The sequence below is a fragment of the Gastrolobium bilobum genome, unplaced genomic scaffold, assembly GCF_033153095.1.
Source record: "Gastrolobium bilobum isolate Gb01-03AN ecotype WA unplaced genomic scaffold, APGP_CSIRO_Gbil_v1 utg1221, whole genome shotgun sequence".
Taxonomy (NCBI): Eukaryota; Viridiplantae; Streptophyta; class Magnoliopsida; order Fabales; family Fabaceae; genus Gastrolobium; species Gastrolobium bilobum.
This window is the reverse complement of record NW_026897257.1, coordinates 2,220,571-2,291,624: the sequence shown is the minus strand read 5'-3', so window position 1 is coordinate 2,291,624 and position 71,054 is coordinate 2,220,571. Positions and strand designations below refer to the sequence as shown.

General features: G+C 31.9%; 9 protein-coding genes across 14 annotated transcripts in view; 6 read left to right on the top strand and 3 right to left on the bottom strand.

The window, feature by feature from the left end:
* LOC133305522 (serine/threonine-protein kinase RIPK-like) overlaps window positions 1-1,953 on the bottom strand; it is a 2,208-nt gene extending 255 nt beyond the window's left edge. Inside the window, exons 1-5 of the mRNA XM_061505767.1 lie at window positions 1,494-1,953; window positions 1,185-1,320; window positions 951-1,087; window positions 745-868; window positions 1-618 (exon numbers count right to left, since the gene is read on the bottom strand). The exon at window positions 1-618 is cut by the window's left edge and continues 255 nt beyond it. Coding sequence (XP_061361751.1) covers window positions 1-618; window positions 745-868; window positions 951-1,087; window positions 1,185-1,320; window positions 1,494-1,871 — 1,393 coding nt within the window. The 5' untranslated portion in view covers window positions 1,872-1,953. The remainder of the gene's footprint in view (window positions 619-744; window positions 869-950; window positions 1,088-1,184; window positions 1,321-1,493) is intronic.
* A 21,139-nt stretch (window positions 1,954-23,092) lies between these two features.
* LOC133305360 (pro-cathepsin H-like) lies at window positions 23,093-26,137 on the top strand. 2 transcript variants are annotated; one of them, XM_061505559.1, is made up of 7 exons: window positions 23,093-23,473; window positions 23,561-23,676; window positions 24,415-24,488; window positions 24,580-24,844; window positions 24,997-25,128; window positions 25,377-25,509; window positions 25,778-26,137. In XM_061505559.1, exons 1-7 carry the CDS (start codon window positions 23,173-23,175, stop codon window positions 25,813-25,815), a joined length of 1,059 nt encoding a protein of 352 aa, XP_061361543.1. In that variant the 5' UTR covers window positions 23,093-23,172; the 3' UTR covers window positions 25,816-26,137. The 2 variants fall into 2 exon arrangements, with proteins under 2 accessions (XP_061361543.1, XP_061361542.1); XM_061505558.1 differs by having other exon boundaries at window positions 23,097-23,473; window positions 25,377-25,512.
* Window positions 26,138-28,942: 2,805 nt separating this feature from the next.
* On the bottom strand, window positions 28,943-31,032 carry LOC133305536 (pentatricopeptide repeat-containing protein At2g06000). Of its 2 annotated transcripts, XM_061505787.1 has the most exons (2): window positions 30,666-30,757; window positions 28,943-30,474 (listed from the first exon to the last, which is right to left on the bottom strand). In XM_061505787.1, exon 2 carries the CDS (start codon window positions 30,441-30,443, stop codon window positions 29,118-29,120), a length of 1,326 nt encoding a protein of 441 aa, XP_061361771.1. In that variant the 5' UTR covers window positions 30,444-30,474; window positions 30,666-30,757; the 3' UTR covers window positions 28,943-29,117. The 2 variants fall into 2 exon arrangements, with proteins under 2 accessions (XP_061361771.1, XP_061361770.1); XM_061505786.1 differs by having other exon boundaries at window positions 28,943-31,032.
* An 8,540-nt stretch (window positions 31,033-39,572) lies between these two features.
* LOC133305399 (protein OXIDATIVE STRESS 3 LIKE 1-like) lies at window positions 39,573-42,181 on the top strand. Its single transcript, XM_061505614.1, has 2 exons — window positions 39,573-40,032; window positions 41,572-42,181. The coding sequence occupies exons 1-2, from the start codon at window positions 39,782-39,784 to the stop codon at window positions 42,038-42,040; spliced, it is 720 nt and encodes a 239-aa protein (XP_061361598.1). The 5' UTR covers window positions 39,573-39,781; the 3' UTR covers window positions 42,041-42,181.
* A 3,088-nt stretch (window positions 42,182-45,269) lies between these two features.
* LOC133305481 (uncharacterized) lies at window positions 45,270-46,199 on the top strand. The gene has a single exon (XM_061505717.1). It carries the CDS (start codon window positions 45,270-45,272, stop codon window positions 46,197-46,199), a length of 930 nt encoding a protein of 309 aa, XP_061361701.1.
* Window positions 46,200-48,453: 2,254 nt separating this feature from the next.
* On the top strand, window positions 48,454-52,734 carry LOC133305410 (uncharacterized). Of its 3 annotated transcripts, none has more exons than XM_061505627.1 (6): window positions 48,454-48,560; window positions 48,671-48,807; window positions 49,688-49,840; window positions 50,062-50,237; window positions 50,472-50,612; window positions 52,229-52,731. In XM_061505627.1, exons 2-5 carry the CDS (start codon window positions 48,676-48,678, stop codon window positions 50,572-50,574), a joined length of 564 nt encoding a protein of 187 aa, XP_061361611.1. In that variant the 5' UTR covers window positions 48,454-48,560; window positions 48,671-48,675; the 3' UTR covers window positions 50,575-50,612; window positions 52,229-52,731. The 3 variants fall into 3 exon arrangements, 2 of the variants coding, with proteins under 2 accessions (XP_061361611.1, XP_061361612.1); XM_061505628.1 differs by lacking the exon at window positions 48,454-48,560 and adding an exon at window positions 48,573-48,601; XR_009750763.1 differs by lacking the exon at window positions 48,454-48,560 and having other exon boundaries at window positions 48,627-48,807; window positions 50,472-50,679; window positions 52,229-52,734.
* LOC133305408 (uncharacterized) lies at window positions 52,728-53,619 on the top strand. The gene has a single exon (XM_061505626.1). The coding sequence runs from the start codon at window positions 52,837-52,839 to the stop codon at window positions 53,461-53,463; it is 627 nt and encodes a 208-aa protein (XP_061361610.1). The 5' UTR covers window positions 52,728-52,836; the 3' UTR covers window positions 53,464-53,619.
* Window positions 53,620-56,087: 2,468 nt separating this feature from the next.
* Window positions 56,088-58,574, top strand: LOC133305350 (GCN5-related N-acetyltransferase 6, chloroplastic-like). Of its 2 annotated transcripts, none has more exons than XM_061505547.1 (9): window positions 56,088-56,333; window positions 56,416-56,644; window positions 57,042-57,094; window positions 57,361-57,397; window positions 57,472-57,537; window positions 57,684-57,788; window positions 57,864-58,017; window positions 58,124-58,200; window positions 58,287-58,574. In XM_061505547.1, exons 1-9 carry the CDS (start codon window positions 56,251-56,253, stop codon window positions 58,350-58,352), a joined length of 870 nt encoding a protein of 289 aa, XP_061361531.1. In that variant the 5' UTR covers window positions 56,088-56,250; the 3' UTR covers window positions 58,353-58,574. The 2 variants fall into 2 exon arrangements, with proteins under 2 accessions (XP_061361531.1, XP_061361530.1); XM_061505546.1 differs by having other exon boundaries at window positions 58,121-58,200.
* Window positions 58,353-64,409, bottom strand: LOC133305349 (uncharacterized). The gene is made up of 7 exons (XM_061505545.1): window positions 62,870-64,409; window positions 61,927-62,354; window positions 61,417-61,578; window positions 60,723-60,798; window positions 59,824-59,979; window positions 59,136-59,664; window positions 58,353-58,436 (listed from the first exon to the last, which is right to left on the bottom strand). The coding sequence occupies exons 1-6, from the start codon at window positions 64,268-64,270 to the stop codon at window positions 59,524-59,526; spliced, it is 2,364 nt and encodes a 787-aa protein (XP_061361529.1). The 5' UTR covers window positions 64,271-64,409; the 3' UTR covers window positions 58,353-58,436; window positions 59,136-59,523.
* Window positions 64,410-71,054: the final 6,645 nt, after the last annotated feature.

Here is a 71,054-nt window from a genome sequence, read left to right as displayed (position 1 = left end):
GTTCATCATTATGTGACTGTGAGTTTGGTGACTTGGGCGATCTAAGTGGATGCTTATGGCCATTGTGGCGATGGTGACTCCTGTGATGGTGTCCATTATTTTCCCTCTTCCTCTCCTTGGGTGCTTCATATTCTTTAGCATCTGTATGCACTTCATTATTATCAGGATTCTTATGGCCAGGGTGACTCCGGTGATGATGATGACCATTCTCCCTCTTCCTCTCCTTAGGTGTTTCACTTTCTTTTGCATCTTTATGCACTTCATTATTATCAGTTGGAACCGTGTAAACAAAGGGTCCAATTGGAATCTCATCAAAATCCTCTAGAGGCTCAAGAGTCTTGACCACTGTTGTCATTGAAGGTCTATTCCTTGGCCTGTGGCTGAGGCATTGATAAGCCAATGCAGCTGCTTTTCTTGCCCCCATCTCAGAATACTGACCATCAAGTCTTGGATCCATTATACGGCAAAGTTTCCTTGAATCATTCAGTACTGGCCTGGCCCATTCCACTAGGTTCTGCTCTCTTTGTGGGCGCCCCTTGTCCACTGACCTTCTCCCAGTTATCAGCTCTAAAAGGACAACTCCAAAGCTATACACATCACTCATAGCTGTCAAGTGTCCTATATGAAGAAAAAAAAAGATTTGAGTTAGCTATGAATTATGCAGTTCAAATTAATCATGTGTCATTGTCTATTAGTATTAATATAAAATTGAATTAGCTAGTTAGAATTAGTAAGTAAATTTACCTGTCATGATGTATTCTGGGGCCGCATAGCCTTGGGTGCCCATAACTCTAGTTGAAACATGTGTGTCATCTCCTTCGGGACCATCTTTTGCCAAGCCAAAATCAGAGAGCTTTGCATTATAGTCCTGGAAGAATAAATAATGGGAGTGAGTTAAAATAATTGTTGAACTTGAAGCGGGTTCAAAAGAGGATGAAAGGGATGCTTACAGCGTCTAACAAGATGTTTGAAGCTTTGAAATCTCTATAGATGACTGGTTTCTTTGCTTCATGCAGAAAGGCTACACCCTTTGCAGCTCCAACAGCAATTTTCATTCTTGTTGACCATGGCAATGAAGCCGAGTATCCTGTAATTCCCACACAAAAAAAATTGTTTAATACTTTAACGCTATGCAAAGTGAAAGAATAAGACGGTCATTGATATATTTTAAACAGAAATCTTACTTCTAAATAGCTGATTCTCTAAGCTGCCTCGTGGTAAATACTCATATACAAGTAGCCTGTGTTCTTCTTCACAGCAATATCCAATCAGCTTCACAAGGTGTGGGTGCCTTAGTTGACCCAGAAACACAACTTCAGTCTGTCGTCGTCAGCATAATTGAAAAGCAAAAGGAGAGGTCAGAACTCGAAGAACTCAAAAGCACTTATTACGAAAAAGATTCTAGCTAGATAATTAAAGAACTCAGAAGCAATAATTTTTATAATTAAAACATGGGGAAGGCATTAATCATGTTTGGTTGAAAAAGTACTCACCAACCACTCTTTATGACCCTGAGAGCCATCCAAGTCCAAGAGCTTAACAGCTACCGGCTGAGCCTTGAGACCAGGCCTGAGCTTGTCATCAATGAACCCCTTATGCACGGGTCCGAACCCTCCTTCTCCGAGAAAGTTACTCGAGGAGAAGCTCTGGGTGATAATCTTGAGCTCAGCGAGTGAGAAAACATACAGGTTAGAACCTGCTAGAGAAATGGAAAGATCCTCTGAAAGCGTGCCGGCGCTTGGAAAACTCAGATCCGTGACAGAGATCCGGTTAAAAGAACTACTCTTTGTGGCCGCCACTTTCTTGGGCTTGGGTGAGGGGTACTCGCCCTTATAACAACTGGGGAAGAGCGATCTCCATGTGATTTTCATTACGCGCTCTGCTACGAAAGAAAATGTTTTCTGTAGTGACTTTTAGTTGAGACTTGAGGAGGGAGGCTCGGGAAGGCGAAGAGAATATATATTAGATGGGAAGAGAGCTGACGTGGTACAATGGTAAATGGGAGAGGCAGAGTTCAAAGTAAAACAGCTCCTTTTCTTCTCTGAAGGCTGGCCCTGGGGTTGAATTTTTCCTCTATTTTTTTTTTTTTTTTATTAGTTGTCTAGGTTTTATGATGCATAGAATTATTCTACTTTTTATATATATATATATATATATATATATAGGGGTTTGTTCTTTGGAGAGAGAGAGAGAGAGAGAGACGTAGTTGTTCTTTGGCGAGGTTTGAATAGACCAAAGATTTGAAGGAATTTGGATATTTGATAAATGTGGAACCGAGTAAAATTTGAAGTCTAAAAAACAGCGTTAATAGAAACAAGGCTACCCATCCTTGACTTTTAGCATTATGGCGATAAATAATTAACTATATGGAAAAGGAACTTTGGAACTTTTATATTGGATAAAAGCACCTTCGACAATGCTTCCTTTCATTTTATTTTATTTTTCTGAGATATTTTAATTAATTTATCACTTAGCTGACTTTTTTTTTTAACACGAGTTTTTGTTTGTTTATGCGCAATCTTGACCTTCAAAAATCGAACGAAACACACGAGAGAAAAAAATAAAAATAAAAAAAGGGACAGTCCAGACCCTAGCTAATTTCACTATACAGCAGAGGGTAATTTGATCAAACAAAGTTTTTTTTTTTTGTTTTTTTTAATACACAAAAAAAAAAAAACAATGTTTGTTTCAACTGAGTGTCTTGGAACTTCAGATTCAGAATAATGAAAATAGAAAATTCGGTTGATGTTCTTGCATCATTAGTTTAGTTGGGTTAGTTTCTACGTCAAATATCAAATGGTAAAAGAACATTTAAACAAATATAAGTCAGAACATGCTTCTGAAACAAAATCAAATATTAAGTTTGGATCAATTTTTTTACTAAAAATAATAGGGGAATGATATTGTAACAACCAAGTTGTGTCACTACCAATCAATCTTACCGTTAGATAAATTATGTCGATCCAACGGTTATATTTATTTCCATCTTTGTATGGTCATGATTTCTCAAATTTAATATTTTATATTTATTTTCAGCTTTGTATGGTTATGATTTTTCATATTTAATGTTTTCACTTTAAATATGGGAAATCATAACTATACAAAGATAGAAATAAATATAACGGTTGGATCAACATAATCAATCTAACGGTGAGATTGATTAGTAGTAACACAACTTGGTTGTTACAATATCTTTTCCAAAAAAATATGCTTTGCCCGCCGAAAAAAAATTACTTTTTTTAGGTAAACAGTAAACACATTAGATCGTTTGTGTTTATTTTAAGAAAGAAAATCGCAAAATATGTATAATTTTTTTTAATAATCAAAAATAAATTTTTAAAAGTAAATTCCTACAAAAGAAATCAAAATTCTTACAAAAGAAATCATTTTGATATTTTTATTATAAGATTGAAAAAAGTAACTTACGAAAAAGAAAAAACACTACAAGTGTAAAATCACCTATAAATATGAATAAAACAAATATTATGTTTCCGGGCAATTATAAACCCAAAAAAAGTATAGTTAGAATTAACTGTTCATCTTTTTTCACGAGTCTTATGTTAAGTGGGACCAATCACCAATGACCGGCGGTGGTTCAGAGTTCAATCATTGCACGGGCGTTAGGTAGTTCGATGTTCACCCCAGAACATTTTTTCTGTACCAAACACCCTAAAGAGACAACAACTAAATGTAATTTTTCTTTGCAAAAATATTACTCAGATGCTAAGTTCCAAAAAATTTTTGTCAAAAATATTATTCAAATGCTAAGTTTGTGGCGGTGGACAGAGTCCAGAGACCTGTTGTTTCTAAACAGCAAGTCTTACCACACTGTGTTACATGGCATAATTTTGTCGGGTTTACCATTGCATCTCACAGTAGTGGAAAATACAAAAAGATTGGAAGGCACCTCATATTAATTATGTATTAATTAATTATATAAATAAATGGGATAAATAAGAGTTATGTTGTAGGAAAAATAATTTGGTTATGTTAAGATAAGACAAAACAAAATCATTGAACAAAGTGTCTTGTCATATTTTTTTATTATTATTATTTTTTGTCTTTTAGTGTTGCATGACATCATGTAACATGATAAAATAAAGACCTAAATAAATTCATATTACTTGTTACATGGTGTTAAGAACCTTGAGGTCACCACCCTAAAAGCTAGCTCAAAGGGTGGGAGTGCCCAAGGCCTTATAAAGGCCACATTAGTTGCACATCTAACCAATGTGAGACTATATATCTCAACACGCCCCCTCACGTAAGAGCCATTTGGGCTAGAAGCGTGGATTATGCACAGGCCCAATTTTTGGTTTACCTTTTGTGCTTTTTGTTTTTAATTCCACTTTAAAGTGGGGGACGGTGAGGCTCTGATACCATGTTAAGAACCTTGAGGTCACCACCCTAAAAGCTAGCTCAAAGGGTGGGAGTGCCCAAGGCCTTATAAAGGCCACATTAGTTGCACATCTAACCAATGTGAGACTATATATCTCAACACATGGGATATCTAAAAACCATAAATTATTACTTTCTTAAGATAATATAAAAATATTAATAGCTGAAGGTTGGATTGTGAAGCTGCCATACAGTATTTTTTATTTTCTTTCCCATTAATTCACATTAACATGCATCTTCTATAAGTCATGTTAACATATATTCTCCCACCTTTTCAACTTCGACAAGAGTCATCTCTTTTCTAAGAGTCGTAATAATTTCTCCCACCTTTTCCTACCAATTTTATTTAACTATTATTTGTACCACCAATTAATTAACAAACCTTCTTTTGTCAATTGATCAATTCCCAGTAGAAAAACTCTTTTTTCTCGAATTTTTTTTTGTTAATAGACCTTTTATTTGCCAATAATTTAAATTTAAAATTGAATAAAAACTAAAAAAACTCAATCAACTTTAAACTAATTTATCAGATAAAATAAGATTTGATTGAATTTATATTTTAAATGAATTTTATTAATAATATTATAAAATAAGTAATTGGATTTGATTAATTAATTTTTTTCTCTTAAAATTTTTATACTATAAATCTGTTTGGATCCTCTCTTTTTTAAATTAAAAGCAATTTATAAGTTAAAGTAATAAAAAAAACTTAAAAAAAGCTAAAAGCTATTTGGTGGTTATATAAAAAAAATTAGCTTAAAAAATACTTAAAAACACATATTTTAAAAAAATTCTCTCTATCTTTATAGTTATTCATTTAAAAAAAGTACACAATTTACTCAAAGTTGATAAGAGCTTAAAAAAAGAGTTTTTGACTTTCATTTTTTTTTATTAGAAAAAAAAAGAGTTTTTCAATATAAGAATTTTTTCAAAACTTATTTGGCCTACTTTTTGTTTATAAATATCTAACTTGAAAAAAAGAAAATCCAAAGGGGCACTGTATCAAGAAAGTGGTCATTGGTAGTTCTTAAGATTTCTCATGCAATAAATAAACTCACTCAACCCATACAATTAATTAATGGAGTTTGTTTTTTTCATGATATATGAGAAAACAAACTTTTCTTACACACATCATAAAAAAGTGTCACTCTTTTTTTTATTTTTTAAATAAGTGAGTCTCACACTTAATATATCTATGATACGAGATTAAAATTTTCCTACAACATAAAATTTATTTTTTCCTTAATTAATACATAATTAATGTGAAGTATCCTCCAAATTTTATGTGTTTCCCATTATTGTCGGACCCAATAGTAAAACCAATAAAATCATGCCAGTCGTTCATGACAACAGATCTCTATCCAATGTGACAAGTGGCAAGCTGAGACTAATAATAGGTTATAAAATGTGACATTTCAGAAGAAAGAAAAAATTCTAAATCATGATACGTGGATAATATTTTTGCCAAAAAAAAATGACATTTTGATTGTTGTGCTAAATATTTAAGCCTAAAAAGGTTTTTATAAAGAGATAAATAAAGAGAAATTGAAAAGTTATGTTACAGCAACATAATTTTTTTCTACATATATATATAGAAAACAACATCAATTTTTTTCTTTTAAAAAAAAAAACGCTACGGACCCCACAGACATTGTATTTGTAGGAATTTGAAAGTTTTTTCTGTAACATTACGGACATAAACCTCATAAATAAAAGAAGTTGATGTATTCTCAATTGTTTGGACTCGGTTTTTGTGTGCGGGTTAGAATCCTGATATGAAAACCGCATGCTGGGGAACTGAGGACAATTTCGTCAATCAGGGAGTAGGTACTAGGATTTTCAATTTTGGGGCAAGGGAGGTGCATTCAACTTGTCATTTCATCTCTCTCAGAGTCAATGCGCGTTATTTCAAAGAAAACAGTAAATTAAAGGTTTAATATAGTATATGAGAAAGTGTTTATTAATTTTTCCTTAAAGTCTATATTAACAATTTTTAAGTACATAATCACACATGCATATACATTTTATACTCGAGTTTAACTACTTTGTTTCAAAGTTCCATCATGCATTTCCCATGTTTTTTAATGATCAGGCTTTTTAATTATTTTTTCAATGATTTCAATTTTAAAAGTTGAAGAGAAGGGAAAGTTTTATCGTTTTCAAAGCCGCCCCCCGAGGCGGTAAAAACTGACGACAATATTTATATATTTTTTATTTTTTGAATCAATTTAAATATACCTAAATACTAACTCTTGAAAGTTGAAACCGCTGTACACTAATGTTTAGTCCTCAAAAATAGTATTTTGTTTCTCTTAAATTTTACCGTTCGCAAATTTTAGAACAAATTAAGATTCATTCATAAACTAAAAATGCAAAGAAGTATATGATGGATCCAAAATTTCAGTTAAAGGCATTGATTGATAGTTTTTTTTTTTCGATAAACATGTGAATATATGATAGAAAAAAATCTCTATTTAAGATAAACAATGATAATAATAATAATTAATAAGATCCTCCGAATTGGGATATACTTATTTAAGGTTTGAATTTTAATTTTTCATTTGTTCATTGTAACACTCAATCGTGATTATTTTTTTCTTATTGTGTAAAGGATGACATAATTTTTTCTTAACACGTTTATTTTTTGCTTGATACAGAAGTTTATCGTTTTTTTTGTTTTTTTTTTTGTTGCAAAATGACAAAACAAACTTTCAATTTCAGGATTGTAAAGAACCAATTCAACCCAAAAGCTTAAGCTGTTGGGTGATGCTACATTAATGATTTTATATATCTCAACACGAGGCTCTGATACCATGTTAAAAACCAATTCAACTCAAAAGCTTAAGCTGTTGGGTGAGGCTACATTAATGATTTTATATATCTCAACAAGCATCATGAAAAGTCAAGTTAGTTCAATTTTACAAATGATAATTTATGCTTAAAATTGTTAATTTCACCGTATCTCATACAGAGGAATTGATATCAATTGATGAAATTAATTATATAATGAAAATTTTGCGTCACACCCTTTTTTTAGTCACTGTTCGGAAAATAGAGAGGATGACTCTCTTGAAAATCATTCTCTAAGATGCCTGCGGAAATTCATTACATCTCCAGGTTCCTCGTAGAGATTGTAGCAGCCTTGTTCATGACGAACTTGCTGATGTCTTTTTTTTGGTGAACAACTTGCTGATGTCTTTTTTACGTCTGTTTATCGTAATTTCTTAGTGACCGATTATTATTAAAAAATATATTTTTATATATATTTTGACTCATGCCACTCTCATTTCTTTCCGCTTTCTAATTTTATAGAAAATGATTAACATCAATAAAACGAAAAGATACAAATTTGTAGCATTTTTTAGTTTTCACTATGCAAAATGAGTTTAAATAAGTTACACAAATTGTTTTAAAAACATTCTTTAAGCACTTAATAATGACTAATTTCGCGAATACTGTAATTACTATCAATCATATGTATTCATAATATACCACTCTGTGATAGGATTAAGTCAAAATAAAAATGTTGTAAATTAACTTTAAAAAAAGAATCTATTTACATTAACTCAAAATTTATGAATCAGTTATACTAGAACCAGGATTTAACAGTTTTTTAGTATTTCTTCCCTCAACTTGAGAAATATCCCATCCCAGGATTAAGAATCAAAGTTACAGTATATATGTAATTGAAATATGTAATTGAAAACAATAATGTGATGAGAATAATATCAGAAAACTTTTAATTTATAGAATGCAAACTGAAAATTGCTTGGAACAACTAACATTATAGGATGTTGCATGGCTGCTTATTTATCAAAATAAAAGGCCTGTATATTGTCCACCCAAAAAAATACCTGCATCGTTAGTTGTGTATTTCGCACTTATCTTTTTGTTGCATTGATAATTATAACTTTTATAATTTGGTTATTTTTTTAATACTTTTTTATTTTTTTTTGGGGATAAACCAGTACTTTTTAATTTCAAAGACACAGATGTAAATGAAAGCAACGGATTGATGAGGCAGGAATTGTATGTTGTTGGCATGTTTGTTCTTGTTAATACAACTTATTGTTCATCAGTTAAAAAAATTAAGATAGACAAATATTAAAATGATCAAACCACAATCATCAAACGTGTTGCGTTAGAAATTTCGTTAAACTGCATCGCTCTCATGATTCAGTATTTAAGAAACAAAATAAAACATAAAATATTCACCGTAGGTATCTAAGTTTAAATTATCATAAATACTTTAATAATTATTTAACATAAAAACATATTTTTTTTTAAATGAATATATTTTTAATACGATTCACAGAAATTTACAGATAATTATTTGAGTATTTATAACGATGGTACTTAGCCAAGCGTATGATTCTTCCTTGTTTAACATAAATCAGAGACGTCCGCAGAGTACCATGTTACATGCATGATAGATTAGAAGTACACGCGCACATTACACTCTTTTTTATGACATTCTTTTGACTAGTAAAACCTAAAACCGATTAGATGTAGGTAGGGTCAAAATTAAGGTCACGATATGAAACCGGGGGAATCATCCATCTGTTATCTGGATTATTCAAGTTCTTCTAGATAGTGATTTGTTGAGACACCAGTAATCAATATGTACACTTCCCCTTTACTTAAGCTTTAACGTTTTTTGTGTTTGTATTTCAATTTGGTAACATATATGGTTATTATAAATCACTGGTTGTTAAGAATATATATATATATATATATATATATATATATATATATATATATATATATATATATATATATATGGAAAAATATTTCTCAAGCAGCTTGAAATAAGTTTATCTCCGATCACCCAAAAACTACGTCGTTTTGTTTATTTATTTTCTTATATTAATTGATTCACTTTGAATGGTTATGATTCTTTTTTTGTCTCTCTTCCTTTATCACCATTGATCAATCTTTATACAGTTATGATTTAATAGTCGAAGATAAAGTTATCTCCGACAGTTTGAGAAATGATAAGCCCATATATATATATTAGACTTTAATGTTCTATAATTAAAGTAGATAAGTTATCTACACTCACTCCGAAAATAACGTTATTTTGAGTAAAAAAATTAAAAAATTACAACGAGAAAGATTATTATAACCCTGAAATAAATTATAATTACAAAATACATTGATTTCCATCCTGAAACGATGTCATTTTAGGCTCAATGCAGATAACTTATCTATATTGACTGCAGAAAAAAATAAACTCATACCCCTATATATATATATATATATATATATATATATATATATATATATATATATATATATATAGGGTCAGGATCATTTTACACACCAGTGTAAGTTACACTTTTAATCTTATCCGTTGATCCCACTTATATCTAAGGGCTCTAATTTTTAATAACGTGAGTCATTGGATACAAGTATATCAATGGTCAAGATTGGGTGTAAGACTTCTAACTCTTACACCGGTGTAAGAATATCCTGCCTCATATATACATATGTGAGAAAAATATTTCTCAAGTTACTTGAGATATATTTATTTCCGATCAACCCAAAATTACGTCATTTTATTTATTTATTTTCTTATATTAATTGATTTATCTTTGAATGGTTATGACTCTCATTTTCTCTCTCTTCCTTTATCAACATTGATTCATCTTTGTACGGTTATGATTTAGTATTCGAAAATAAAGTTATCTCAAGTAACGTAAGAAATGATAAGCCCTATATGTATATATATATATATATATATATGTATATATATATATATATATATATGTATATATATATATATATGGGATATGTTATTCTACCTACAATTTTTTTGCCTACCTTTGCCTACCACTCTAAAACACCGTTAGATCAGAATCTCAAGAAGAGAAAGAAAGATAAATGTTGGTTAAGATTATGATCTAATGGTGTTTTAAAGTGATAGGCAAAGGTAGGCAGAAAAAATAGTAGGTATAATAACCTATCCCTATATATATATACAAGTTATAATTACTACCTCTTTTTCTTACTATCTCTTACTACTAAATTTTAATCGTTGATTTCTGCCAATCTAACGATTGTAATTTATTGAGTCATACTTATTAATTAATTATTAATTTTCAATAAATTATAACTGTTCAATTGAAAAAAATTAACGGTTAAGATTTGGTAGTAAGAGGTGGTAAGAAAAAGAGGTAATAACTATAACCTCTCCCATATATATATATATATATATATATATATATATATATATATATATATATATGGAAAAATTTGTGCTTTTAAAATATGTAAGTTGTGTCCTTTTAATTTTTTTTTACTCTATGTATTCATGGTAATACATAGTTATAATATGAAAAGTTACTTTTTTCTCTCTTTTCAATCATATCAGCTAACATGGAAAGTAAAAAAATAAAAATAAAATCATGTTATAACTATGTAGTACCGAGAGTACATAAAGTAAGAAACTAAAAGGACACACTTACATTTTTTAAAATGACACACACTAAACCCTATATATATATACGAGAAAAATATTTCTCAAACATATTGAGATATATTTGTTTTCATCCACCCAAAAATTATGCTATTTTGTTTGTTTATTTTCTTATATCAATCAATTCACCTTTGAATGGTTATGATTTTCTTTTTTTCTCTCTGCCTTTATCACCATTCATCCATTTTTGTATGATTATAATTTAGTAGCCGGAGATAAAGTTATCTCAAAGAGTTTGAGAAATGATATATTCTATATATATATAGAGAGAGAGAGTCTTAATACATTTTTCTTCCTTTGATAGGTTAGTAATTATTCATGTCCTATTATCTTAACCATGATAGGTCACACAACTATTCATATATTTATAATTGGACATAAATAGTTACGTAACAATCTTAAAATTAATTAATACTTTATTGCATTAGTTCATTTTAATTTATAAATATTTTTTAAAATATAAAAAAACCTTTATTAATAGTTGCGTAACTACTATGTCCAATTATTTATAATATGATATGCATGACCATTGAGATAAATATTACATGATTCAAACGATGGTAAAAATCCCATTTTATAATTGGTTATTCGTTTATTTTAGAAATCTTATACGCTTATACCATTAAATAACTCTTCGTTAAGATTATATTTTCTTAATAGGATATTTAAAAAAATTATTTTGAGAAAATAGAGATAGAATCGGAAAATTCATCTCATATTTATGTTTAAAAAAAGTTAAACGGATATGACTTGATTATGACTTCTTCTTTTTTTTTTTTACAAAAGATGGGTTTTTTTAACATTAGAGACGGAATACTATATCGTGCATGTTTAATTTATTTTTTATTAAAAAAAATATGAGACAGACTTTTGTCATTTTTAAGAGAGAAATGTTTCGTCTTTATTAGATAAAAAAATATTCCTAACTATTTAGTGACACAATATTCCGTTATAGAAATAATTTGATCTCTAATTCTTTCACTGATGAAAGCTCGGCTTTTTAGAGATAATTTTTTTTTAAATATCTGTATCTAATTTTTTTTTTGTAGTGTTATATTTGAAAAATTATATTATACTTAGAAAAAACCTGACGAAGCATTAATTACTTTTTTAGTTGAATGAAATTTTATAAATTTAATTTAATTTATAAAAACTTTCAATACAATAGTAAGAGATTAATGAAATTTAATGTTCTTGTTCAGCCTGTGCGTGATGGACGAAGTGGGAAGAGAATAGTCTTAGTCAAAATTCAACTGATACTTTCTAAGCATTAGGGTAGTTTTTTGTGTGTGTATGTGTGACAAGCATTGAGGATAATTTACTTAAGAGTTAAGAATTGTGTTAAATTGAGCTCAAATTTATAGTGAAATTTATACCCAGAATGTGTCATTTATAGTAAATAATTTTCCAAAGATATTAAATTATAAATATAAGCGACAGTCAGTAACTAAGTCCCACATTTGTTAGGAATGTGATAAGCAAAGATAATAGAGATAAAATGATCTATAAATTTATTTTCTTAAAATTTTGTGTTAAGATGAAGCTTAACTCATAAAGGGCGATCTTCCCACAATGAACTCCCCCTAAACACCTAACATATATGTATATTTATAAAATTAATTAAGGCTAAACTTTAATAAATTCCTTCTAAGGATTTTATGCATATTTCTTTTAATGATTGAAATTTACTAATTCAACTCCTTAAACTCATTATATTATGCATATTTCTTCACGTTAGGATTATATCTTCTTCTTCTTTTTTGCATAAGTAATCTGAAATTAGTAATCACCACAATTCACGTTTTGGTTAATTTAAGAAGTCATGTTAAAATATTAAAAGTTTGTTATTCATGATTCAAATTCAAAGAAAGTTTCTTGAATTTTAACCTTAAATTAATGGGAATAACATCTGTCATTTTAAATGATATAAGCTTATATCATTTTAGATCTTAACCGTTGATTTCTGTCTATCAACGGTTATAATTTATTGGATCAAAATTATTAATTAATTAATAATAAATTTGGCCCATTAAGTTTGACTCAATAAATTATAACCGTTGATGGACGGAAATCAACAGTTAGGATCTAAAATGATACAAGATTACGTCCTTTAAAAGGATTAATGTTTTTCCCTTAATTAATATAGATATATCATATAGTACTACATATAGAAATCATAATCAACCACAGTCCAGATATAACTAAACTCGACTTAATTGACTGAGAAAAGTTAGATTCATATAAAAATAAATACAGCATTACCGACCAATATTTTATGCCTTACGTGCTTCAACAGAAAAGCGAAGAGAAAAGAGAGATACTCCCAAAAATACCAAAAAAATAGAAAAGAAAAGTCCGCGAGATCAACATAAAAACTCAGTGTGTGGAAATGACAGTGCCGTATTCGAATTGCAGGGTGAAATTAAGACAGGACAAACGTCATTAAGATAGAAGGACAGACAACGCGTTTTGTTGATGGTCAGAAGAACATGTGCGCGTTTCACTTTATAATTTTGGGTAATAAAAATTTAAAATTTATAAAATTACTTATTCGTAAAATTATAAATTTAAATTACTTATTCGGTAATTTTATTATTATAATTTAAAATTTTGAGAAATAAAACAATGTTTTGTTTTTTGAGGGAGTAGAAGTTATTTCATCAATGCGTCAGCAATTTCTGGTCATGAAAGATAAATGTCATTATCTGTTTCGATGTTTAAAAACAAAATAACTACGTAATAACTAATTTTTTTTTCATGTTGCATACACAAAATTGGACGAGATCAATTAAGAAAAAAAAAATAGATCTCATTTATTTGTATATATGTTGTATATCATGCAACATGATAAATACATTTTCTTATAATAAAAGGTAGGCGCTTCGAACTTCAGATGCTTCCTGGTTCTTCCGCGTATCGATGTAGATTAGTGGTTTGATTTGATCAAAATGAAAGGTAACGAACTGGGTCGTGTCAACGTGTTTCGCAATGGGAACGCCAAATCGCCAATGCCACACTGGAGCTACCTTTCTTGGACCATATCCGGATCCATATCCTAAGCACAATAAAAAAGCAATTGAATCTGCTGACTCGAAAATTATGGAATAATTTAATTCCTAATCCCTATGACCAAATGATCATTCAACGAAATTAACGATTTAAAAATGGTGCATTTACTGGGCCTCCGGGCCGGTGCCATAAGAAGAAGAGGGCCCTCCAGGCACAATGGGATCCACTAACACACTAAGTCTTCATGACCAATCAAACCTGGTGAACTATAAATTAATTGGAAATTCTTTTGGAAGCTGAGAAGTTAACCAAATATAGGACAGTGTGATGCAGAAAATAAGTGGACATGGCAAGCGACATACTCATAAGTCATCTGGGTAACATATCAAGCATGAAAATGCGTGTGTCGTTGTTATGGCAGCCTTAAGGAGGGTCTTCAATTCAGATTGCAAGCAACAATTGTTAATAAGTTGACCATGGAGCACCAACTAATTGTCTTAATAATAAAAGGAATTTAAATCCCATAAACACGTATTTCTTAATTTGATTTTCAAATTTATCTGTGTAAGAAAGAGTTTCCACCTTCAGTGTTTGACTGTATTTTAAAAAATTAATGTCTTACTTATTAAGTAACAATACTTTACAAAGAAAAATTGACAATGGAGCAAATTCTGACGTTATAATTACACTTGATTCTTGCTCTATTATTTCTCCATCATAAGAAACAAACATTACATTTGTGTTTTCATAGATTTAAATGTTTCAGTTAATTCTTTTACTAGTTGATATATACAACATAACATAAACAATTTTTTTTGATAGATGACATTTTTATCATTAAAAGCTGTTATTTTTATTAAATATTAATAAATTCTAATTGTTTTCGAATATTTTTGTCTATATAATTAAGTAAAATTATATTTATTTAATCAAACTCAAAGTGAAGTGATCACGCACTTCATTTATATATATGCGTGGGGTATAAATAATTGTTCCCGCAATCAGTGGCGGAGCCATATATAGTTTGGGTATGACCTCCGTTCGGGTTAAATTTTAACAATTGTATTTATTATATATAATTAATTATAATTTGACTCAGATTAAAATTGTAATTTGGCCCGGGTTACAATTTGTAATTTGACCCTATGTAAAACTTAAAATATTTTTGGTGAAAGATTTGGGTAAATTGTATTAGGTTATGTGTCTAATTTTTACTTGTATAATTTTTTTTATTTTTAGTAAAATTAAAAAATATTTAATAAAATTACAACTCTTCTTCGTGTTGTTTGCTCAGATATTCTGTATTTAATAATATTTAAATATATTATCATATGAATTAACTAAAATAAAAAAAAAATACAGATATAATTTTTTGACCTTGGCTCAAATTGGAGCCAGGCTCCGCCACTACCGCAATTAAAGCTTAGAGTAGTAGGTAGGTAAAACATTCTCATCAAAATAGTATACGTATAAGATATTTTAGCAAATCAATGAAAAAAAATCCACTCATTTAACAATGTCTAAGTGTTAGATGTACTTCAGAAACCTAAAAGAGAAAAAATAAAAATAATTTTTTTTACCTAATACTTCAATCGTTATCACATACATTCTTTTAAATGAAGTTAAATTTTAGGGAAAAGTTCACCAATGCCCATGTGATTTGCTCTAGAATCACTTATGTTCCAGTGATTTTTTTCTATCACATATATCTTTGTGGTTTGCAAAAAGGTATGTTTTTTTATCTTATATGCCCCTGTGGTTTGTTATTTTTTACAAAGCACATGGGCATATGTGATTAAAAAAACCCACAGGGGCATAGATAATTCTGAAGCAAACTACATGGACATTGATAAACTTTTCCCTAAATTTTAACAAACACCAAGTGAACATATGCATTTAATCCACTTAAACAATAAAATTAAAAGTCATCTAAATAATTCTTAAAATGGAAGGTTTGTGTAAAATATGAATAAATACGAAAAAAATTATTGTATTATTGAAAACAGAAAGAAAGATTCATAACACATTTGGTGATACCTTAGAAGACAAGCTTACGATTTCCCCTTAAAAAAATATAATATACCTCTACATTGAAGATCATATGTTTGGTCAGATTCTTGCATGTTTACTTGGTATGTTTATGTTTATATTATCTTTCGTTGATATGTATAACAAGGTTAAGCCAAAAATTTAGATTTGTAAATAATTTTTATACGGTTATATTAATGTGTCACATTCCATCATACGCCATCAACAGTGAGAACAGAAAGCATAGATGAGATAACATATTGCACTTCCCAGACCTTGCTAGCTACGCCTCCAATGAGTTAAACTAAAAATTAAGGGATTTATGAATTTTATGTCACCTAAATGAAACTTGTATCATGCTACAGACACAATATAAGTGGATCTCACAATTTTTTATATATATAAAAAAAGTGATGCACAGATATCGATTTGTCTATAGGAAAGAACAGTTGATTTCCTGTAATTAATATAACCAAATAATTTCCCATAAACTAATTATGTGAAAAAATATATATTAAACAACGGTATTATATGGTTTGTTTAAAAATAAATAAAATTGCTTACAATAAATCAACTAAATAGGAGTCTAGGGCTCTGTTTGATTTCTGTTTTCAAAAATAATTTTTTAGTTTTCAGAATAAAAAAATTAAAAAACTCGTTTGGTAAGACTTGTTTTGTAAAAAATGTTTTGAAAACTGTAATTTTTTTTTTGTTTTTAAAAATTAAATTTAGAGAACATGTCTGAGTTTTTTCTGTTTTTTGTTTTGATTTTTAACTTTTAAAAAGAAAAAAATATAGAAAATAACTGTTTCCATAACTATTTTATAAAACAGTTTTAAGAACAAAAAAAACAAAACACAATCAAACATGCCCTAGATCTCGGGATTCTGGAAAAACAAAAAAAGAAAGAACGGTGTGAGTAATAAAAGACAAAAATTGCAATCAACTTGTGGTTTGACAAAAGGGAAGGGATGTCATGCGCTTCTAGAGGAAGAAGCCCTTTTCTTAAGTTGTGTAAGCTTTGTCTTCTTCTATTTTTCCTCTTTTTATTTTGTCCTAGTTTTGCAAAGTCGTATTGAGTTGGAAAGTGTCAAATTCACAGAATTATAATAGTTAAATATAAAAAGAATATATTTGAGTAAAATTTAGTATTTTGTATACCACTAAACTTTGATTATTGGTGTACATATTAAATTTGAGTTTTCTTAAGCTAATTCTTATCCATGACAAAAATAAATAAATTATATATTGTTATAAAATTAATAGTAAAAATAAGAGAATGGAGAGAATTCCACAGAAAAGAAAATGTATTCAGTTTTCATTATTGAGAACTATGGAGGAAACACTTATTTGTAGGAAATAAAATTTTCACTATTTATACAGTAAAACTCATACGAATAGTAATTATAAACAGTAAAATGCATATGAATAGTACCCATATACTGTAAAATGCGTATTAAAAGTATTGGGAAGTAACCTGCGTATAAAATGCATACGAACAGTAACTACGTATATAATGTTACATTACTCATAATAGAGAAGGTGTAGGGATAGGGAGATGAAACATCCAGATACATTTTATAACACTCTCCCTTGATGCTCACATTTTATTATACGCTAATTTAGACTATTTCATTAAAAATATTTTCAAGAAAAATCTAATGAGATAAAAATCCAACCCGACCACTCTGCCTCCAACCCACCTTAAAATAACTCGTTCTACCCCGTCTCACTTTTGAAAATGAGTTAAAAATTTCAACCCACCCCGATCTACCTTCAATCCGCCCCACCCTTCCAACATAATAAAAAAGTAAAATAATTTAAAAATTATTCTCTCCATAAATATAAAAGATATCAAATAAAGATAAAAAATATTATTTATTAATGCTTTTTTTAAAAATAAAAACTTAACCTGGCGGGTCAACCATCCCCGCTACGGGTTGAACCCGTTTTGACCCGCCCTTAAACGTAAGGGTGTTAACGGGCCGAGCCGAGCCGAGCCGAGCTTTGGTCTTAAAAGGCTAAGCCTGTGATTAAATGTGTCGGCCTTACCAAGCCTGTTACCTGTTACGAATATAATTATCGGCCTATGGCCTGCCTTATTTACAAAAAATAAAAGCCTGATTTGGTCTGTTAGCCTGTTAGAAAAAAAATAAGACAATAAAAATTTATCCAAACAGAATATACAATCAACAACACTAGTAATTTCATAGGTATTCATAAATTCAATGTATATCGAAACAACATAATATAGAACAAAATCATTTAAAAAGTCTGTTTAATTAATAAAATAGGGGGTGAAATGGATTGAGAGGAGAGAGATGGTTATTACAAATAATATAAAAAATACAAATAAAAATAAAAATTAATATACTAGGCCAGCCTGAGAGGCTCCAAAGTCGAGCTTTGGAATTGGAGCCTGAGGCCTTTTTACTAAACGAGCTTTTATATAAGTCCAAGTCTGGTTCCAACAACCAATATTAGGCATGTAAGCCTTAGCCTTCACGAGCCGAGCCAAAAGCCCCTGAAAGGCCCATGACTCGTTTATGACCCCTACTTAAACAGATTAGCGAATTGCAAATCCTAACTTAAGTCGTTATTTATGGCGGTTTAAACGGGGTTGGACCCATTTTATCATCTTATTTGATTTATTTTTAATCAATGCAAGACTTCACTATTATTCACACTTGAATATTTCTATCATTAACAACTCTGTTTAATTAGTGGCGAATCCCGTAGTATGAGAATGCTCTAGGGGATGGGAGTCAAATTCTAAATACTTTGCCCAACACTTGAAAAATAAAAGGTAAAGGACAATTTTAATTTATTAAGATCATAGAGTCTTTGCAAATATAATTTATGAGATGAGCCTTCTTATGTCATAGAGATAAAAATCACATATAATTCATATGTTAGAAAAAATCATGTGTAGAATTCATGTTAACACGAAAATCGAAAGATATGAAAAAAATAATTTCTCTTCCCATATTACATGATAAATATAGAACCCATGATTTATATGGATATTGTAGCATTTTCCGGTTCATGTCATTTCTCTATTTCGTTTGTCTCTTCTCTCATCTCCCATTATCAGATAACTTTTTTCTAAATAAAACTGAATATATTAGTTCTCTTAATTTGACTAAAAGCATGGATATAATTAACGTCGTCAAATATATATATATATATATATATATATATATATATATATATATATATAATGACTTTAGCATATATATATATATATATATATATATATATATATATATATATATATATATATATATATATATATATATATATATATCATGCATCTAGATAATTGAGTATTACAAATATTATATACTTTAAATACTAATTTGTGATAATTTACTATTGAAAATCCATAATGCATGACATAAAACACTGTAGATAATTTAAATATATGAAGCATTTGGATTCCTATTGTCTTTTGATGCGCATCACTACCGATCGATATGGTAAATTTCTCTGTTACGATAACTTAGGGGCAACTCAAATATCTCATAATGCAAGCATAGCCACTACTGCAACCTCCCAGCTCACAAGAGCCATCGAATTCGCGTTGATCCATCCATTGATTTACCTAGTAGGGGCCACTCATTAACATTTGGTGTCTTTTGGAGAAGCAAGAGATCCTACACTTAGCCAATATTATCACCAAAGACTAGCCCTCTTTCAGTTTAACCAAATAAGCTAGCTACATCCCAAAGTAAAAGGATAAGGACTAAACATTATCTTATCTACATCACGGCCAACATGATTGCAAATATTAAAGTGAACCCATTCATATATATTTAGTAACAAAACAAATGGAAATATTCTGAGAACATAGATTGACAAATATCTCTGCCACGCCACTAAATGACACCTTTTCTTTTCAAATGAAGAGCCCCACACACGACACAACCACAATATATCTTCACCAATTTATTTACGTCCCTTTAGGTACTAGTGTGGTCCAGATTGTATTCATTGGAAGAGCCTCAACACTACTCAGTCAGTCTAATCCAACACGCAAACGCCGCCCTCCAGGAGCTTAAGCTGTTTGGCTTTATCAATTAGTAAATAATCAGTGCCCGCAAAAGACTCACAACTCATGATTATATCAAGAAAATGGTCATTTAGACCCATTAGACCCACCTCCTGCAAAGTTTAAGGGGCGTTTGGTACGGGAGAAATTTTTATTTATCCGTGAATCTCAATTTTTAAAAATATAATTTTTACATTCAGTTTATGATAATATCTGAAAATTTCAGTTTTCCAAAAATCCGGAAAAAATCTGTGTACCAAACGGCCCCTTAGGAAACCTCAATTTACCGTATCATAAGTCCTCTCAAGTTCAATTTTAATGGCAAAATAATTTTTCTTTCCCTTGTTCTACATCATATGAATGACATCTTAAGTTATAATAATGTTATCCAAACTATGATGTCTAGAGATAAAGATACATTGATTACTGATTAGGTGACCCAAGGAAATCCATATACGTTTTTTCAGGCTAAAAACAGTAGTTTCTGTGGTTGATTTATAGAACACGTTGCATAAGCTTGTAGGTAGGACGAGAATCTCTAATCCTTTCACGAATTTCAACCGTATTTCACTTACTTAATGATAGTACAAATGATTGATATGACATGATGGGAAATATTTAATATGATCTCTGTCCATTACTTGATTCAGTGATCCGAATCAATCAAAATAAAATATTTTTTTGATATGTTAATTCAGAAAAAAGAGAAAATAAATTTTTTTGTCCAAATATCTCACTCTCAATGAAAGGAACATGTTTATGATGCATAGAAAATGATCTGCATCACTACATGTCATGGGGTGAATTTAATTTTAATACATTGTTGAAATAAAGAAAGTTATACTAATTAATCTTCAATTATATATTGTTATATTTAATAAATTTGAACTTTTATAATTATAAATATAATCAAGTTTATTAAATAACAATATAAAAATACATTAGATCAAAATTAAACTCATGTAAGACAACACACTGCATTATATTTAATAATTAAGTTATATTAAACAGTATTGAATATCAATCACAATCAAAGTGGGTCACGTTGGAAATAATTCACCGATATTCTAAATGCAAACACCAATTCATTTTAGACTGAGACAGAAAAAACTATCAATGTGACTGTTTGTCATTATATGTTAGCCCACTTCCAAAGGGCCACACCATACCTTGCACTCTCATAACTATTTTGTCTGTACTCTATGGCCTGTTCCCGACCCTGCTGAATAATCTCTGTTGTAGGCATGGCCCGTAACTTCCGGTAGCACAAATGCACAATCAGTCAATCACACTAAACTTAACAATCCAGAAAGGAATTCGATATGGGCTTGGACGCTTGCGGGCAGTGGGAAGATAACCTTTTTTTTTTAATTATATTTTTATTTTTTTCGAAGTGTCTTTTAGTTATAATGTTAATTTATTTGTTGGTTTTATTTTTACGTCATAATAATATATACCAATTTAAGATTTTTCTTTTGGGCAGAATTTGGCTTTAGTGGTCAATTTGGGATACCACGAAAACGGGAGTGAAATATTAAGATATTAATGTTACATATCATTTTTATATTTTAAAAAAAATCATATTAAAAATTAATTATATCTACAATATATTTTCAAAAAAAAGTATTAGATAATTAATTTATGGGTTTAAAGTTTAACTTTATCTAATGTTTACCAAAATACAAACAAAAAAGTATATGACATTCCTGTTTTTTTTTTTTCTCTTTTCTCTTCACATTGATCCATATGGATTTCACACATTTTTTGAGTATATATTTTGGTAAACATTAAATAAAGTTATTTAAAGTAACTTTATAAATTTTAAACCCTTATTTTATATATGGGTGATTTATTCATAAATGAATTTCGGACGAAAACCTTTTTTCCCTTAAGATTGGATATAGTTATTAATTAATTATTAATTTTTAATAAATTTTAGTCTAGATTGACGAAAATGATTATTTTAATAGCAGAAGTTGTAAAACTTTTCATTATTAAATATAACCGCCTCCATTAACTTAATGATATTATTTATATTTTAAATTAGGGAAAAATTTATCATTTTAAAGGACAAGCATTTTAGTTAAAATTAATATTTTTATTTAATATTTAAATTAAAAGAAAAACTTTCACTTTCTCCCGCCACGATTTATGTTTTTCTCATCATGTAATACAGTGATTTTACTTTTGACTAACAGTACATAATTTTATGTCCTTTAGTAGGGTAAACACTAATTTTTTTATATTATTTATTTTACAAGAATCTATTAATAAATAATAATAACCCCCTGAATTGCAACGGCGATATCACTTGGTTGTTAATTTGCTATACATCACATTAATGCAGACTTTTAAGTTTGAACCTTGGGAAATTGTTTTGGAGAAACTCCTAGAAGTTGAAAATTATGGCATAGAGTAGGAATTTGTCATAGTCATATGAAAACTATGTGATATAGACCGATACGATAAAAAAACAACACCATATATACAATGCAAAATCATGACAAATTACTCATGATCATTTGCTTCTCTAACCAGACAACAATTAAGGATTAAAAATTGGTCATAGGTGTGGGTGTGAAACTTGATATAATAAATGTCATTGTAAGTTATTAAATTAAATATTCAAAAAATCAATATTTTAAAACATTTATTCTTTAATTAATTTTTTATTAAATTAATTTTGAAAAATAAAAAAACTAATAACTGATTTACTCTAAATGATTAATTTTTTAAAAAAATAAATAAAAAAAACTAATAACACGTTTTTTAAAGTAAAAAGCTAATAACGCGTTAAAAATGTAAAATAAAACAAATGAATCTAACGGTCTAATTTAAATGTCCAGCATTGGTAATATAAAAAACAATTTCATAAATTCTAAAATGCCCAGAAATAATTATATTATAAATTATAATAATCAACTATTGATTACCGATAATAATTATCATATAATGTATTTAACTTAAGTGCAAAAATTTTATACAAGTATTTATTGACTAAAGCTGGCGTATAAAGTATAAACAACATAGTATAATCAAGATTGGAAGCAAGCACGAAAATAGGTGGAGGATAATTTGGTCATTACCATTACGAGTTGGCGTGATTACTTGCATCAGCTAACTTCGAATCGAACCAATAGTAATTGAAATAGAGCCAAATCTCATTGAATATCCCACAGTTTGGGGGAGAAAGCAGAGTGAGAGTGAGATGGCACGGTCGTTACTGCTCCTCCTGTTCTTCGCCGCCGCCGCCGCCGCAGGGTCGAGCTTCGACGATTCCAATCCAATCCGGCAGGTAACGGACGGGCTCCTCGATTTGGAAGCACAGGTCCTCCAGGTGATCGGGCAAAGCCGCCATGCTCTCTCCTTCGCTCGCTTCGCTCACAAGTACGGCAAGCGCTACAAGACGGTGGAGGAGATGAAGCACCGATTCCAGATCTTCTCCGATAATCTCAAACTCATTAGATCCACCAACAAGAAGCGTCTCACCTACACTCTTGGTGTTAATCGTATGTGCTGTTCAGTTATTTTCTTTCTTTTTTCTCTGTTTGTCTCTCTTTACGTTTGATTTTGATGTAAAATCTCGACTCACGCAGATTTTGCTGATTGGACTTGGGAGGAGTTCAGAACACACAGACTCGGCGCTGCTCAAAATTGCTCTGCCACTCTTAAGGGAAACCACAAGCTTATCGATGCTGTTCTTCCCGATGAAGTATGTCAGCAACTGTAACTGTTGCTGTTTTTTAAACATTTCGAAATTATACTTTTAATTACATCGGTCCATGCAATAAATGAATCAATCAATCATGGATGGATCTGTATCATGTGAAAAAAATAAATACAAAAAATAGACCAATGATAATAAGAGAAAAAATATAGAAACAGGTAATTATAAAATTATAAAAGTTAATTTAACTTTGTATGATTGTGATTTTCTATATGACTTTTTTTGCACTAGAGAATCCATTTCCATCAATCGTACTAACTTGAATTATCAACCAAATAAAATATTCAATATGTCCTAGTTCCAAATTTTCCTTATAAATGTGTCTTTAACATAACTCAGTCATCCATTAAGTTTCCAAACAGCATCATTCTGAATGTTAGCTATTCCAAATTTTGGAAACTGGGAGCCAGTAGAAGGATACTGCGACAGGAATAAGCAATTTGTGCATAGCAGAATGTAACTAACAAAGTGCGATGTGTGTGCTTATAGCTTGTTAGCATTTCCTGCACTCTACAGAGACTGAACCTTCTGTCCCCTTTGTAAACATCCTATGTGATGAGTGAAAGGCACGACTAAAGTATTTACTACTCAACTTATTTTCATATCCTTTTCCCTAATCCTAACAGACTGGAACTGAGTCCTTGTCCTTGTTTGTTTGTGTAAAATACTTGCCTTCTGAGGAGCCTTGTATGAATTTGTTTTCCTTTTTGTTCTTGTTTGCAGAAAGACTGGAGAAAAGAAGGTATAGTCGGCCCAGTTAAAGATCAAGGCCAGTGCGGATCTTGCTGGACATTCAGGTTTTGTTTTTTTTTACACTGAGAAACTGTTTGGAATGAACAAAGCATTCTACTTTGTCATGCTTCTAACCGTAACATTTGCCATCTGCAGCACAACTGGAGCATTGGAGGCAGCCTATGCGCAGGCTTTTGGAAAAAATATCTCTCTTTCTGAGCAACAGCTAGTAGATTGTGCTGGTGCTTTCAATAACTTTGGCTGTAATGGTGGGTTGCCGTCCCAAGCCTTTGAATATATTAAATACAATGGTGGCCTTGAGACAGAGGAAGCATATCCCTACACTGAAGAAGATGGTGTCTGCAAATTTACAGCTGAAAACGTTGCTGTTCGAGTCCTTGACTCTGTCAACATCACCTTGGTAATTAAACGAATAGATAGTTTTTTACTTGATGTATGTGGATAATTGTAACATTGCTGTTGACTCTGGAGAGACATGGCGGAATCAGATCACTCATACATCAACTACACCTATGAGATTTTCTAAAAGAATTTGTTGTGTCACGGATGTAGGGTGCTGAGGATGAATTGAAACATGCAGTTGCTTTTGTTCGGCCAGTTAGTGTGGCATTTGAAGTGGTGAAAGAATTTCGATTATACAAGAAAGGAGTGTACACTAGTAACACTTGTGGCAGCACGCCCATGGTACCTGATCCTTCTCATTTCTCACTCTAGCGTTTTATGCAATTTTCAGAACAAAATGTTTAGCTACAAGTTTAATGCATCGTTTGCTTATATCAAATTTATCAAATCTCAAAACTCAGTTGCAGTTTTCAATGCATGTTTATAAGTTATAACTATAGCATCATGAATTATATTTTGCATGTCGATAATGCCAAAGAGCCTAAAACTTTCGTTTGTCGGACGTTACAAAATCTGTATTTTCCTGTCAGGATGTGAATCATGCTGTTCTTGCTGTTGGTTATGGAATTGAAGATGGTGTTCCATATTGGCTCATTAAAAATTCATGGGGAAGTAACTGGGGTGACAACGGCTACTTCAAGATGGAATTGGGGAAGAACATGTGCGGTAAGGATCCACTGGACCTATATTCTTAAAGAACAGTTATAGTGGCCTCACCCAATTGTCCCGTTTTGTCTTGATGACTGGCTAAGTGTGGGAAAGGCCTTTAGATTGTGATACCGAGGAGCAAATATAAAACTCTAAAACCCTTCGTCTCAGCGAAAATTTGACCTTGACAAAGTTGTTAATAGTAAAGTTATTCCGAATTTATAAATTTGAGATTAATCATTTTGCAATTCTGGATTTTGTTAATCCTTTGGTTTATTTTCAGGTGTTGCAACTTGCGCATCTTATCCAATTGTAGCTTAAATTTTATGAGGAGAGATGTGCTGCCCAATAAGCTACACTGGCGACCTCCACCTTGCAAGCCATGCTTCATAGTTGTCTATCTCAAAGGTGAAATTTCGTAATATGATGATAATCAGTAGTCGATGTTGATGTTTATTTGTAAAATAAGTTTGGAGTTGGGATGCCCTTTGTTATTGATGCTGTAAACCACATTAAAAAATCATACTGTAAATTGTATATCACATAGAGACATAATAATCTGTATTATAGCATGCTGTGTGCAACCTGGGAACATAAAGTTATAAACTGTCCCAATAAAACAAACTTTGCTTGATTGTATTTATGCGGATACAGTCCTTCACTGTTACTCTTCGCTTATGTCAACCCAAGCAAAGTATTTACAATCCTGGCTATATCAAAGTTCAGTATAATCTTTGGGAAAAGTGTGTATAATTTTAAAGGATGTAAAGTTGTGTCATTTTAAGAGAGAGAAAGAGATAGATAAAGGAGGAGAGAGAGTTGACAAAAAAAAATAAAGGTGTGGGTCCCACCTCTTTGTGAGAGTGAAAGGATGTAAGTTGTGTAATTTTAAATGATAGACACTTTTCCCATAATCTTTAGACGCCGAGATTTAGCATAAATATCGATGTGCTCGAAAACGAAAGAGTGACGATGCCGTAAAACGTCAAAACCTTGCCAAGCAGTATTTTGATTCCATGTTAAATCGACCGCCACTGCTTAGAATGGGCTGATTGCTAGGCGCCATGAACAAAACATGACAGGCTATCTACACGAACACGTACCTTGGGAAAGATTAAATAATACTATTCTCTTAATCCATTTGGCGGAAATTGTTGACAAGCTCATCTGCTTCTCAAACACTGTTAGATACTTTTTTAAAGCTCACGAAAATGGAAACCTCTTCAGCTTCTCGATCATTTCGAGATCTGAAAAGAAAAGAGTAACTAAACTTTTAAAACACTTTACACACACAAGTTTATACCCCTTCATATTACTAGATTTATCTTTGTGTATTCTGCTTAAAATCCATGAATGTATGATTGTGTACTTTTTCATATAAAGACTCATCATTGTCTTTGTTTCCCATGGACAAACTTAATATGTTAGCAGGAACTAAGGTACTGAATACAACTTAAGAAACCAAAATAAAGTTTTTATAATACATTTTACTGCTGTAGTAAAACATAAAGGAGTAGACGTGTAAACATCATATCAACTCCTTTATGCAGGAGTCTACAAAAAAAGATGATGACTATCGACATTAGCTGTGATTTTTTAATCTAGCGTGATTCAGAGTTGGCTTTACAAACTGACCATCACCTAAAGGAGACAATAATTATTAACGAAAGAGACAAGATTTACGATGGATGTATATTTGGCCTATTGGGAGTTCAGAGTGGCAGTGGTTCACAGCCCAATATAAAACTCTCGCATATTCACATGCACCCAGAACTAACATGCAAATATGTAGTTACTTCATTGAATGAGCCATACTATGATATCTATATATACATATATTGAACTGTATTTTACAAAGTACTCAGTACAGTCTTAAGAAAAATCAACGATTTCAAAAAATGGTCGAAACTCCTTGGTGGTCATTAATAATCCTCAGTAACATCTGACAAAGTTACTATTCTATCCGCTATGACAATGTAAGCCAAAAAAGGGTGGACAAAAATTCATCTGAAAAAAGAATTTAAACCTAGAGGTTCGCCAATTGATAAGTTGAGCTTCAAGCATGGAATCTCATTCAACATGACAAACCTTATTACCCTTAGTTATATCCAGCAAGTCTTAAGCTTGTTAACAACCAGCTAATCTCATTTTCCATATTGTGTTATGTTGAATATTGTGAAGCATGACGCCAGCCATTCCAAGTACTAAGAAAACCTAGTAGGCAAGCGTTGTTCATGAACCTGAAAGGCCATAAAAACAGGGCATCAGTGATTAACAGCAGCTTTTCTCCCATTGAGTTGGGAGTTCATGGTTGTAGTTCAAGCTACCAATGCCAGGCTTACCAATTGAAATCATTTCGCTATAGGAACAAGACTAACCAATATCAGGTGCACAGCGTTTTTTTTATAATATGGGGTAGTGAGATTCTTCTAAATGTTGACAGAAAATCTGTTTGCATTTCAAGCACACTAGATGTAACTTAAGGCCACCAAGAAACCATAGTCACTCAACATCATATGCATGAAACATGAAACATAAGTTGTTAATTTTTAACCTAGAAAAATAATTTGAATTCCATGTATAGATTCATAGTCCCATGACAGCCTGGCCCCTTTATGCTATATTCCAAGGATTTTACCATGCAGAACTCTTAACAGCTCTTAAGCCAATCGACCTATACCTAGAGCAGGGATTGTCTTATTTTGAGCACAATTTTGAATGACAAAGGGGGACAAGAGTTGAGGCTACATCCCTTGTTCAGTTGTTCTCAACTGTAAGTATAACATAGCGGACATTCTCTGAATGTAAGAAAGCTTTTGTTTGCACTCTCCTAACATGACAACAAATGAAAAAAATAAATATGAAATGAGTTTAGAAAAAAACAAACCTTTTCCCCATATCGTAAGCCCTACAAAAAAGGAGGATGATTTCATAGAGAATAGAATATTCCTGGATCTTATATTGAAGGAAAAAGAGAGAAAATTAAAGAAAATTTTGGAAAACGTTGTTTCTTAAAGCTAATTATAAGTTGCTATTTATTTTTCATTAAAGGAAAGAGGACTGGGATGGATAGTTCCAGAAATAATTGCAAGGTATAACCAAAGAAAAAACTTCACCAAGTATACAGTAATATTTCTTCAAAAGTATTTCAAATATTTCCTTCTCTGTAAATCCTCAGTAATAATCTTCCTATGTTTTTACAGCATTATATAATTTTTTTTGCAATGAAATTTCAATAAGCTAACATTCCATATTTTAGTCACTTTCATTTCTTTCAGGTACAATTCAATGTACTCTAGAGTAATGCACTTTGAAATGAACAAGAAAATCAGTTGGAACTGCATAATTAAAAAAATTCAGGATAACAGAACCAATTAGACATACAAACAAAAATTCAAATTTAGTTGAAAATCAACTCAGGAAAAAAACATAAAAAAAAGTAACAGAGGAGAGTATACTTATGCACACAAGTTCCAAAAACATGGGCAGAATCTTGGAGGGATTGTCAATTCAAATTCCCTAGTTGATAATCTCCAGAAAATAGTGACACCCTGCCTGAAGAATGTATTTGTCAACGGAAAACAGTGGAGGGCAATTTCTAGTTACTGATTTGCAGAAACACTTTAATAAACAGAAATTGACATATCTGCATTTGTACTTTCGTGAAAAGGTTTTTTCAATGAAGTGCCCTGGTTCTGGAATAGAGCTTCCTTAATGCTGGCAGCTTCACCAGGCATTCCAGTTTTCAAAAGACAGGAACTTAAAGTTCTAACAGTGATATCATCTGGGGAACAACCGGCTGCCAACATCTTGTAAAAGAGACCAATTGCTTCATGCATTCTCCCTTTCATACAATGCCCAATAATAAGAATGGTAAATGTCAACTTATCAGGTTTGCACTTCTCCTCCATTTCTACTACAATTGCATTAGCCTCATCAACGTTCCCAGATTTGCAATATCCATCAATAACAGGATTGTAAATGAAAGACTGTGGAACAATGTCACTCTGCTTCAATAGTCTCAAAAGGTCACGAGCTTCTTGTAATCTATTGCTCTTGCACAGAGCACTGATAAGAACAGAGAAAGTATACAAAGTCGCAGAAATATTTCTTGCATTCATTTCATGCCATAGGTCCAAGCCATGGTTCACCAGTCCAACTCGACAATAGCCATCAATTAGGGAAGTGAAGGTAACAACATTAGGTGGACAACCATAAAAGAGCATCTTATTGTGCACGCCTAGTGCAGAAGCTATGTCACCCACCTTAACAAAGCCATCAATGAGGGCACTAAAAGTAAATGCATTAGGCTTAGTTCCGGATCTAACCATTTCATCAAAAAGAGAAGTTCCCTCCTCCATCTTACTCAATTTGCAATAACCTGATATTATTGTTGTATAACTTACAACATTAGGGGAAAAATCACTATTCAAACAAACTTCTTTCAGTAGATCTCGCGCTCTATCAACCTCATTAATTCTACATAATCCATGTATAAGAGTGTTATACGTAACTATATCTGGGGAACAACCAAAACTTCTCATATCATTGAGAAACTTAAAAGCTTCATCAATTTTTCCGGCTCTGCACAAACCTCTCATTAAAATGTTGAAGGTGAAGGTTTCTAGATGAGAATGTGACCTCATAAGCTCTCTAAGTAGACAAATGGCATCGTCTAATTTATTATGTTTTACCAAGATGTTGAAAAAGTTATTATAAACAGCAACATCTAATCGAAGCTTATTACACTTAGCTCCAGCAAGTAATTCCTTTGAAACATCAAACCTACCAGACAATGCAAAAGAAGAAACCAAGAATCCCAACAACCTACTATCAGGCAATTCCCCATCAGACATCATACAATCATATACAAGTTTTGCTGAACTGTGGAGACCTGCTTGACAAAGGGACCTCAGAATGATATTATAAGTCCAGAATGAATGAAGCATATTCAACCTTTCTCTAGTAAACTGAAAGAACCTGAAACCCAAGTTGGGATTGTTTAGCCTTTTAATAACCTCTAATACAAGCGAAGGGGTTAAGTGCTTACTTAGATAACCCAAAAATCTATTGTCCAATGAGCTTGAGCGAAGGAAAAGAGTAGAAACAATTTTGACGAACCAAGCTTCAGGTCTTATGATTAGCCCTTTGTCATAGGGAGAAGATCTTACCTGAGTGAGAGTACGGTAATGGGCAAGGGTTATCTTGGAAGCTCGAATACTGGAAAGAGGGGTCGTGAAGAATAAGAGAGTCATCTCCTACGCCAACCCATATGGAAAGTTTGTATTTTTCTTCGTGTAGGAACAGATTTTGCTTTGGGTCTCTGAGTGTCCTTCGTGGAGGTGATGGTAATCTTACCCTTTTCACAGGCTAATGAGAATAAACTCATGAGACCTGGCCCTTGACAGTGGCATGAAGGAAAATTGATAGATAGAAGAATATTCCTCGAATTCAAAATCCCATTCACCGAAAATTGAAGAAAGATGTTAACTTTGATGTTGTCGAACTAGAGTTGAGAGCGAACGAAATCTCCATGAAAATAACTATATGCTGGGAAAGGGTTTTTATGCCTTGTGCTTAGTTGCTGCATAGAGCCTTACTTGGAGGACACGGTGGCTTAAGCATTTACTTTCTCGGTTTATTTTAGTAAAGGAAAAAATTGTTCGACATTTTTAAATGACACGAAGTTATGTCATTTTAAGAAAAAAATAGATATAAAATAATTTTTTTATTTAAAATTTGGGAAAAATATTTCTGCAGTTAATACAGATAAGTTATCTGCATATATTCTCAAAATGACGTCGTTTTGGTATTGAAATCTTAAAAAATTATAAGTATAAAGACTATTATAATCCTAAAATAAATTCAAATTACAAAAACACTGTGATTCCCACCCAAAACGACGTCGTATTGGGCTTACTGCAGATAATTTATCTGCAGTAACTGCAGAAAAAGCGAACCCTTAAAATTTATATTAAAAAAAACCATCAACTTTCTCTCTCATGATTTTTATTTTTTGTGTCTATGTCTCTCTTAAAATGACATAACTTATGTTATTTTTTTATAGTCATAACTAATGTCATTTAAAATGACAATCATCAAACCCTTTAGTAAATTAATTTAGGGAAAAATATTTGTTCTTTTAAAGGATATAATTTTGTGTAATTTTAGATTTTAACCGTTGATTTTCGTTAATCAACGATTAAGATTTATTGGATCAAACTTATTAATTAATTTGTAATTCACAATAAAACTCAATAAATTCTAACCGTTGATTAACGAAAATCAACGGTTATGATCTAAAATGACATAAAATTATATTCTTTAAAAGGACAAACACTTTTTTCATTAATTTTTTTATATTATTCACAAGTATATGATTACTCAATTAGCCCAATTCAAGTGGGGGTAAAAGTGTAGAACCACATGAGCACTAAATATTTGTCTATTAAATTTTAATACAGCTATTTCTTAGGAATTCAAATACGAATACGAAACTATTAATTAAGTTAAAATAACCCTTTAACATAATTATTTTTTGTGGTTTGAATGTTGGTTTATGTAGTTCAATGTCAACATTAGCAATATTTTTATCTCAAATTAATTAGGGTCGTTTATTTGGTTAAAATGATAAAAAATGATAAAAAATAATTAAATAACTATTTAAATATAAAAAATATATTTTAAGGATTCTTATTATTATTTACTTAATTAAACATAAAATTAATTTTATGGATATCTATATAAAAAATTAAAGTTAAATGAAATGAGAAAGAGGTAGATAAAAGCGAAAAGGAGAAACTATTTAAAATATAACCCATTACAAATCGTTGGATCACTAGCAGAGTTGTTTTTCCCAAAAATATAATAATCTAACTTAAAATAAACTTTATGCTGAATTTTGTTAAAACTTATTACATATAATAAAATAAGGTCTATTTTTATACAACAAAATAGTAGGGAGGATACGCTAGTCTAGACTCTAGATAATATTTAAATTTTTTTTGGAGTTACCCAACCCTAATTATCTCATTGAGACGAGTTGGCTCCCTCCGGTATCCCCACGAGCTTCGACTCTTTGAGCCGGCTATGGGACTAATCCGGAGTGCGGGAGAACAGTGATGGCTAAAGGTTCAGCCCCCTCCCCAAGAATACATTCAGCAGGTAATATTTAAAATTTTAAGTAATTAGTAAGTTTTAAATTGCAGTATAAGTTAGAGTAATTATTTTAATTTTATTTTGCTAATTTTTTATCTTAAATAAATGTTAATAATCAATGAGACATTAGTAGTTATATAACATTCATAGTTTATTTATAAGAATTAAATATAATTTTTTTAAAATAGATGTTTAAATAAAACAATACATGAAAGAAAGAAATTTTTTTTTTTTGGAAATACAATGAAAACTAAAGCAACATAAAAAAAAGTCCTATACTGGGCACAATCTTGAGAGACTAACTCGTCTCAAGTCATTATGAAGCAATTCCAAACAAGCCGTTGGAGGGACATCCAGCACAATCTGTCCATCCTGATGAGGTGCATGAGCAGCAAGCCAATCAGCAACAAAATTGCCTTCTCTATAAGTATGACTAAGCTAAATAATCCAGTCTCTTTGAAGCATGCCACGAGCTCGGATGATTAAAGCAGAAAGAGGATGACTTACGTCACACCATTTTCTTATAAATTCCAAAGCTACCTTGGAGTCACCACTCTCCTAAATCCCTTATGTCAAGCCAGATTCATACCTGTCAAGAACCCCCAAATTTCCGCTGAAGTAGAAGTACCACTCCCAAGGAATTTTGTAAAACCGGTTAACCAGTTCCCAACAACATCCCTTATGACTCCACCACATGTAGTCCTTTGCCCACTGTCTATGCTGGAACCATCCACATTAAGTTTAACATAACCCTCAGAGGGAAAATTCCAGTGAATAAGACGTTCTTCTCTTCTAAGCTCCAGATGACCAATCTTAATAGTTTTATTCCGATATTTTAATACAATCAGGGTGTGTTTGATTTGTTAAAATGTAAGGGAGACAATGGCACAAAAAATATTTGAGTTTGTAATTGTAATTCAAGGGAAAACATAAAATTCTTAATTTTAATAAATGAGACACAATATTCATGGTCAAATGTTTGAAAGTGGATACAATGACAACTTGCAAACTTCCCCTCTATTTCTTTCCCTTCTCTTTTTGAAGACTCAGGTATGGTGGTGGGGCTCGAAGGCTCTAGGAATTCTGCTGCCATGAATCGATGTTTATGCTACTCAATCAAATTGGGGTTATGAAAGTCATCCTCATGAGTTAGATATTGACATGTTTATTCATTTAGGAGATTAATATTTTGATAATTTTATTTCATACACACACATAAAAATATGAATGGCTCATGAGAGGTCATGTAAAAAGAAAAGAGAAAAAAAAAAAAACATAGACCCTACATACTTTTATGTATATGTAAGAGATAAAATTATCTCCTACAATATGAGAATCGTTAATTTCTAAAATTAGTATACATCTATAGTTGCTCTTCATTTCGTTTGCTCGCCATCCCATTATTTGAATATTTACAAATAATTTTAGATTTATGGAATACAATATAGTACTGCATAATAATAGATCATTGTGCATAATATTAAAGGCGAACGATGTGTGCACACTAATAGCTAAAAAAGTAAAAAATAGAAAATGTGTACTTAACCCTTTATTTATAAAATGAGAGTTCTAGTGAGAGTTAAGCTATTGAAATATAGGATAAGGGATTCCTTATCTCTTAGGCTTATGACTTATCCTAGGTCGTTATTTCTAGAAGCTATGAGCTCTGGCTATGACAAATTTATTAAACCTTGTTTCCATGGTTGAAAATTATATTAAACCCGGTGTCTATATTGTACACAATAGTTTTGTATAGAGTTTTATTTGTTTTGTTAAAAAAATTCATAACGATAATAATTTGATCTTTTTTATTTAATTATTTCACTTACCCCTTATTAACATCCTTCGATTATTAATCGAGAAACATTGTTTATGCATTTTGAACTATAATTATATATGTATATTATACACAAGACTTAAAATATGTGTCTTGTTGAAATTAACTTTATTATAGAATATCCAAGTGCAAACAATTAAATAAACATAGCGTATTAAGTAATCTTACAAAATGCAAATACTGCAATCAAAATATAATTATAGTCTAGTATAAAACTTCACAATAAAAGTAAAAATATAGACTTTATTTGCTAATACTGCTTCCTTGAACACACATAGTATCTACTTTAGGCTCTTTCCTTTATATTTGAAAACACACACTTAATGAGTTTTTTTTATTCCCGTGAAGATAGTAATTTCAAAAGACTTATTGGAGAAGAGTAGTGTTTCCAGCCATATCTTGGCATGGAAAAACCATCCATGGTTTTAAATAAATAATATTAACATTATAATATTTTGAAAAAAGTCTAACATCACAAAATTATATATAACATTATCAGCTGAGATATTTTTATAAGCATGGATATTTCTACATATCAGAGCTACTTTGAGGGCGTCACCATGCCTCATCTTCTCTCAGAAATCTATTCCTTGACTCAAGAAACCCAATTTCTTGATTATGCACATTTTTTTTATACATGATCATGCACATATTTAAATTACCTTCTATGAGGAATCTCATAAACTCTTTCGAGAGAGAAACATGTAGATACCTCCATAAAGCATCCTATAAAAAAAATTGTAAGTCATAACATACTAATGCTGAATTTTGATATCACAATAAAGTAAGAATAATCACATCACTATACTAAATCTTAAAAAATATAAGTTATAAGAATTTTTAGCATGCAAAATTTACCATGATAATTTATAAAATTAAAGACATAACCTATCAATATAATGAATATGCAAAAATGAAAATAAACAATTAAATAATACATGTACGATATTTATTACATACATGACACTATTGACTTATATGTTACTATGCACTTAAATGATAATTATATATTGCAAAATTCTAATTTACTTAAATATAAATTAAAATATATATACTTATAATATGTAATAACATAAATTGAAGAAGAAGAAATTACTGAAATATAAATTGTTGAATTTTAAATCAGAAATTATAAAGTGCAAAATACAAATTGTAGAAATGTAAATTGCTGAAATAAAAAATAAAAAATAAAAAATAAATTGAAACACAGAATCCCATTGGGACCGGTTAGGGGACAAAGACGAAGAGTAAAATAATTACAAAATAATACTTTGATAGAGTTTAAATTTTAGAATAAATAGAGAAGTTATTCTTTATCTTCCTTATTATAAAACCTTCTTATTCTAAAATTCATTTATTTTTCTCTCCTTTTTTAGTAAAGTTTTCTCTAAATTTCCCAAGACATTCAGTTCTTAATTTCTCTCAATTTTGAAGCGATGACTATTGATTAATCTATCCTGTATTTATAAGAAAAATGTTACCATGTCAATGGTAAAATTAATATGGTAATAATATTTTAATAAAATATTATTTATCTAATAATCATTAAAGAAAACATTCCTATGTGGAATGTCTTGAAATTTTGTTTATGATAATTTTTGATTGATTTATATATTTTTAGAGTGTAATTTAAGATAATTTATGATTGATTTATATATTTTTCGAGTGTTGTTTGTAATAATTTATTATTAATTTATATATTTTTAGAATGTTGTTTTAATAATTTGTGTTGAAATTGTATATTTTGGAGTGTTGTTTATAATAGATCTATGATTGAATAATATATTTTGGACTGTTGTTTATAATAATTTTGTGATTAAATTATATATTTCGAAGTGTTCTATATAATAATTTTGTGATGGATTTATAATTATTATTATTGTCATTGTTTTTTTTTTATTCAGGGTTTTACACCTAACAAGATTTATCATAGGATTTGAAATATATTTTCAATGCTCCCGTAGTGTTGACTCAGTACATTTTTAATTAAATTTTGAAAAAATTATATAAATGAAATTTCTCTTTTTTTTTTTGGTAAACATAAATTTTTTCATTTTATTTACCCTTTTATTATATTTGTCACCTAAATCTCACTTTTTTCGTTTTTAATAAAGAAATATATATATGCTCTTTAATTAAGGATGTAAATGGGTTAGATGATCTATCAGGAGCTTATGACCCAATCTGCCTACACCAAGGCTGTCCTAATATGTTTAGTAAAATAAAATATGGTTTTTTTGACCTTCTTACCCTTCATTAATTAATTAACAACCATTTTTTCCTACATTCAGAACTATCTACCAATCTGTCTCTCTTTAACTGATTAACTTGAAGATTTAATCGATTAAATGGTCAAAATTGAAAAAAATGGTTGACTTGAAGATTTAATCGATTAAATCTTCAACTTAATCGATTAAATATTCAACAACCATCAAAGAAAAGCAATCTACTGTTCAACGAAAATGGCGTTAGATGAAAGTGGTGTTTGGGGTGAGAAACACTGACCATTTGCTCATAATCAGTATTCTAATATTTTATTGTAACTTGTCGATGTCTGAATTTTTGGAGAATCAATAAAGTTTATGGCACTGTCAGTGTCTATATAAAAAGTTTCTATATAACAGTGCCATAAACTTTATTGATTCTCCAAAAATTCAGACATCGACAAGTTACAATAAATATTGAAATACTGATTCTGAGCAAATGGTCAGTGTCAGTGTTTCTCACCCCAAACGCCACTTTCATCTAACGCCATTTTCGTTGAACAATAAATTGCTTTTCTCTGATGGTTGTTGGAGATTTAATCGATTAAATCTTCAAGTCAACCATTTTTTTCAGTTTTGAGCATTTAATCGATTAAATCATCAAGTTAATCGATTAAAGAGGGGCAGATTGATAGATAGTTTTGAATGAGGGACAAAATTGTTATTAATTAATTAATGAAGGGTAAAAGGGCCAAAAAGCCAATAAAATATGCTTGAACTTTTAAAAAAAGTTTGTTTGAAAAATAAGCCTTAAGCCTACTTTTGCAAAGCTTGAGTTACAAACCTACAGATTAATCTATATTATATTTTTTATTTTAATTAAAATAAAATAAAATAATTATTTTTATAATTTATTGATAAAAAGATATTATATATATAGGGGTTTGCATTCATCATTTAAAATGACATAAATTTTTTTCTACACACACAACATTTTCTGGGACCCACACTTTTTGAAGCAAAAAAAAAAATTACGACATGCAAAACGAATCTCTATAACATTACACAATCGTTTTTCCTACAACATAACTCTTATAAAATCCATATATATATATATATATATATATATATATATAAGTTTTAATAATTAATAAAGACTTAATGTGTTTAAATAAGCCAATAAGTATAAACTAGATTCAAATCTAAAATATAGCCCAAACCTTAAAATATTTTGTATAAACCTAGACGACACAGAGTCTGTTTGTTTGGGCTTCTCGAAAAAGTAATTTTTATTTCTTCTTTATTTTAGAAGTATTTTTTTATAAAAATTAAAGTTATTTATATTTGGGATAAGATATTGTGACAACCAAATAATGTTACTACCACATCTTAACCGTTGAATCAACGGTTAAGATGTGGTAGTAACATTAGTAATAACATTATTTGGTTGTCACAATATCCTATCTCTTTATATTTTTATAAAAATATTTAGTTTTTGAAAAAAATATTTGATTTTTGATTTTTGTTTTTTTTAGAAGTTAAAATTTTTAGTTTTTGAGAAAAGTAAGTTTTTAACTTTTTTGTGACTTCTATTTTTTTAAAAGTAGACATCCAAATGACTGAAAACAAAAAGTGTTTTTTTTTTAAAAAAAAAAATACAACTTTTGAAAAATAAAATTCATTCAAACGGGCCTCGATTCATTTACCCCATTAATGCCAAAAGTATGCTCTAGGATTTGGGCTGTTCTAACCTCCAGTTGGTTTGTTTTCTGATGGGGATATGGCAGAGGTTGAGTAAAAGCCCGAACAAGTAATGAAAATGTGGACCCCGCCAATGAGGGGTCTTGCCGCCATGCGAAGATGACAGTAGCCGTGAAATTGATATTTGAGAGTTGAAGTTGAGACCAAGAAAGAAGAGAGAGAAAGAAACGTGTTGCGTTATCTTATCTGGATTAAATGTACGAGACACGTGGTGCTATCTCAGTGTTTTTAGTCTGCAGATAAGCCACGCCGGCCCACTCCAGTCCACTGCCAGCAACGTGCGACCCTCCTCGTTGCTGATGTTTTCACATTATAAAATCAATATTAACCATAATATATTGAGTCCATGCCACGAAGTCACACTATTCCTGATTTATTATATTGTCATTGTACGATTAACTTTTTAGTTTTATCATAAGAATTTCCCAACTTTATACTGACCCAAAAAATCGAATAAATTTTGTAATTCAAGCATATGATTAAGATTCTCAATAAATATTATAAATGATTTTAAAACTAAAGTAAAGATATAACTTTAAAGTCAATAACTAAATTGTCAGGAACTCTGTTGTGTGAATATTAGTTGTACCCTTGCACTATCCTGACTTGTTAAAAGAAATACAGGTTCAATTTTTTTTATGCACACAGCCATAATATTTTTTTTCAAAATGTAAAAATTGAATGAGTTTAATAGTAGTATTCTTAATTTCTCAATATATAAATAAGACGAAATATGCTGATTTTATGGGGAAATCAATTATAGCCAGTGAGTATTCCAGAAGATTAAAAGGAGAATATATTCTGTAGTTTAAGAAAACATTAAAAAAAAAAAAAGCAAAGCACCGAATGAAAAGGAATAAACAAGAAATGGGGGGGTCGAGTGGTGTGGGATCCACTTGATCCATTTCGAAGATCATATCTAAACCCCAATCAACGGTCCACCGTCAACCAATTCTTGGTACTCATTCGAAACATCCAATTTCAAAAGCAACAAAAAAAAATGTTTGTTTATTTTTCTTCTCCAAACAGATAATATTATTATTTAATTCTTTGAGGATAAGGTGTCACCTTCCTTCTTTATTCTTTATTTATTTTCTACGACAATTCTTATAAGTTTATTTGAACACCTTTTGATTAAAATATATATATTTATTCAGTCACTGTTTTCTTTTCCGTGTGATCGGCTATGGCGAGAAAATTCTGATACCCATGTGCTCCTTACCAGATATTTATAGCCACAACTCGTTCCATATTTCATTGCTGTTGCTCATTTCATTTCAGACTATACTATTCTTCTCAGTTTTCTCACACACACTCTGCTCAAACGATGTCGTTGGCTCTGCAAAGCAATGGAGGAGGAGTTACCATCGGAAGGTCCAGCTTCGTCAACTGTGTTTCGATCTGCGATCGGGATTTTCCGGCGGAAGATTCCGATTCTAGCGGCTCTTCCATCGGAAGGAAGAGTACCTCGTCGGAAGATTCCTCCGACCGGGAAGACTCCGGCGAAGTCGAGGTGCAGAGCTCGTTCAAAGGCCCTTTGGAAACCTTAAATGATTTGGAGGAAGATTTACCCGTTAAGTAAGTTTATTGTTTGCGTCTCTACCTTTATATTACTGCGCTTTCTTCAAGCTTCAAACTTTCCGTGTAGCTAATATTGTATCGTTGATTTGGGGTCCTGGGGTTCTATTACTCATTTTTTATTTGGTTTTGTTGATTTTAGCTTATGGTTGTAAGAACTAAGAACTAGGAACTGAGAAGCACAAAGTAGGATAATTTTCTTTTAGTTTTACCGGATTTAATTATTTACTGTTTTGCCCCTGAGCAGCTCAACCTGTTACCAGTTATGGCAAAGGATGATTCGGTTCGGTTTTTGTTTAATCAAGTAAATTGTTGCGTTCATGTTAGCGTTAGTGTAACCATTACTGAAGGGAGCATCTAGGTGTTTATCATGAGAAAAAATAAATACCATACAGTTGGATACCACTTTCATTATTTTAGTGATCTGCTTTTTTGGTTGTGGGTAAGTGGTTTACAGAATATATCTTGTTCCTGATATTTACTTAAAAGGAGTACTTTAATTGATAGGAAAAATGGATCTCCACCATCAAAAGAAATACCTGGTGAGTTGAGATAGAGCATCTTGCAGTAATGTTTGGTCATTAGGGAAAAAGAAAGCTACATTCCTTGTATAAATTATAGGCCTTCCTGAATCCTGATCTCCAAAACAGCTGCAGGGTTAGCTTGTTCCTTTAAAAAGACTAAAATTAAACATATAATGATGCATTTGCAGAATAGATCTTGAAATTTACAACATAATGAAATAGCTTCTAATTAGGGATAGGAAATGGATGAACTACATGTATTTTGAATTGGATCAAAATAGATCGATAAAAAAATAACCATTAATTCATTTAGGATTCTTTAAAATATTATTAAATCATCTAACCTATCCGTGACCCATTTTAATGGATAGGATGGATGGATATCCAACTTATTATACATATATATTTTTAATAAATAACTAACTTTCTTCTATAAGTTAGCTAAGGTTTCTACATAGATGCGATTAAGCTTTCCTTTAAACTAAAGATGAGAATGGAACAAGAGTAGAAAAGAAAATTGAAGTGACAAAGTTTGTAACTTTATATTGCACAGCGTATATCGATCTAGAGGGAGAGTGGTTGTATCTTACTAACTGTAAGAATGGTGAAAGGAGTATTTGAGAGTTGACACATTGATGTAGGTGTCAGATGGCTTTGAATTTGGTTAAATCAATGCAAAACAGAATGAAATTAATTGTATATATAAAAGGTTAAATGAAGAGATTTTTCTCCCCTTCTTAGAAAGCTTTATTTGGAAAATAAGTCTTCATATTCCTGTGCTATGAAGAATAACATGCTCCTGTTGTGGCCGCAACTACACTGGAACTTTAGCCATTGTCTTCTGTTCAAATAGGGAAAATTTTGATTCAAGTAAATGAAACTACAAGATGAACAAGATATTGAGCACTAGACATCGTATTTTTATTTAGAAAAAGTTATAATGGCTGGATGATGTGAAAATTTCGATTTAGATATAATATTATTCAATTATGTCATTTCGTTTTGTGTAATTCAGGAGAGGCATATCCAAGTTTTATAGTGGCAAATCGAAGTCCTTCACATGCTTAGCAGATGCCGCTGCTGCAACTTCTATGCAAGACATAGTAAAGCCAGAGGATCCTTATGCCAAGAAACGCAAGAATTTACTAGCCCGTAACATATTAATTGACAGAAGTCGCAGTTACTCAGATAACATTGGTGGAATATCAAAGCGACCCGCTAACATAGGTCGAGGAACATCTTGTCTTACATTGAGCAGCAGTGGCTGTGAGGAGGGGCAAAACTCCGAATCAATATCTCCTCCCTGCCCTCTTCCTCCTCTTCATCCACGTGCTAATAGGTCATCTGCAAATGCATCACCACCTCGTCCTCCTACACTAAATTCTCCTTGGCGTTCATACTCCTGGTCTGATCTGCAGTCTGTAGCTGCAGAGGCTCATGACATATCTGGCTTGGCAATTTGTAGTGGCAACAAAGTACATTGAATTTTTGACAGAAATTTAACTTTTTTGTTTAGTTTATAGCGAGTGAGTTTTTAGTTCACATTCGAGTTTGTTTTGTAATGGCAGAGTACTTGTGATTTGTGAACTCGTTTTATATTTATATATATGCTGAAGTATTGTATATTACATACCAACTTTACCTGGATCTTGATCCTCTCGTATAAAAAAAAAAAATATATGATATGAGATCATACAAAAGTGGATAATGATAATAAAGAAAGAGAGAAAAATATATATTAAAATAGGTAGTTAACAAATTATAACTGTTGTTTTTGTATGGTTATGATTTTTTTATATAATCATATTATATTTTTTTCATATTAAAGGATTCATTTCCTATTTATCTAGTTGAGGAAACCTACCACCATATACGAAAGAAATAGAAAATATTGAAATCCATTGTCTTTGAATTAACTTCAGTGATTTTCTCAATTTTTCGTTAGTATACGTGGTTGGATTTGTTTTTTTCATTGTAATTTTGTCTTCCATGAATGTTTCCAACTGTTAGATTTCTTAAGTTTTTGAAGTAATTGTTGTAATTATGGATTATTAATTGTTTTCATGACAATAGAGGTTCAGTTTTGGCAATTTTAAGTTTGCAGCTCCCGCCACTATCACACTTTATCGTGCACCCACTCTCTTTAGGTAAAATCAGACTCTTACTAAGTTTGACCGTTCACTTTGACTCGAATCACGGTGCTAGAAGCCTAGAATGGGAGAGGACTTACATATCAAATCATGAATATAAAGACAAAAAATCCTGAATTTAAATCCAAAGTGTAGTTAACTAAAGAACTATACCTATTTAATACCATAAAAAATAAGAACTATAACATTTTAGTTTAAAGGGCTATAAATGGGCCGGTCACATTTTCGCTTTAATTGTTTAAGTCTATCTAAAATATTTAGAGCCTATATGGCCTATTAACCTACTAAAAGTTTGATTTATATGTCTGATTTAATCTATTATAAAAAATTAAAACGTGTAACAGAGCTTGTAAGACCTACCAAATTGCAAACTAAAGTTTATATCAATATTATTAAACCCGACTCAGGCATAAATCCGGTATGGGTACTTGGTCACTGGTTGGACCGGTGGATCATTGGTCGAATCGGTTATCAAAAAATATATATATATATATATATATATATATATATATATATATATATATATATATGAAAAAATATTTCTACATCCACTTTAGATAAAGTTATCTACAATTACTCAAAAACTACGTCGTTTTGAATAATAAAGGGTGTTTATGTAATTTTAGGTGAATTAATAAATGGTATTTTGATAAAATGCATATAATAAAAAAATAAACAAAATTATGAAAACACCATTCATTAATTCACTTAAAATTACAGAAACACCATTCATTAATCAAAACGACGTAATTTTTAGGGTAACTGTAGATAACTTTATCTAAAGCGGCTGCAGAAATATTTACCCCACACACACACACATATATATATATATACATATATATGGGGCTTACATTTCTGCAGCTGCTGTACGTGCAACAATCAAATACTTGCCACATATATATTTGAAAGCATTAAATGCGTGGAATCATAACCATACAAATGATGAAAGCATTAAATGTGGGGAATCATAACCATACACCTGTCGTTGAGCGGCTGCAGAAATATTTGTACCTATATATATATATAAATTTAATTACATTCTCCATATTTAAAATGAGTTAAACAAAATTTATTAAATAAGCTCAAAAATTACCCAATCATACTTTTACAAGTTCATAAAATACAAATAAGTGAAAATGCACGTTATTACTATGTCAATTTAAATTGCAACTCAGAATCTCCATAAGCATACCTTTCAATAACGTTTAAAAGACCAGATGTTGTGAACTCATATTTTTCAAATTCATCTACATTGAAATGACATATTTCACATTCTCTTAATTCATTGTTTCACAAATTTTTTCAGTATTGGAAGCTGAAATTTGAGATCATTATAGAAGAGTATATTACTGGCAAATAAAATTACAAAAAATTTTAAAATGAGTTCTGCATTTTTTCTGACAAGATAAAACAATTTTTGATTTTTTTTTTGTTTTTATATAAAAATGCATGACCCGACCGGGTCCGATGCATGGCCGATCCGATATTTGACTTGAACTGGTTCGCCGGGTTTATTAATTCTCAATAAATTATAACCGTTAAATGCACACAAATCAACGGTTAAGATTTAGTGTAAGACTTATTATTAAAATGACTTATTATTCTTAATACTTATTATTCTTACCTCGGTGTAAAAGTTGATGATATTCTTATATACCGATGTACTTCTAATCAAATGGCTTAGAATACATATATTATACACGTCACTCTCTCTATTTTTCACTTTTACAGCCTAACAAATTTTAAGAACTTTATTGTAAAAGGCCTTATAATAGCCAGATTATTTAGTAAGTATAAATTTTCAAAACAAAAATATTAAAATATGCTGTAAAATATTTTTTTTTCTTTTATGAATATAAGGCCAAAACCAGTTGATTTTGCAGATATGACTGCATTGTTCATGCTATGAGTAGTCAGACACTTTTGGACTTGCTGGACCCCTAGTGCTGGATAGTGTGAAATAAGCATTAATGCCTTTGAAGTTTGAACTATGATTACCGAGGATAATAATAAAAAACTCCTTATCCACTGCATTAAGTAACTAGTCTTGTGAATGTGCTTCATAAGATGACTTTGAAACCATCGAAGACGGTTAGTAACTCATTTTGAGCTTGCACATATCTGGATGCTGACATTTAACATTTTAAATTTAATGTTAAGATATTGCTGCCACTCTGTAGACTCTTGACACTATCTGTGCTATTTGCACTTAGTCAAAACCAGTTTCACCCAGAACTATCAGTTTCTGACTCTCATGTTTCTTTGTTCTGCTATACCTCACATTCTTCTCATTATTCGTAGTAGAGGATCTGAGTTGGCCCATCCTCATAGGGTCTTTCTTGAAACTGATAACTGAAAATTGTAATGAGTTTAAGTGTCATAACCCATTCACAAAACCAAACATGTCTCTCACATATGACATGCCTCATGTCCAATGGTCGCACCTTTTCATTTCTTCACACAGTAATTGCAAGGGGCCTACTCTCTATGTATTTATATGGGGTTGGCCGAATCGGTGCTATGAACTAAAACTATTGGGGGCCGGATCATGCTCTTTGGTTTCATGGATTCAACTTCTTCTTTCATCGTCTCCCAAGAAGAGTTCATTCTGTTCCACAGAATTGACAGAGAACTCTATAAGATCCTTGTGATCAAACTCTACCGAGAGCCAGTAGAAACCATGCAACTCCTTGCCATGTGGCTCTGGTTGGAGAGGGCTGGATTTCGTAACGTGGTAAAGAAGATTATGTCTTTGCCAAACATTTTGATCAATGAAGTTGCAGACGAAACGGTTACATGCCTCAATTGCATAAACAATGGCCTAACATCTTCTTTCTCTTCGGAAGGAAGCGACATACCCCTTCTGCATAGCCTTATGGAGAAGGAAATCTCTCTCCAATTTTTGTATGAAAAGCGAGTTGATGCAATTCAAGGGGTGGCTAAAATGATGCAGGACGTGTGTGTCAGGGCACTCACTGACATCATGCAACAAGCTATGGTCAGAAACTCAACTGAGAAAATGATGGAAGCACAAAAGGTGGTGACGCAAAGTTCAGAGAAACATCTTTGGTTTGGTTCAATTGGGCCATCATCTAACATGATGCATGGCAACAAGGCTGAGTTAGCGGTGCAGGATCTGATAGCAGATAGTGAAGTACCAGCGGATGATAGAACACTGTTTGTGACATTCTCTAAGGGCTATCGCGTGGAAGAATGGGAAGTGAGAGAGTTTTTTACAGTGGGATATGGGGATTGTGTAGAGGCTTTGTACATGCAGGAAGTGCAGCCAAATGAACAAGCCCTGTTTGCTCGCATTGTTTTTCACAAAATGTCTATCATTGACATGATACTGAGAGGGGCAACCAAAGCTAAATTTACTATCAATGGAAAGCATGTATGGGCTCGAAAGTTTGTGCCAAAACGAACTGTTACAAAGAGTTTCCTTCCAACATTTCCCATCATGCCTGGGGAATCATCCGGGTCTGGCTTATAGACAAGTTTATGTTGTGGTTATTTTCGTCATTTACATTTTCCGATATCTGTTTTTTGTTTTTTGTCTTTGTAGAATGTTGTTTGGGAAGTGTTGGTTAGTTTCTGTATTGTTACTATCAAATTTATCAAAAGCTTTTGGTTGAACTTCTTGAAATCTATCTTATCTCGGTTGATTTTCGATGGTGAGCAAGGCATATTCTTTTCTCTTTTTTTTTTAAGAAATTTCGATGGTGAGCATCAACTCTATCAGCAGCAGTAACTTTATCCACCAATAAATATTGTTGTTACCTTTGTATATATAAAAATAAATAAAATATTGTTGTTACTTGGGTTTTGTGAGAATTGACAAGAAAACAAACACTTTGTGCTATTGGCGAAGAAAAATCGAATGTCTTTATGCTAAAAGATGTATCCTAATTGCAACTCTCACATACCGTTTCATGCTACATAAATGAAAATGTTGAATAGTGAATATGTATTTATTAAATGATATACGGAATTTATTTTCCTTCAATCATAATTAATTCTAAGGTATTTTTAAAAACTAGATCCGAATAACATTGTTATACTGTAGGATAATTTATCAATTTTATTTTATTATTACTATAAATTGGAAAGTTCAATGTATAAATCACCAGAGGCTTGCTACGTTCATTGTCGTGCCTGATCTTGGTCAGCGGTTCGTATATCCATGACCTATGGAAAACACAATCATACAAGGAAATTCAAGTAACAATCAACTTAATAATATACATTATTGATTAGGCTGTGGTTATCGATATTTTTTTTATCTATCTCTTTGTTCACTCTCTCTTCTTCTTTATCTATCTTTTTCTCTCATTTATAATGACGTATTGTGTTTCTTATTCAGTGCATCATCTTATAATATTTTTTCTTAGTATTTCATTTGAAAACTCATTCATACAGTATAGCAGCACTCAAATATTTTAATTAGATCACAAGTAAGCAAATATTATATATAAATAAGAAAAAACATTTTTTCATATTCCCTTTCTTATACAAATAAAATGTTGAGTTCCTTTAACTTTTTTTTCTTTAACAAATAGTAGGCGTGCATGTTATGTCTATATGGAGACAATATTTAACACTTCCGGCCTTTGTGATCCGCCTAAAGAGAATAGGGGAAGAGAGAGGGAGAAGAAAAAGTGGAGGGAGACCAAGCAATAAATTTCCCTCTATATGATATACATGTTGTCTCTTTTAATGAGATTAATAAACCTCTATAGATAATTACTCCAATTATATTAATTAATTTTAAAGTACAAAAGTAAATGCATGCTAAAAGAATGTAATAAAAAATATTTATGTGCTTATAAAAAAAAACATTTATGTTGTCCTGTATATATATAAGTAGGGCTCTGGTTTTCTCTTTTCACATGAAAAGAATTTTTTTTCTATACACACATATTTAAGGTGGTCGCACAATTAAAAATAAAAAAAAACATGCAGATCAATATATGGGTGACTTGAGAAATATTTTTTTTAATAACATGAGAAAATATTTTCTCATATAATTAAGGATATATTTAGTTTAGATTTTGATAAAGTTAATTTTGAAGAAATTGATGTCACAAAAATTAATTTATATTTAGAATAATATTTTAAAATACAGTTTAGAAAATAGAATTTTATTTAAATTATAAAATAGAATCACTTTTAAAGTGTAAATATAGGTATATTTTAAAAAGAAAACTATGATTACCCAAAAAAAAAAAAACTATGAGTTTCACACCATAAATCAGTTTTACATATTAACATATTTGAAATTTTTTACTAATCTCAAAACCAATTTTACTTTCCGTAAAATTAATTTTGAGAACCCAAAATAAAATACCAACAATGGACTGTACAGATAGTTTATTTTACTCGAATACGTAATTTCCTCCTACTCATTTCTCTTAAATTCTCATCTAACGGTTGTTGAAAAATGATACACAGAAATAAACAAAAATAAAAAATAGATAGAATAATTTATACTTTATCATTATTCTTATTAGGTTAATAGTTTTTTTAGTCAATGGATAAGTCATTTCGATAAGTTTAAAATGATATGATTTTGGGATGAAAATTAAAACATTTTTATAATTTTAATATACTGTGGAATTATATTAATTTTTATTATTATTATTTTTTAATCTTATAATCTCAAAACGACATGTTTTTAGATATATTTTTTTTATTTTTTTTAATTTTTTTAATTTTTGTAGACGAAGCAGCGCAAGGCGGTAAGGGTATGTAGGAGCAATTAGGGTCAAACTCCTAAAATCGAATCAATATAGCATTGGTATAGATTCTCTGTGCAAGCCCATTACATTATCTGTTAATTTTCGCAAGTTTTGGGGTAAAAGAAAGATCTCCATTTCCGATAATCAAAGCTACAATGTTATATACTATACTTGCTGTTAAAAACGAGACTTGTAGGGAAATATTACATTGAGGTGATTTTTGCAGGTCCAATGGAGTCGGGGACGAACGGGGAGGAACCCACTTCGTGGGATGAGTTATACAATATCAATTTGATGCCTTCCGAGTTCTTTCTCAAGTTCCGAAAACAAGTTCAGGGTATTCGAGTTGGTCTCAATATGGAGGTTTTTTTCTTCTCCCAACTTAGGTTTTGTCATTCATGATAGTAAATACGAGGATGTGGTATTTTTTTGGTTTAATTTATATTTTACTTTCAGTTCTTTTTTCTGTCATATACTTACACATGTTTGTCGCTTGTGAGTTAAGGTTTGCATGCATATATAATATGTTTCTAATAGATAAGCAATTAGAGAGATATCATGCTTTGAAATTGTTTTCATGATCATAAGACATTAATTTTAAACATTTATTCTTATCAGAATACTCCAGTTCTTTTATTTTGTGTGATTTCATATCTTCTGCTTTTTTGGAGTACCGGTTAGAGTATCAAGATATCAGGTGGGAGATCCAAATTTGGTACTCGTGTCTGTTCCCTCAAAATTAATAATGTTCGAAGAGTTAACTTGTTAAATTGGACTTGGATATTCCTGCTTTTTGACAGCCGCGGAACTATAAGAATACCCACACTTTAATTCCTGCACTCTGACCGCTTAAGCCTTGAAAATTTGTAATGTGGTGGTATGAGACTCAGGTTACTGTTTGTTGCTTGAATCTACCAAACTAATATTTAAATAATACTTTAGCATGCATGGAATTGGAACTAGATTATTCTTTGTTCCTTAACTCCACATCTACAACCATATTATGGTTGGCTATTGTTTTTTTATCTTGTCTATATGGTTAAACTCATCTGTTCCTTGCATGCAAGAAGTGTCAAGGAGAACTCTAAAATTTGTAGGAGTGCTGATCTGTGAAATTTAACTATCTATATAATTGGGTCTCTTCAATTAATAGGTTAATATTGTGGAGATTTTGTTTACTAGTCAATTATTATTTATTTACATATGATGACTACTTATTAAGGAGATCATTTTTTTGGTGCAGTTCTATAATGCTCCAATCAATGAATATCAAGCAAAGCTTGTATTGAAGCCTTTAGCACTTGAATGGAAATGGAAGTTAATTTATGAGCCCATTCATCATGATGTTCGCATCCTCTCAAAAAAGATCCCCATTACCAAGTTTCTGAATCTTCAGGTTTGAAGCTGTTTAATTTCCTTTTTTTAATGACATGACATGATTATTATGTTTATTTTGATCGTTGCAGAAAATGTTTAAAAATAGTAATAAATGTGGCATTTTCTATGTGCTTTTATGTATAGAATCCCACTGTGTTGTTGTTGATGCCATGATGAGTTGATCTCCCACTTTCTGGAAAATTTCATTTGAAGTGATTCTCACTGACGTAAACAGTGCAGGTTGGCGTAGGACACAATTTTCATGTGCATGCTACTGGTTGGAAATGGAAGCTCACCACATGTTTGGGCGGAGATGGTGTATCCCGGATCCGTAATAAGACTTCAGTTGGCTTGTTTCCTGGCTTTGATTTACGGTTTGGATGGAGGGCAGACTATGTTCTGCCCGAAATTACTGGGTAAGTTCCGTAATCATGTCCTCTGGTGAAGAAATACTCGGAATAATAACTTTGAAACTAAATTATATTTATCTGGTGATTAGAAAATATGATCAAAGATCAATGATTTTTGGATGAGCTATTCTATTACAATTTGGATTTCATATTCTCCTTTATTTACATGCTATTTTTGTTTTTTGTCATGCTATTATTTCGTGAATATGACTGATTAGTTTAAACTGTAAACCTTCACAGGGCTCTGGGTACTGATGAACCAATGTTCAACATGCAATCAGGACGACTACAAGCATCACTTGATAGAGTTGAGGCCATCTTAACCCACAGTGATGAGGCTTGATTTGGGCAAAGAAGATAATAGAAGAGAGTGTAAACGAGGTATAATCCTCTTTCGCTTTTGGGAGAAGTTATTGATGATGATATCTGCAAACAGGACATAGATACTGTAAGATGAAAATATCATTCCTTATTTCAGACTGATTGCTCTTTCTTTTCTTTTTTTTTGGTAAGCTGATGGGGAATACCCACAGCACAAAATAGAATTACACAATAGAAATACGACGAGGTCTACAAACAGAAGCTAAATCAGCAGTAAACAGAAACACAATACCAAGTAAACAGAACTCAATACCAGGGGGAGGGGAATTGAAAATACACATGTCAGGAACATCAGCATTAACTAGGGGATAGTTGGCCAGCCAGTCAGCAACATTGTTGCCTTCTCTATAGGTATGCCTCAAATGAATTGTCCAATCCTTTGCAATCTATCCCATATCCGAGAAATCAAATAAGTCTCGCGGGCTGCATTACCGGATTTGGTGAGCATAGTGATAGCGGATGTTGAATCACTTTTTAGAATTATTTTCCTCCCACCAAATTCCCAAGCTAACTCTAGTCCCTTAAGTATACCCCAAAGTTCAGCATTTAGAGCATTACAAACTCCAATTCTATAAGAATATCCATTTAACCATTGGCCAACAGCATTTCGAAAAACTCCTCCACAAGCCGCCATTCCAGGATTTCCTTTTGCAGCCCTGTCCGAGTTAAGTTTCAACCAATCACCTTCCGGAGGGATCCAACAAACCAGAATGTTAGAATTGACGCGCATTAGATGGTGTTTCTTAGCAAGATTAAAAGCTTCTTGAAATTCACGAGCTTTAGATGTTTATGATCAGAAATATCTAGAATGATGATTTATGTGCACTGGAGTTTGTTGATAAGTATGTTTTTCTAGTAATTATGCATTATTTTATTCTGTGGACACCGAATCTAAAACTGTAATTGAGAATAAGAGAAATGCATATTACTATTAAGAATCAAATCTTTTTTTTTTTTTTTTTTAAGTTTTTGCAGATTATGCCTTTGCTGTACTCTTTTTTCAGAACACTTCTTTTAAAATATAAAATTGCACTGGTGGGTTTTGGTGACAGCAAATCAGATAGCTTCATGATAAGCTTTCTGTAGGGGGGTGTTTGGTAGGAGGTTTTTTTTTTTGGATACCTAGGGAAATGAGAATGAATTTTCAGGAATACCATGTTTGGTATCATTTTTAAAAAAAATTTATCTAGAAAAGTTAGATGTCCAGTAATCGTGTGTAATTTGTGGAAAAAATTTACAGTTAACAATACCACCCGATTGACCAATTGATGGGGAAATAGAAAAAGGGGTAGAAAAAAAAGTGACAAAAGTAACCGTGTAATCCCTATCCGGTTTAAAAAGAAACCAAAGCGGGGGTATATATGTAATATTATACCAATTTTTCAGTAATATATTATAATCAATCAAATATAGACTCAGTAAATTTCACCCAATATTTTCAGTAAAATTTTAGCCTACCAAACAACTTTTTGGTTACATTACCGGTAATCTCATTTTCCCATCACATTACTGTTAATTATGATTTCCGGATAAAAATAAAATTCTCCTCTACGAGACGCCCCCTAGCTGTTACTTGAAATTGATGGCTTTTCTAATATTGAGTATGGTTTCCGCAGGATGCAAGTCAATTTTTAAAGTATTTCACTACCTGTATGAAATGCCTACAAGCCTCAAAGTGGAGTTATAAGCTGATACCGCGAGAGTTATTTTGAATTTGTGACATGGCCTTCCAATATGAAATTAATGGAGCAGTTAATAAGGAGAAAAACTACTCGTTAGTCAAAGGGCTATTTGCTTTGTGCGTACATTGTTTCAACAGAGTCAAGTTATTAACTTGCTTCGCCAGCATGATAATTTGTACATGTGGCTGTAATTAGTGTTTATTTCAGATCCAAATTTGAGATGTTGCAAATTTCTTATTTACTCCACAAAATAAGAATGTATCATGTCCAATCATGATGTTTGCGTTGATACGCATCACCAACGTATGAAACTACTATCAATTCCATTTATAACGTAGCTCCAGGTATGATTCCTAATCATCAAGTGTCAGAGGCAGTTTGAATGCCTGTGGAGGGAATATTGCACCATTAAAGAATGAGTAAAGTGGGGCCTGCTATATCCTAGCCGTTATAGCCATCCTTAACGGCACCATTTCACATGCTTATAAATTCAAATTATCCAACGTTTTCAAAGATCAAAGCAGACAATATTCAACATCATAATGGCTTCTTCCAAGCTTAGAAGTGCATGCTCCTTCACAAGTCTCCTCCTTTGCTGTTTGAATTTCACTCTGTTTATCCTTTCTGCTTCCTCATTTGCGCCCACTGTCCTTCTCAAAATGCCCCCAACTTCCTTTGGCATGGCACTGCTTCTGGTTTCTGGCATCTCACTTCTCTCATCTTTTGTGGGCTTCTACTCACAGCTCACATACTTTTGTTTTCTCACCCACATTTCACTTGTACTCGCCTCATTGATAGGACAAGTGCTGAGCATATTAACCTTGTTTACAAAAGAGAAAGCAAGCCTCTCCCTTTTGAAGTCACCACGTGACCCAAAGGAAGCCAAACTTTTGTTAAGGCTAGAATGTGGGGCTTTGATGGCAATGTGTATGTTGCAGTTGTTGGTGTTGATATTGAGTTGTTCAGTTCATAGCTGTTGGGTGAAAGATTATGAAGAACTGGAAGCAGAGAAAGAGGCCACTACAAGGAAGAGGAGTATAAGGATTGCCAAAGTGCAAGAGGAATCCAAGGAAAATGCAACCAAGATTGCAGATATCAAAGCTAAGGAATTGGATGAGAAAATGAAAAGCAAGTATGGGCAGTGGGTGAAGACTGATTTTGAACCATGAGGCCACTCAACACCTTGCTCTATCTTCCTTCTACCTTGTACTAGTGTGTAGATATTTGCATAATTCATTTTTAATTCCTTCGTCAGTCGCCTATTGTTTGTTCTGGTCACTATGGGTGTGGCCATTGTATTCCAATGTGTGAGCATTCAAGGTAGAAGTAACCTAGGGACTTTCTATTGATCCATCAATAACGTCAATAATTTTTCATGCTTAATTTTTTCTTTTTTTTAAATTGAATGCTGTGAGTAAATCAAAAAAATTTCTTCCCCAGAAAATTAATTATTAATGTATAACCATTCTAAAAATAATCATAACATTAAACATCGTATGAGGGCGTTGTTAAGCCAAGGATTACACCATCGTTTAGTGTTTGGATGATTGGATGTTCCTGTAATGCTTGGCCTTACCTTGAATAATTGGACAATAATATGGGCCGAAAAAATAATTGAAAAATAGTTAAAGATGCTTGTTTTCAATGAGTGTCCTTAATTTTAATCCACCAATAATCAAGGTTTCACATTACAAAAGAATTGAAAAATAGTTAAAAGAGCTTATTACAAAAGAAGCCAGATAGCCCAATAATTCATAGGAGGAGATTCTGAAACATATAATAAGGAACAAGAAAACAACAAAAAAGAAAGGAGGCTGCTTGCTCAAGCAACCACATTTACCGTTTGTTTTGTAACTTTATCTATGTAAAAAAGTTACAAACACAAGCTTCATTTTTCTATGCACAAAAAAAAAAAAAAAAAAAAACCGTGGACAAGGGAGAGATTTTTTTGTTTTTATTCTTTTACCAAAATCAAAAAAGTCCGAGTTGCCTCATCCTGCTTTGATGTGAAATGATAACCTTTTTAAGTCCAAACAAGAAAAACGAAATGGTGAGGACCGTGAGAGGTCACGTTTCCTGTCCTGAAACTTCAAATACAAGGAACACAACCACGTGTTGCGGACAAACCGTGGGCTTCTACACCCGTGGTTTTGGAACTTTAAGGCATGGTGTTTTAAACCAATGGAATTACTAATCACCATATGAGGATTTGAATTTTATTCAACAATAGTCAGCTTTCTTTTCATCATGCTTTGAAATTTGGTCCAAATTAAATGGGTTTCAATTACAAATTTCATTTTTTGTTTTTACATTGTTCAATGTTTTTAACCAATTCTTATTGCATGAGAGAAAAAATCTTATGTTGTAGACACATACTAGTGAGACCCACTATCTAAAAAATAAAAGGATATATTTTTCTCATGTTGCATGAGACAACTGTCTCATGCAACACATAAAAAAGTAGATAAGATCCACTTTTTTTTCTTTCTCTCTCTTCTTCTTAGTGGATCTCACTCACTTCTTTATGTGTTACATGAGACAACTTGTCTCATGCAACATGAGAAAAATATTTTCCAAAAATAAAAAAGAAAGAAAAGAAAAATGTTGCACGATTATCGAAGGGTGTGTAGGAAGAAAACTTACTCCATGTGACAGCTGACGAGTTCGGGACTGGGACCCCGTGCTCAGCCCTCAGAGCCAATCCTTTTCCTGAGGTTACGGATCCATTTTGCCGACTTCCCTTGGACCCCCATTCCCAGCCCTCAGAGCCAATCCTTTTCCCGAGGTTACGGATCCATTTTGCCGACTTCCCTTGCCTACATTGTTCCATCGACCAGAGGTTGTTCACCTTGGAGACCTGATGCGGTTATGAGTATGACCGGGTGTGGGAGGCACTCGGTCCTCTGGATTTTCAAGGGCCGCCGCGGGCGCACCGGACACCACGCGACGTGCGGTGCTCTTCCAACCGCTAGACTCTACCTTCGGCTGAGCCATGAGAATAATTTTTCCCATTCTTTATTGACATGAAACAAAAACAACAAGCATATAAAAAATGACAATATTTTTTTAAGAAAGCTTTTCATTTCATTTAGAGCTAACCAAAGTATCACACCTTTTGCAAAAAATTATCTGAATACTATGCTTTTGTAATTTTTTTTTCAAAATGTCACGTCACCTAACTCGTTACGACATCTGATGAGTTCAATGTAACGAGATTACGGGACATCAAACGTGCTATGCAATATAGTATGTTACATCAGCTTTTCTGACACATGGCGGACGTTCTATGCAGCATAGCATGTTACGTGTGTGTCATAAAATAATTTAAATTAATATATAATAAATTAAACTAAAATAATTAACAAATATAAATTACATTTAATTCATTAACACTCCTAAATTAAATTACATTACTTAAAGATTCAAATAAAAGTAACATAACTTAAATTAAATTAATTTAAATTAATTAACAGTTATAAAATAATTTAAATTAATATAGACTGAATTAAACTAAGATAATTAATTAACACTTCTAAATTACATTTATTTTATTTTTTATATAAAAAATGGCGTGATAGCGGCAAGCAATAATTGGCACCGTGTTTCTTGGATTCTAAACTGCAGTTTCAATCATCATCATCATCTCAGACTCAGATCATATTATATCACTATCATAAAATAAATAAAATGTAAAGTAATAGCCATATCCATAAACGCCCATTCTATCTTCAATCTTGAACTCACAAAAAATCACAACTTCAAATTGCACCTACTTTTATCCATTCATGAAAAATGATTGGGTTGGCTGCTACTTTCAACTTTCGACGCATGTTTTCTTTTCTTTCCTCTGCCAAATCCTTCTTCACCTTTTCCTCTTTACTTTAATTTGTGCACAAGATTAGCATTTTCTTTTGGGCACAAACGAACACAATAAGCCTCTTGAACCCCTGAATCTCATGCCTTCAATTTCCATGTTATCGACTACAATTGACACACCCAGTGTTTGCAAATGCCCAAGAATCGCTGCTTCTTGGACCATGTCAGTTTCAATCTTGACACTTTTCTTCGATTTCCAAAACCATTTTCGTTGCTTCAATAAGATTTTAGCTTATTTCTGTTAGGACTATGGATTCGAATTTTCCCCCACCATTGAATAACAAGAAGAAGAAAGAAGTTTCAGTGCAGCTTTCAAGTTCAACGCCACCCGTGCCCAGCAGGGTAGAGACTTTAAGGTTCTGCGATCTCCATTTTGATAGGTTGCAGCCTTCAGACCAAGAATTGGATCAACACAATAGATTTGAGTTTGGCCAATTTGTTGCACGACAAGCCTTTCTTGATGAAGAGTATTGGGTAAGCCATCTAATTAATACACACAAAAAGAAAATTATTAGCTTGCTTCTTCTTCTTTTCTCTTTATTTTCTATTTGTTTTGTGAGGGAGAAACGGTAAGGCTATGGCCGGAAGTTCACTGGTTCAAATCTAGAAAATTGTTTCTTCATAAAAAATGCAAGGACACTTAATTTTCGTCAATCGAATGGTTGTAATTTATTGAGTTATATTTATTAATTAATTTTTAATTTTTAATAAATTATAATCGTTAAATTGACATAAATCAACCATTAAGATTTAATAATAAGAGGTAATAAGAAAAAGAGACAGTATATATAATAATCTCTTTGTTTAGTATTCATATGTAACTTAAACTTATCCCTTATATATTTAATTTAATTATTAATATTTATGGTAGACTGCAGCATGGCTAAGGGCAGAAAGTCAGTGGGAAGATCGAACATATGAACGGTATGACACAGACAAAATACATCAGAATAGTTATTTAGATGTGTTCGAAATTTCTTCATTTCTTAATAGAGGTTCAGGATAATGAGGGTGAAAAAGTTTGTTGGTTGCTTACTATGGGTTCAATTTTTTTGTGGTGTCTAAATCAACACATTGTATCTGTGCCATTTTCATGAAAGAAAACTTTTAAGCAGAAGATCAAGTCAAGTGCATTGATCCACAATAGATGAAAAGTTGAGTGCCACTAATTCTAATTATGTTTTGTCCAGATATGTTGATCATTACAAAAGGAATTTTGCAGATGAGGTGGGAGTTGATTGCTAATTGCTTTGCTTATTCAGTCTTTCATGAAAATCTTAATAAGAATTCCTATTGCTTAGGAATTTAATGCGATAAAGAAGCGGTGCAGGGTGCAAAATGGGGAGAGTTGCACATGCATTATCACGGTAAAACAATCTTCTGTTAGATGCAGATATATAATTAGTTTCGAAGCTCTGATTTTCTGATAAAACACCTGTTTATATATCATTTTCTGGGTTAATTGTCCTTGAGTATGTTTTCCTCTTACGGTGTTTGGAGTCAAGTTTATCAGGTGAGGAAGGAGAAGAAGAATGTAAAACGATCAATATTAAAAAGTGTTGTAGGAACACTTGATTTGAATATCCGATATTTGCTGCAAGGGGAGAAATTTCCTGGGGTATATCACATTCTTTCTAGTTGAGATGCAAATGTATAAGATGCTCAGTCTAGCCTGATGATTTTTCAAATGCAGGAACGGGTAAAGGCTCCTCCTTTTTGTAGCATCAATAGAACACCATCAAGCAGATATGGCTATATAGCAAACTTATGTGTCGCCAAATCAGCTCGTCGCCAGGGTATTGCAAGCAATATGTTATATTTTGCTGTTGAATCTGCAAAGTCTATTGGTAATTAGAACATTGAAGTGAGAGTAACTTTTGCTATCCATGTCTCTGATATAGTACATGAAATAAGACCGAAATTTTACCATCTATTCCCGTATTCGTTTAGCAGGTGTGGCACGTGTATATGTTCATGTGGACAGAAATAATAGACCTGCCCAAATACTCTACCAAAACTTGGGCTTTGAGGTAATACAACTTTTAATTCATCCATATTCCCCGTTTTCGTGAAATGCTAATTCAGGTAGTTTCCTCCTCCTTATCACTTTTTTCAGATAGTTGAAATGGCGAACTCCCTGTTGTTAAATGATCAAACATACTTGCTTCATTTACAGACGTAAAGCACCAAGATATTAATATTGCTTCGATTGGATAGCTTCTTAACAGTAACAGTCGTGAATTCCATATCCAAATACCCCCGATTCCTGTAATTAATAGAGGTTTAACGGTACAGTTGATGTAAATGCATGTATATGTCCCTTTTATACAAATTTAACGAGAACCCCTTTTTCTCTTCCCCCTTCCTCCTTCCCTTTATAACTTTAAAGATTTTTTTTTTCTTACCGAGGTAATATTTGTACAAATTAACTATTATGATTTTGTAATTTTTTATTTTAATATTTTTTCTATCTAAGCTCTTATTATCATTGATTCCCCCTTATAATTATGATCTTCTCACATAACATAATCATGTTAAATTACACATTTACTAACTCTTAGCATCAACCCATCGGTTCAGTAACAAAAAATGAGCGTCAAAATCATTCTATCTATGTTTACAACCCCACACTAGTTTTTAGGTTTTGGGTTACATATTCACAGGTTCACGAATTGATTGAGCACACTTATTGTTGGCCAAAATCGCAAATGAATCGCAACTCTAAATCTCTAATGCTAAATTGACTAAAATTTCTACATACAGTCGACCAAATATCCAATTAATCTAAAAGTTTTATAATAATTGATGCACTCAAATTGAAAGTACACCTTTCCCAATTTTAAAAGGTATCGTCAACGTCCAGCACTGGCCTTGCAATTAGGAATTCTTACTCGTACAGAAATCCATATTTTCCTTTTAATCTCCACTAAAGTCGTAGCAAAATTTTATGACTTAGTAGACATACCTGGGCTGGACTTTTCTTCCTTTTTTCAGGAAAAAACTTTATTATCTGCCTCAGTTCAGGTTTAGAATTTAGAGTGTACATATCCTCCGTACACAAGGTTTCGAAACTTTTCATCCTTTCTGCTAGCATATGCTAGTTTGTATGTTTGACTTTGAATGCTTGCGCAACAAGGAAGAATGTATTCTTCTACACTTACAATTAGACTATTGCAGTCAATCAACTAAGACATCACTAAAACAAAAGGTAAAAACGGGCAACACAGTGATTTCTTTGTCACTTCAGTTAACACCATGTTAGCAGAAAGTTAAGTCTGCTTCGACAAGGAATAGCCAAAAATTATGCCAAATTTCTCCATCTATATAATCTCATTTCTGATTCAAATATATATCTAATTTACCGAGACTGATGAATAACGCAAAGCACCTTGATGAGGATCAGCCACTTTGAGATGTTGCAATAAAGGAGACATCTTTGGTCCAATGAGCTGAATCTCTGGGTTTGAGTGCCCATTCAGAAAAACATCTGTTACCTACAAAAATGCATAACATTTAAAATATTTTCTGACAAATCAGCTAATCTCTTTATATAGAGACTCAGGGAATCATATTATTTTATATATTTTTCTATGACCACCAGAAACTCATCACAGAAATGCCTTTGACGTGGGTTTAATGATAGATATATATACCTGTGTGCATCCAAACAGTTTAAGGAACCTCAGCGAGAAGCAGCTATCTACAATCAAACCCAACTCATCATCTTTCAAATTTCGGCACCAAGATAGATCAAGAGTATGCAAATTTTTTGCATGGCTTGCAAGTGATAAGGTTGTGTGGTGGCCAACCTGAATCAAACGAAATATGACAGGCACTCAGAAAATGAAACAGTATAACTAAGATTTAGCAGGCCGCCATAGCTAAAAAGCTAACTGAAAACCAAATAGCAGAAAGATTAACAACGGTATCAATTAGCTGAGTATATTCAAGGGTCAATTGAGACCAGTGTCTTCATTCAACAGGAGGGCAGGGCTTTGTTTCATGTGATTCCATAAAGACCAGTGTCTTCCGTCAACAAATGACATATACTAGAATCATGACACACATTTACGTATACATTTTCTTATTTTGATTTATATTGTTCATAATGTCATATCATATGTGCTAGTTGTGAATTCAATTTTTGAAGATTATGATGAAAATAAATTGCAGCATACGATGTATGTTGAAGTGTCTGCTTGGATAAAATTATAACCGTCTTTTTGAGAGGGGTTTAAAACCTTAGTCCCATGACCTGCCCCGAATCGAACTAGTCCCAAAGCGATGAACCGATTGGAAAATCTCAAAAAAAAGAAAAAGAATATGAACAGATAATAAAGAAGCAGTGGCACTTCGAGCACATAATCGACTATTTTTTTGTTAGGCTATGTTGAAAATTGGTTAATTAATCTTTTTTTCGAGCAGGGAGAAGCCTTTCCATCATGTCACAATGTTCTAGCTGCCCATGTGTTTAAAGTGTGTGTATAGCACATACATCCACAAACCTGCAAGCCAATGTTGAGATAGTCAACGAGGCAGTATAACAATGTACCTTCTTAATGTTATTAAGTGAAAGTTCTTTCAAGGATTCTCCGGTGGTCTCCAAAAATGCAGCAATTGCTTCATCACTGTAGTAGAGAAAAATTTGTGTTAATTTTATTCATCAATAGGGATTTAGAAGGGATCAAGATTACATGCAGTAAGCACTCCGAAACACCATCCAAGGACACATCAAGCATATTATGCATACATATACTTGGAAATAGGATAGATGGACTAATGTTCTCAAATCCCTGAGTACAAAAGGATATATTTTATTATTGGTAGTCCAGGACTTCAAGAAAGGAATCCGTCAATCAGATCATATGAAGAAATACTCATGACATTCCAAATGCTGGAAAATGAATTCCAATCCATACACAAGAAATAACAAAACCAATAAATTATATTGGAATATGACCCTCTATCCCTACCCTAGTACAGAATCTGATGCATTTTAAGGAAGACAGGGACAACAGAAATCTAATTGAAATATGCTTGGAAGGTTGGCAATTAATAATAAACGACTCCTACAGAGAATGCATATTATCACAGAAACAAAGATAACCATCCTATTAAAAAGTTGGAGACACCTATAAGTGAGTCATCCCCTTGCAAAGAACACACTGATTACAGACAAGTCTCTAGCAAAAGAAATATGCAAAAGTATAATGATACACCTGAAATTACAGGAACCGAGAAAATACCTGAATGGATTGCGGCAGAGCTTCAATGTATGAAGTGCTCGACAATTATTTGTAAGATATCGTATGGATGAATCTGTCAGTTTGGACAAGTTCATAAGATCAAGCACACACAACCCTGGGCAATGTTCAGCAATGACTTTCATTGATGCATCAGTCAATTTTCTGCACATTGAGAAGCACAAATCAATGAGCTAGAGTTAAAAATAATTTTTAGGAATCAAAGAAAATAAGGAAACTACAATTTGGAATTCCTAGAAAACATGATTCCAAGTTAGGAAGAATTAACCAATTTAGAAACAATGGTTAATCAATGCTCAAAGAGTTATCAACTGTTAACCAAACCCTTATTGGATTAACCATAGATCGTAGAGGTTTGGTTAATTTTTCCCTGATTGGAAATTGTTCACCAAGACTTCCTAAATAGGAATTGTCCCAAGAAAATACTTCGGCAAGAGCATCACTTCTTAAGGAGATTCCAGGCATGAATCAGACTGCTCAAATAATACTTACATACAGTCCTTTAAAACAAGCTCCTTCATGTTGTGACCACGTGCAATGATATAATCCTTGATAAATTCATCACAAACAGTTTGAATGCCAGCCATTGACAATACTTCTAAATGTTCAAGTTCCTTCAATGCTGGCACAATTAGTGCAGCATCAATGAGTTGGCAATCATCGAGATACAACTCTTTCAGAAGTGATCCTAACGAATCAGCCAAAATATTGAGACAGGCAGATGTGAGAAGGGAGCACTGGCTTAGATTTATTGATCTAAGTACTGGGGCAGAAGAAACTAGTACACTCAACCCCTTATCTGAAAGACGGCATGCACCACTGAGGGACAGACTAGTTAATCTTGCCATTGGTGATTGTGCCAAAGTAGCATGTAGCGCATAATCAGATATGCATCGTCCACACTGGTCAAGTTGTAGCACCTATTCCACAAGTAAATATGTAATCTGAATTCAGATCGTGTGGTATTTTAAAACTAAAACCTGAAAGAAGCAGCTAATCAAATCTTCAAAAAAGCAAATAACAGAGCATATAAAAACTACAAGCTAGCATATACACAACGAAAATTAAACGACAGAGCAAAGAAAAACATTGAAAAAGGATAACTACACACACATGAAGATTAATAAAAAGAAAGAAAGAGATAAACAAATTGCCCTGTTAAACAATCAAAAAATATATATCCCAAATTGAGATTCTCCAATCCGTTGAGATGCTAAATGGAATTCAACATTCAACAAAGAGAAATCAAGTTAAAACTGTCATGCCATAGTAGTGAAAGTATCATATCTCCTCACCAACAAAAATCCATCCATACAAAACAAATGAATAAGAATAAAAATGCTAGGATTCCTACTGAAACATATGAAACATTAGCCTCAACTGTAGCAAAATTACGAGAAATACCTACATCTATCAAATCATTTAAAGAACATACCTCCAATCTGGCAGTGTCACACGTTTGAAAAGATTTGGTAAATTGTTCCTCTGACAACCATGAGCAATCTTTTAGCCTAATCTCTGTAGGAGACCCACTGACAAGAAGTTCAAAAAAGTGACTGTTAATTTTGCGAGAGTCACAGAGCAACTGGCTAAGCCTGTGCCTCAGCTCATCAGGGACACCATCAAGTGAAACAATTGCATCAGCATTATTGGCAAGAACTTTTAGGCATAGTTCTTCCAAAGAGGGAACAGAAAGCCTTGCACATACATCTTCGTGATTCCTTTTAGGAACCCATGTAATGCATGCAGGTGCACAGCGCTTTTGCGTGGCTTTCATCCATCGATCTTTAACAGTTTTCCAGGCTGTAGAGAAAGGAGTTGGGCTATCATCAATCTCATGTTCCACTTCAGGCACGGGAGATGACCCATCATCTTGAACATCCGGTGCAAAACGTGCAAACCGAGATGCATTTTCCTTGGCTATTTCTCGAAACTTTTCCACGATCCTATTCCTTCTGTAATCATCATGCACTCGTTGGTAAGCTACATTATCATCTACTCTCTGGACAATGTCAAGGTTTCTGTCATCGTCTGAATTCTGGTTTTGGGATTCAGCTTCAAGAATAACAGTAGCTAAGAAATCAATTTCATTCAGCGGCTCTTTCATTTTCTCTTCTCTGCTGAATCTCCTCTGACCCACATCACCATAGTCATCACCAACCCTTTCACTGCTACTGCTATCATCAGATTCATCACCCAACTTTCTTTTCCCTCTTTGATCATTTTCCTCCGAAAGAAAATAATCGGTGACGAGAGCAGTGTTTTCAAATTCATAGCCAAATTTAACGGCATCAAAATGATCGTCGTTTCCAATATTTATCCTATTGCGCTTAGCACTGGCATTATCATCCATTGATAGAGCACTTCCAGAGATATCGATTCCTCTCTTGAGAAACCCTTGCCCTCCTCTTTCACCTCGTTTACTGGTAGATCCATGATGACCCAGACCTCGCAAGTCGAAGTTTGGGTCGTCGAAAAACTGGGTAATAATTGTGTCAGTGTCAACGTCGTAAATCTCAATCGCAGTTCCAGGAGAACCCAGGCCCAGGCCCAGACCCAGGCCCAGTTGTTGATGGTGGTGAGCAATTTGTGGGTCGACGTTGCCGTCCTGAGATTCACGTCCACGATCGGAGGGTGGGAGGGAAGGGGATTGGGATTGGGAAGGTAAGGGAAAATTTGAATTAGGGTTTGGGAAAATCTCATTCATGAATTGAAGAGACGAAGAACAAGGTTTGGGAGTGAGAGGTTTTGGTTTTGATGTGCTTCCATTAGTTGGGACCATCTTGCTCTTCTTTGAGGTTAGAAAGTCATGCGAAACCGATCGATCCATAACCATGGTTGATGCAGAGACTATATAGAATGATAAATAAATAAAGAATAATAATAATAATAATAATAATAAAAGGGTTTGGGCTTTGCCTTTTTTGTATTCCCCTCTCACTCCCACTGTCCCACACACACCCTTTGTGAAGAAGTAGAACAATTCCAACGGATTTGGAGAAAGAACGAAACAAAGAACGAAGATAGCAAAAAATAGAGTGAGAATGAGAGAGAGAGAGAGGTGTTATTTATTATTTCTTGCGGAGAATAGAAACTTCTTCCGTACACCTCACCCGATGTGATGTTCAGCTTATGCTCTTCTCTCTCCTCTTATCTTTTTTTCCGCCACATCAGTATATCTTTCATTTTTTTATATTACTTTAATATAATATATAAGTAGTGTAAATCTATAACCTCGTCCAAATTATTCAACATTAATTTTTTCTACTTCAATTTGAACGCATGCACTTATTATTATATATCAATGCCATTTAGTTGCCTCCTATTTTTAAAATAAAAAAAGTTTCCAATGTTTGACTGTCTCTAAACATATTTAACACAATAAAACTTGGAATGAATCCACTAAAATAAAAAAAAGCAAGAAAATGATTGATATATTAATGAATTGTAATAATAAAAATATCACCTCATAATTTATTAAATAAAAAACATTTTTATAATTATAAATAAAATTAAAACATCCTTACTTTTTCTTTTAAAAAAAAAGTTACTCATAAGTTGCAAACACATAGTAAAAAATATATTTTTTGAGATATTTCAACTAATTTATTATTTTGTGATTATCCAATTTAAAGCGAATTTCAAAAATAAGACTTTAAAACTTTTTTAAAATAGTGAGGAAGAGTAACACATGACACATAGTCAATTCTAACTTGGCCCGATACTCTTTTTAACATTAATTTATCTATATGATGGAATAAGAAAATTCGGGCCCTGCTCATTGCTTTTTGCCTTTGTGAATGTTCGAAGGCCAAAGCACCCAAAAAGTCACGGTATTCGGCGTCTGATTTCTCACTAACGTAAAAAGTCCTTTTTCATTTACTTTTATTTTTACCTTAAATAATATATTTCAATCCGATTTATTTCAAAACTTTCAAAAATCTCTTTCATATTAGTTATTTTTTATTTTTTTAATATATTTTATGCATAATTAATTGTATAATTTTTAATAATAGCTTCAATTTTATATTGATTAAATAATTAATTCCTATTTTTTTATAAAATACGTCGTTTTGCCAAATTAATTACACATAAGAGAGATACACAATTTTCATGTGGTAAAATCAAATAAGTATACTCAGTAGGTGTAATATTCAAAATTAAAAAAAAAATTATTAAAAAAATATTAAAAAAATATTAAAAAATTTAAAAAAAAATAAAATTTAAAAAAAATTAAAACAAAAAATTGACGCCATTAGCATGAATAATGGCGCCAATGGCGTCAATTGTGGTGTCAACGGAAGAAAAGAAAAAAAAAAAATGAAACAACGCCAGTAGCGCCAAAATGGCGCCTTTAGCGCCAAGAGTAATCAAATTGGCGTCAGTTGCGCCTATTCTTACACGAAGGGTGTGGATATGTATCAAACGAGGATATGTGTCAGATGCTGTTTGTGCCAATTTTCACGCGAAGCGCGTGAACGTAAATATATATGTTTACGTATATGTAAAATAATAATAATAATGATAATAATAATAATAAAAAGAAATAAGTAATTAAATATTAAGATAAATGTATATAATATATAATATATTAATTAATAAAATAAATAATAATAGTATAATAATTGAAATAAATATATGAATATATTATAGAAAGTGAATAAAATGTAAACAGGAAAAAGTGGAGCCATCTGATAAATGTTTACGAGAATCTTTCGAGAAACGTATTACGTGGTTAGTTATTATCTCAATAGCAATCATTACTTAGTAACAATTTAACTAGTTCGTTCAAATCTAATGAATCTAACTCAATCGTAAGCAGTCTTTTTTGTATATATATATATATATATATATATATATATATATATATATATATATATATATATATACGTCGTATACATAAGAAGAAGAAAGAAAAAAAAGAAGACCAGTGAAAGAGAGAGAGAGAGAACAGCGAGAAGAAAAAAAGAGAGAGAGAAAGAAAAAGAAAGGAGGAAAGCGACGAGACAGTAACGAAGCATAAGGTAATATTGAGAGTTTTAAAAAACATTCTCTCGTGTTTCAATCATTTTGCGAAAACGATGTTTAATTTTAATACCTCTGTCATCTTACCGAACTCTTCTCTATATATTCTTCTGTTTCTTACCGAACTCTTTTCTTTATATGTTTTCTGTTGAGTTTATTCTTTGGTTTTTATTCTTTTGCAGTATATTATTTTTCTTTTAAATTTTATTTCTTTACAACAACAGATTATCATGTTGACGAATTGTTTGGTACCAAATAATTATGAAGAAAATATGTAAATTTAACTGATGAAGACTGCTACGAACTGAACCACAGAGTTTGGGTTCAGACGATTATAGGGTAAGGGACGCCTTATCGTGGTTTGAGCTCTTCCACAATAAATCTTTCATATGCAGAAGACCACAAAGTTGGGAAATTATTTAACTTCAGTTAAATATTACACAATGTATTATTTATTATATTATTTAATTTTTATTAAATTATCTGAGAGAATGGTATTTTCCGTTATTACGGCTATAAATGGTTATAGTTAGAAAACCTCAATGTTACTTAGAATTTTCTCACGTGTGTTTGTTTTGTGCTAACCTTTCCAGAAAATCATAATGCCTACTCTAAGCTTAGCAGGTGAAGGATGGAGTATCAATATTTACTCTTATGAGGACCGCATGGAGTTTTATATTGTAGTAGGAAATCAAGGAGTTGCTTCAATATTCTATGCTGATAGTATGGAGACCTACACCTATAAGCTAGATTAGGATAAGACTTTTGTATTGTATAATTATGTGATGTCAGTATGTAAGATATAAACTGAAGTGATGTAATATTTAGTAGACTGTAGGACCTATATAAAATAACTCATTTTTGTATCTGACGTAACTTTATCCATAAAGTAATGTTGGTAGATGTTTATATAATTTTCTTTACTGTTATTATCATCGATGTGTATTAATTAATAACATTAATTCCTTTCCATCTTATTTCTCACTGACGATGCATAAAGCGAAAACATATATATAAGAAATCATGTAATATTCCTTACAAAAGTTAACAGCAAGAGATGTTACAATTTATGGTATCAGAGCAGCGGTTCAGGTAAATAAAGTACCTAAACTATTTTATTTGTTAGGTATTTTAGATTATGTATATTTTCAATTATTTCACTGAGCCTGATCAACTCACTATCATAAAACAATATATGTAGATCTATGGCAGATGCAAGGAAGATATCTTCTTCCACTTCTGAACCAGAAGTTAACCCAGTAACGGATGCATTTACCCGCGTAGCAGAAGCTCTTAGAGAACAGGTTGTAACTAATCAGCAAATTGTTCAAGAGTTAAGGGAGGATCGTGCTACCAGAAATCATACCCATAATAATGAAAGTGAAAGTGGACCTAGATTTTTCAATGCTTTGGAAGGACCTAATTCTGATTACAAGGGACTTACAGAATTTCGTAAGTATATAAACCATCCACTTTTCATGGAGACTATAACCCTAAAGCAGCAATGGAATGGATAAAAGAACTTAAGAAAATATTTCTAGTAATGGACTGTCCTAATACTCATCGTGTAAACTTTGTCACATACTTGTTGATTTGAGAAGCAGAACATTGGTGGACAAATACTAAAAGATATTTCCAAAGCCAAGGAACAGAGATAACTTGGACAATCTTTAAAGATGCCTTTTTGGAAAAATATTTTCCTCAAAGTGTAAGAAACAGAAAAGAAATAGAATTCATTGAACTAAAACAAAGAAACATGACTGTTGGAGAATATGTGGCAAAAATTGAGGATTATCTAGGTATTCTAATTATATACAGAATCAACCTAATGAGGAATGGCTAACAACTAAATTTGAATCTGGACTAAAACCTGAACTAAGAAGTATGATAATAGGACACCAAATCAGGAATTTTTCATCATTAATAAACAGGTGCAGAGACATTGAAGCAAGTATGAAGGAGGCTGAGGATGCAAGAGAGAAAGACAGAGCTTTAAATCGAAGAATGAGTGATGACAATAATAGAGGGAGGTTTTCACGGGTGCAAAACTCGGGAAACAATTTTGCTAGCAATGGAGGGAGGAAGAATGTGGGTCGGACAAATTTCCAGATTCAGGTATGTCCAAAATGTAAGAAAAATCATGCTGGAGAATGTTTGGCAGGAAGAGGTGTGTGCTTTAAATGTGGAAAGCCTGGACATACGTTGAGGAATTGTCCTCAGAATCCAGGTCAGAATTCAGCACACCAACCTACAACAAGAGGAAGAGTTTTCACCTTAGATGGTCAGAAAACAGCTCAAGCTTCAAACTTGGTTCAAGGTACGGGCTTAATACAAGATTATCTTATAACTATACTTTTTGATTCTGTGGCATCTCATTCTTTCATATTCTCATCTTCTACTCAAAAGTTACACTTACCCATTTCCATTTTACCTTCTTATCTTGAAATCTTTCTTCCTACTAGGGAGAAAATCACCACATCTCAAGTCTGTAAAAATTGTCCGCTTCAAGTCGAAGGGAAAAAATTTAGAATAGATTTAGTTTGTTTGCCTATGATTGACATTGATGTAGTCCTTGGTATGAATTGGTTGTCTGCAAATTGTGTGGTCATTGATTGTCAAAATAAAAATATAATTTTCACAAGAGAGTCAGAACTTCCCAGTGAATCTTTATTCTTGTCAACTTCCCAACTTAGGAAGAGTTTGTTAGACGGAGCACAAAGATATGTTCTCTTTAATCTTTCAGAAGCAAAGGTTAAACCTGATGCAATCAATATCCCTATTGTCTCTGAATACTCAGAGGTTTTTCTAGATGAAATTCTTGGTTTACCCCCAAACAGAGAAATTGAATTCTCCATTAACGTAATACCTGGAATAGGACCAATTTCTATTGTACTCTATAGGATGTCACTTATAGAGCTTGTTGAACTAAAGAAACAATTAGAGGAACTTCTATCAAAACAGTTCATCAGACCAAGTGTGTCACCTTGCGGAGCACCAGCGCTCTTTGTTAAGAAAAATGATGGAAGTATGAGATTGTGTGTGGATTATAGGCAACTAAACAAAGTCACCATTAAAAATAAATATCCTTTGCTCAGGATAGATGACCTTTTAGAGCAGTTGAGAGGAGACACAGTGTTTTCTAAAATAGATTTAAGATCAGGATATCATCAGATTAGGATTAAGACTGAAGACATTCCAAAGACAGCCTTTAGGACTAGGTATGGACATCATGAGTATCTAGTGATGCCTTTTGGATTAACAAATGCTCCAGCTGTATTTATGGTTTATATGAATATGATTTTTAGATCTTACCTAGATCAATTTGTAGTGGTGTTTATAGATGATATTTTAATATATTCTATGAATAAAGAAGAGCATAAGGAGCATTTAAGGATAGTATTACAAATTTTGAAAGATAAACAATTGTATGCCAAACTCTCAGAATGTGAATTCTGGATGGAAGAAGTTAAATTCTTAGGACATGTTATATCAAAAAAAGGTGTGACAGTTGATCCTAGTAAAATTGAAGCTGTAGTACACTGGGAAAAACCTCAGACTATCACTGAAATCAGAAGTTTCCTAGGATTGGCAGGATATTATAGAAGATTTATTAACGGATTTTCACAATTTGTGTTACCTTTAACTAGGTTAACTAGAAAAGGAATCCCTTTTGTTTGGACACAAGAATGTGAACATTGTTTTCAAAATTTGAAGAATAAGTTAACATCTGCACCAATTTTAATAATCCTTGATCCTTTAGGAAAATTTGAGGTGTATAGTGATGCATCTAGAAAGGGATTAGGTTGTGTTTTAATGCAAGAAAAAAAAGTTGTAGCTTACGGGTCAAGGCAATTAAGGCCTTATGAGAAAATTATCTCACTCATGATTTGGAATTGGCTGCAGTAGTTTTTGCACTCAAGATTTGGAGGCATTATTTATATGGAGTTAAATTTGAAGTTTTTAGTGATCATAAGAGTCTTAAATATTTGTTTGATCAGAAAGAGTTGAATATGAGGCAAATGAGATGGATGGAATTTTTGAAAGATTATGATTTTGAACTAAAATACCATCCAGGAAAAGCAAATGTGGTGGCTGATGCCTTAAATAGAAAATTTCTTCATATGTCATATTTAATGATCAAAGAAATGGAATTATTAGAAAAATTTCGAGATATGAGATTATATGTAACTGTATTGCCTCGAAGTCTAGGTATTAGTGAAAAAAGAATTGAAAATGAGTTAGTAAATAAAGTTAAAGAAGCTCGGCAGGAGGATATTAGTTTAGAAAAAATATTAGAACAGGAAGGATTTACCAAAGAAGATGATGGTTTGGTAAAGTTTCAAGGAAAGATTGTTGTACCTAGGAAGGAAGAATTGATGAAAGAAATTTTAAATGAAGCACATAGTAGTAAATTCACAATTCACCCTGGTTCCACCAAGATGTATCAAGATTTGAAAAAGATATTTTGGTGGCCAGGAATGAAAAAGGATATTACTGAATATGTTTCAAAATGTTTGGTTTGTCAAAAGATAAAAATTGAACATCAAAAACCTTCAAGATTACTTCAATCATTATATATACCGGAGTGGAAGTGG

Excerpts from the sequence above, each read along its gene's own strand:
- LOC133305360 (XM_061505558.1), top strand. The coding sequence starts at position 23,173 with ATGGCACGGTCGTTACTGCTCCTCCTGTTCTTCGCCGCCGCCGCCGCC. Across the intron at positions 24,489-24,579 it reads GGATCTTGCTGGACATTCAG|CACAACTGGAGCATTGGAGG; the intron begins GTTTTGTTTTTT and ends TGCCATCTGCAG. Across the intron at positions 24,845-24,996 it reads ACTCTGTCAACATCACCTTG|GGTGCTGAGGATGAATTGAA; the intron begins GTAATTAAACGA and ends TCACGGATGTAG.
- LOC133305399 (XM_061505614.1), top strand. The coding sequence starts at position 39,782 with ATGTCGTTGGCTCTGCAAAGCAATGGAGGAGGAGTTACCATCGGAAGG. Across the intron at positions 40,033-41,571 it reads GAGGAAGATTTACCCGTTAA|GAGAGGCATATCCAAGTTTT; the intron begins GTAAGTTTATTG and ends TGTGTAATTCAG.
- LOC133305350 (XM_061505546.1), top strand. The coding sequence starts at position 56,251 with ATGCCTTCAATTTCCATGTTATCGACTACAATTGACACACCCAGTGTT. Across the intron at positions 56,334-56,415 it reads ATCGCTGCTTCTTGGACCAT|GACTATGGATTCGAATTTTC; the intron begins GTCAGTTTCAAT and ends TATTTCTGTTAG. Across the intron at positions 56,645-57,041 it reads TTCTTGATGAAGAGTATTGG|ACTGCAGCATGGCTAAGGGC; the intron begins GTAAGCCATCTA and ends TATTTATGGTAG.
- LOC133305481 (XM_061505717.1), top strand. The coding sequence starts at position 45,270 with ATGGATTCAACTTCTTCTTTCATCGTCTCCCAAGAAGAGTTCATTCTG.
- LOC133305536 (XM_061505786.1), bottom strand. The coding sequence starts at position 30,749 with ATGACTCTCTTATTCTTCACGACCCCTCTTTCCAGTATTCGAGCTTCC.
- LOC133305349 (XM_061505545.1), bottom strand. The coding sequence starts at position 64,270 with ATGGTTATGGATCGATCGGTTTCGCATGACTTTCTAACCTCAAAGAAG. Across the intron at positions 61,579-61,926 it reads CTTGTTTTAAAGGACTGTAT|AAAATTGACTGATGCATCAA; the intron begins GTAAGTATTATT and ends CTCAATGTGCAG. Across the intron at positions 59,665-59,823 it reads AACTGTTTGGATGCACACAG|GTAACAGATGTTTTTCTGAA; the intron begins GTATATATATCT and ends GCATTTTTGTAG.
- LOC133305408 (XM_061505626.1), top strand. The coding sequence starts at position 52,837 with ATGGCTTCTTCCAAGCTTAGAAGTGCATGCTCCTTCACAAGTCTCCTC.
- LOC133305410 (XM_061505627.1), top strand. The coding sequence starts at position 48,676 with ATGGAGTCGGGGACGAACGGGGAGGAACCCACTTCGTGGGATGAGTTA. Across the intron at positions 48,808-49,687 it reads GAGTTGGTCTCAATATGGAG|TTCTATAATGCTCCAATCAA; the intron begins GTTTTTTTCTTC and ends TTTTTGGTGCAG. Across the intron at positions 49,841-50,061 it reads CCAAGTTTCTGAATCTTCAG|GTTGGCGTAGGACACAATTT; the intron begins GTTTGAAGCTGT and ends TAAACAGTGCAG.